The sequence below is a fragment of the Sapajus apella genome, unplaced genomic scaffold, assembly GCF_009761245.1.
Source record: "Sapajus apella isolate SASKATOON/1434 unplaced genomic scaffold, GSC_monkey_1.0 scaffold98, whole genome shotgun sequence".
In the NCBI taxonomy this organism is placed as follows: domain Eukaryota; kingdom Metazoa; phylum Chordata; class Mammalia; order Primates; family Cebidae; genus Sapajus; species Sapajus apella.
In genome coordinates this window covers 5,167,442-5,239,530 of record NW_022437038.1, presented here as the reverse complement: position 1 = coordinate 5,239,530, position 72,089 = coordinate 5,167,442, and the positions used below count along the sequence as shown (strand labels likewise).

The following is a 72,089-nucleotide window of genomic DNA, read 5'->3' as shown; positions in this document are numbered from 1 at the left end:
GTTAGGGGAGGGATGATGCCAGCATTTCCTTGGCTTCCCCAGCTGGTGTCTCATTATGTTGCACTCCCCCTCCAACCAGTCCAGTTCATTGTCTCTGGGCCTAATTTATCTGTAGGACTCACCTAAGATTTGCAGTCCTTTTGGACTAGACTGCCTTTCAAGTAAACTTGGAGACAGCGCACTTTAGCCCTTTACTATGGTCCACAAAGATCAGCAATTCCCCGCTGGCTAGGGCTGGTTAAAATTATCCTTCTTTAGGCAGGCATCCACTGAGTTTGGTCTGACTTTCCTTTCTGATCTAACAGGATAGCACCGAGTTCAGTGTCTTACAATTTCTGTCTTCTCCCTCCCTCAGTGCCCAAAGATGCTCTAGGCACCACAACACCACTGCAGGGGGTAGGAGAAGGGTAGCATCAGTGATTCAGGACTGTTTTCTTTATCTCTTCGGTGCCTCTTTCAGCAATATGAAACTAAAATCAGGTGCTGTAAGTTCTCACCTGATTTTTGGTTCATCTGAAAGTGTTTTATCTACGTAGATAATTGTTACATTGCTGTCTTTCTGAGGAGGATAATTGGTGGAGCTTTCTATTCCACCATCTTGTTCCACCATTCTGAAACAAGGTTTAAAAGGCAAGTCAGATCATATCATTTTTTTTTGTCAAAATGTGTGATGGCTTGCGAGTTCACTAGGAAGAGAAGCCAAGTCCTCATAACGGCCTACGGGGTCCTATACAAACTGCCCCTTCTCTGAGCATCTCGCCTATTACTGTCACCCTCACTCAGGCTACTCCAACCACACTGGCCCCTTGCTCTTTCTTACATATATTAGCAAATATTTTGCCCAAGAGGCTTTGAACTTGCACTTCCCTGTTCCTGGAATGCACTTCACCTACATAACTATACCCCTTTTAAGTCTTTTGTTAAGTGTCACCTTCTTAGTCATGCTGTACTTTTAATTCTAACCCTTTTATACTGATGCTCTCAATGCCTCTTCCATGCTTTTTCTACACAGAGTTTATCACTATATGGGAACTTCATTACTTTAGTTAATTATTTTTTTTAATGTTCTTCCTCTGTTCACTTGAATGCAATATTAGTGAGGATAGAATGGTTTTTAATGTTTTTATTTCTGTTGTATCTTCAGCATGTAAAACAGTGCTTTGTAAACAGCATGTAAAACAGACACATAGTAAGTGTTCAATAAATATTTATTAAGTAAATATGAAAAATTGGAATAATAAGACATAAGGAAGAATAAGTAGGCATTTTATAATCATACAATAAAAGAATTTTTTTGAGGTTTGGTGAGAGGCAGATGATGAGGAGTTGAAACTCTATCTTGAAAGAAATGAGAAGCTCTATAAGGGCGTTAGAATGGGAGTGACAAATGTATAAAATTTGCATTGTAGAAAAGCTAGTTAGACTACCATGTGGGGAATCAGTAGGAATACAGAGCAAAGGGAATTGAAGCCAGTTAGGCATCTTTTTGGGTAGTCCACGTGAAACAGTGGTCAACTGGACTAGGGTCCTGGTGGTATGTTTGGATAGAAAGTAACAAATTCAACAGATATTTCAAAAGCCTTCCATGATTTATCCCCCTTCTGTTCACTAAGAACTCCATTTACATTAATTTCCCAGTGCCAAATATGAATCTACACTTATTGATTAGCTTGTCTTTAAATGTTCCTCTTTACTCTCTCAAATCTCATTATTTTGTTCTGCAGGGACAGAAACTAAATCTTTTATATTCTTTAAGTGTGCCTCCATAACACATAGGACTATGTTTATTAACAGCTAAAATATATCACTAAATTTTAACCAGTCACTGATATTGTTACCCATTGTAATGCCTATATGACATAGCTGAATTTCTACCCTGCCCTAACTCTGCTTATTTTTAAGAAACATGACAACTGCGATAAAAAGTTAGTTTGGCAACCAGACCAGCTGAGACTGGTTAGAACTAAGATAGCAAGCCAAATGACTACACAAAGACCTCAGGCTTCATTATAACCTAATTTACATGCCAAATCTTATTCTCACCAATGCCATGACAATTGACAATTTCCATGATGGTGACTGGAAGAAGTTAGGAAAGGACAAAAAGGAAGGTAACACTCAGGTTCTGGGAAGTTCAATGCCTATTTATAGAAAAGACATAAATATTCCCCCCTTGCTTTTAATGTCCAACTCCTTCGTTAGAGAAATCCTGTATTTTAGCTCCCTCACCCCTCAGTAATGCAAAATTTGATTTGTGAACCATATTCTCACTTCTCTATTCCATGGCCGTTAAATAAACCCCTCATTTCTTGGCACTAACTTTCAGTTTCATGTACTGACTTTGCAACACCAAATAGGGAAAGACTGTCTTTTGGGGGACTGGCTTTGTAGGCAACAATACAAAAGAAAGGAATTGGAACATTCCACAAAACTTAGTTTGTCATAATTGTTCACAAAGGGCTAAAATCCTTCACCCATTTTTCTTCATGTTGCATTGTACTTTTGGAAGCTGGGTTAAAAATTTGTTTCCTCTTCTTCACTTGTCTGTTTTTATTAAGAGGAAAATATTAAGCTTTGGAAAGGAAGACCACAAAAATCTAGAAATGTATGCACTGAGAAAATAAAGTTGCCTTCACTCCTCATACTGAATGAATTTTCAAATGATACCTCTTCTTATTGCATTGCAGAGACTGTCTGGAGGGATATAGAAATTTGAATTACACATCAATTTAGAAAAAAAATCCGGAATCTATAATTTTGTTTCTAATTGATAGTGAGTGGGAGCCCAATGCTCTCTGATCCAGTTATATTTGTCATTTTTGAACTCCTTTATTGGCATAAGACCTATAAACACCAGCCGGTCATGATTAGAATCTTGTGAACTGGATGACATTCAGTTTGCCATTTACTTCCAGGCACTGAGATCCAGCCAGTAACAGAATACCTTACAGTGCACTAACTGATGTGGTAATGTGATCTTGCACTAACTAGCACAGAATTAGAATAAAAACGTCCTCTCCAGAAAAGAGCATGTTTTATATCAAATAAAATTGTATGCAAGTTTTTAGCATTTAGAAAACCTGTCAGATAAAAAAGTTTCCATGTCATTGTTTCAGGAAGAAGCAGATTGTAAAATCAAATGACCCCAGAAAAGAGTAGCTTCTCTTTTTTTCTTCTGAGTAAATTCTATCAGAAAAGCCAAATCTGAATAAGAATTCACCTAGAAATTAGAATTTCAAACTTAAATAAACTCCCTGGATTATTTAATTAGATATAGCTTGTATGTTACACGTATAAAGAAAAGCAGTCACCCAGAAGAGCTTTATTCAGAATCTACTGTGAACCCCAATAATTCGAGACAGTTATCAGTTAATTTAAAACATTTATTTTGCCAAGATTGAGGACACATCACCTGACACACAACCTCAGGAGGTCCTGATGACATGTGCCCAAGGTGGTCAGAGCACAGCTTGGTTTTATACATTTTAGGGAGACATGAGACTTCAATCAACATATGTAAAATCAACATTGGTTCAGTATGGAAAGGCGGAACAACCTGAAGCAAAAGCAGAACAACTCAAAGTGGGGAGGGGTTTTCCAGATCACACATAGGTGAGAGCCAAATAGTTGCATTCCTTGGAGTTTCTCATTAGCTTTTCCAAAGGAGACAATTAGATATGCATTTACCTCAGTGAGCAGAGGGGTGACTGAATAGAATCAGAGGCAGGTTTTCCCTAAGCAGTTTCCAGATTGAATTTTCCCTTTATCTTAGTGATTTGGGGGGCCCAAGATATTTTTCTTTCACATTGACTCCCTTTTCTTTTTTAGAATCTTTTGGAGAAAGGATATTTGAAGAAAATGAGGCTCTGGGCTCAGGTTTTATCCAATCTCTCATGGTTACAATGATTTGCTCCTGTACAGATAGTTCCAGAGTTACAAGGAAAGCTCATTTTTAGAAAGTTGTGAAGTCTAATGTTCCATGGAGGGAAAATAGGGGGAGAAAGAAAGGAAAACAACAACAAATGAAAGGACAGTCCTGGAAAATTGATATAGGCCACATTACTCTGAAGTCTGTATGTCAATAAGCAGTTATGAAAGTGGCTTACGTATGTAAATAGGTTGCTGTTATTTTCTTCTGAAGTTTAAGTTGCCTAGCATCAATTCACAGGGCTTTACTAAAACACAGCTTAGTTTTCAGTGACTCCAAATTAGAAAAAAATGGAAAAAAAGAAAAATAATTGAAAACATTATTTAGAAGACTCATAGCTAAGAGAAATTAAAATTCTGTCTAAACTGTAGAAAATAATAAAATTTGAAAAACACTGGGTAAGACTGGACTCTAACAATGGGTGTACTATAATTTTTGAAACATAACTTCTCTCTCTCTGTGTTCCCATTTTTGCTAAAGAAAATTCATGATAAGACTAGTTTGCTTTATTATACTTGGCCTAATTATTTGTATACAGTGCAGCAAGAATACTTTTTATATAGGCTTTTAAATTGCCTTTTATGGAACTTTGTTCCATAGAAGGGACCTCAGGTAAGACATTTTTAAAGCCCAGCCCAGCCATGAATTTGTACAAGTAAATATCTGAGTGGGCGATCCTCTCCTCTTGAGGTTTCAGTATAAACCTGGGGCTCCAGGGCCTGTCAGAGGTAGTATTCTTTACTTACCACAGGCCAGTAACCCTCTACAGGGACTGTGTACATGAAATATGAGGTCAGTTTTCCCAGAGGCTTTTCTTGGCTCCATAAGTCAAATTTGATTCCTTAAAGAAAATCACACCATTCCAGTCAAAGCCATAGTAAAACAACCAGTTCTTCCAATTGTGCCCTGTTACAAATGAAAATAGATTCTTATTTCACTAATGCAAATAACTGTATTGTCCTAAGTTAAAAATACTCATAAGAAGTCTCCAAATTCTGGAGAAATTAGGCTAACAGAAAGAAATATGCTCCAAATTTTATTCATAGGAGTTACTAAATTGTTAAAAGCTGTCAATGGCTCAAAAATTCCAAGACTCTGAAAAACAAAACAAAGGACCAGCAACATTTTAAGCAAAAAGTAAAAAAAAAAAAATTACATTACTCCATGCAGTTAATTCCTGTTCTGCTTGATAGTCATGAACATTTTAGCTCTAAATGAATGTAGAAAGTTTTTCCTCTATTCTGATGTCACAGTCTCCAAAGTTATCTGAAACCTGCATTCAAGAGCACCTGTTAGAGTTTTATACCTGATTATAAAACCACCTTCTAGAGAAGGACCAAAAGAAGAAAATTGTCTATGGATGACAAATTTTAAGGGCAGCCATAGTCAAAAATACAATTGACAAGAAAATTTGTTACCTCTGTGGCACACAATAATTTACCATAACAATTAAAATTTTTACTAATATTGTGCACTAAATTATATCACAATTATAGGAGTTTCCCATAATTTTGGAACACATACTAATAACACATTTGTACAAATATAGCCTAAATAAAACCAATCACCATTTCATATTGACAATGTTTCTGTATAATTTTTATACAAAATAAGCCAAATTATGTCATTTTTTGACTTCCCAGAACCTAATATCTTAAAGAATTAATGAAGCCAGAAAACTGTATAATGCATAATTTGATTTTGGAAAGATTGTCAAATATCATAGGTTTAAAACGCTTGATATTACAAAATGGGATCACAGGCCATTGTAAAATAAATCATTCATTTAAGCAAAGTGATAACTCAAGGATTTCAAATGTGGCATAAACCTTCACTCTTTGAGAGGGAAGACTTAATATTCCAAACTACAAGCTCTAATAAAAATAGCAGGAAGTCAATTAGATTTATTTTTCAAAATTTTACATACAACTATAAAATTTTAAACTTGACCATAAGATATAACTTCCGTAAGACTTTTATAACCTCTATAACCTATACTAAAAAGTTGGTTAATGAGTCAAGAAAACCTTGTTAATTTGACACAGGGGCCAATATGGTGATCTTGAATCAGTGTGCCTTTAACATTAATAATTACTTCATAGAGAAACTGAATTTATTTTATCTTTTAAAATTAGCTTTTAAAATCTCACACTACCACCTCTTGAGTACCTGGGCCTTGAGTTAAAATAGCTTTAATTTCTGGCCCTGTGTCTCAGAAATACAGTTTATGTTGATTGGGATCTTATATGGGGCATGAAGATGGGGCTTTAATTGATGTCAGTGTTTAAAATTTAGCAGGACTTGGTGTCCTTTTTAGACCTGGAGTTAAAGCCCTGTAAATCAATGTTACAAGTACTTTAAAAGCACATACAGAGAGATACATGGATATAAGAACCTTAATTTTTAAAAATTTAATGTTTTTTATAAGCAAAAAAATAATAATAATGTCATAAGAATTGTTTTGATAAAAGATTAATCCGTTAGGCCAACTACCAAAAGGCAAAAGATGTTCTGCTCTGCACAGAATATTATATTGGAAGAAAACATTTCCTTTAAACCTTTAAGAAAACATTGTTAGCATCAGGACACTACAACAGAACTCAAGGAAAAAAAATACTTATACAAGTTGAAAATGAGTTGAAGGAGAACATTACTATTTTACTCTCTTTACAAGGGAGAGAAAACTGAAAATGGATTGATGCAATAAAAATTGAATTTTGGATTAAAAATTAAAAATATTTTATAATTTAATAATAAATGAATCCCTTAAGAAAATATTATTGTTTTAACCGATTATTTACTGTAGAAGTGTTTTTTTCACATCAAACCTAAATTTTGGAAAGACCATTACAATGTTCCTTTAATTATAGATAAGTCAATCATTATAAGTCCTCTTATTGTGACTTACACAGACCATTCATGACATGCTTAGACTGTCTGGTTTGTCGTAAACATCCCTCTTTCTTAAACAACCAGCCATTTTATTCTAGGTCTAAATTTACCATAAAAGATTCTTTCTCATTTAAAATTATTTGTCTTTAAGTTTTCTACAAGAAAAAAATACCTATCCATTTGTATAACTTTCTTTACATCTCTGTTATTTCCTGATTTCTTTTACTTTACTTTATATATAACCTTTAAATAAGACTTGAATTAGACAAAAATTGTTCACCCTTTTAAACAAAGGACACTTTTTTAAGAAAAATAGTTTTCCTATAATATGGTTTCACTGGAATATACACAAATAATGAAATATCTATTATTTAACTTAATATAACTATATTCTTAATTCTAACTTGTTTTTCTGTATTATTCCATTACATTTACCTAATTATTTTAATTGTTTACTTAGATTATTTATGAAAACTGTGATAGTCATGATTTAATGGTACAAAACCACCATTGGAAAATTATAACTGAGACACTGAAACAGATTTGACCTAACTGACTCCATTTTGCTTTTCACTTCCAAGTTGTCCTTGTTCATTCCTGGGCATAGGCCAAGGTAACATTGGGAGAAACTTTGTTCATAGTTTACCTTTTAAAGAAAGGTTATAACAGTCCTTACTCCAAACAAACCTCCTTACTGACTGTGTAATAGATTGCCTAACACCACAGGATAAGAAGTTATGGTAATCTTACTAAATTCAAGATGCAGCTATTTTCATTAAAACAACATCAATGTCGTATTTATTAAAAATTACACTAGCAAAAATCAATCTGTTTTTTGGGCTGGGTTTATAGTTTTGTAATCCCTATGCCAAACTTTGACACCTTATGGTGTTTGGCAGGGATAAATACAAAATTGCTTGATTAATAAATGCAAACAAAAATGTATGCTGGCAATTTTAAGACATTTTTAACATTACTTTACCAATAATTTTAAAGCTAGCTTATTTGTTAAAGATTCTACTTATGTAAACTTGAAAAAGTATTTTACTAGTCTTTTCTTTTTTTCCTGATAAAGTATTTAAGTGCTTTTATTTTTCTTTGAGCCAATTAATTAGAGTTCTTTTATATATTTTCAGTAGTAGAACATTGTGTTCACAACACATAAATACATAGATTTTTTAGGATTGCCGATAGAAGTAAATCACATAGATTCATAAAAACATTTTTCCCTGTATTGGACTTTCATATTCTTTATAAACTATTTCACAAATGTAGGCAGCTGTCAGTTAAATAGCCTTAAATTTGCATGTTAAAGGAAACAACTCAGGTGAAAGTCAAATAGCAAAATTTACATGTTAAGGTACAGAGAGAAAAAGTCTGATGATGCTAAAGAGAGATTAAAGATGGATACCAAATCAAACACAAATTACAGAAATTTAACATTGGATTGTATAAGGAGACCAATTTTATTTAGATAGGGACTACCTATTTTTTTTAACTGGAACTGTGAGCTCTGGGCAGAGCCCACACTGAATCCTGGATCTCCAAAAAGAAAGAATTTTTATGAGTAGACCATGTGATGCTTTTACAGTGTACTTAAACATTTTTTTAAACAAAGACATTTCTAAGTGTCTAAACTACACTCTTCCTTGAAAACCCAAGAGTAGCCTCTGTTACAGTAACTATTTTAGCCAAAAAATCAGGTGAAACCACAATAGAGTCGACTGAGAAGAAAAACAAAAATGCTCAAAAAAAAAAAGACAAGGTCCTAGGAGAGAAAAACAAACATGCAAAAAACAAAATTATGAAGGTCTTTCAAATACAAACATGGACATATGCACATACACATATACACATCTTGAATGTTAGCTTTTTAGTTAAGCTGACATTTAACCATTGAGCTCCTTTAAAAAATCCTTTTAAATCTCATTACCATATTTCAGCTAGGAATAACTGCTGTTATTTCAGAAGTACTAAGTATCAAAACAGAAAGGGCTTGACTTAGAAACCAAACCCAGGCTGTCATGGTGAGAAAAAAAAAAAAAAAAAAAAAAAAAGCAGGCCCTTAGCTATCAGACTGCTGTGTGGGATGACATCAATTGGTCTTTCAGTTTGACATCAGGTAGCATAATGCCTTCAGCTTTGTTGTTTTTGCTTAGGATTGTCTTGGCTATATGGGCTTTTTTTTGTTGTTGTTCCATATGAAATTTTAAGTAGTTTTTTCCAATTTTGTGGAGAAAGTCAGTGGTAGCTTGATGGGGATAGCATTGAATCTATAAATTACTTGGGGCAGTATGGCCGTTTTCACGATGTTAATTCTTCCTATCCATGAGCATAGATTTTTTTTCCTTTTTTGTGTGTGTGTCATCTCTTATTTCCTTGAGCAGTGTTTTGTAGTTCTCCTTGAAGAGGTTCTTCATGTCCCTTGTAAGTTGTATTCCTAGGTATTTTATTCTCTTTGTAGTAATTGTGATTGGGAGTTCACTCATGATTTTGTTCTCTGGTTGTCTATGTTTAGTGTATAGGAAGACTTGTAATTATTGCACATTGATTTTGTATCCTAAGACTTTGCTGAAGTTGCTTATCAGCTTAAGGAATTTTGGGGCTAACGCGATGGGGTTTTCTAAATATACCATCATGTCATCTGAAAACAGAGACCAGCTGTCTCTGTTTATTCTTAACTTTAACCAAGACAAACCCCAATTCAGTTACTTACCTAGAGATGGATCTCAGGCTGTAGACTGCTCTCTAACATCCTAGAAGGAGAAAAAAACCTCATTTTATCTGTTGGAAGTGAATTAAAACTCCATGAAGGATTTGCCTACGTTCCATCATCATGGAAACAGAAAACCTTGCCTTCCTTTTTGGAAGAAATTAAAACTTGATAAAAAGAGGAGCTGTACAACAAAAAAACTTTAGATCTTGACCAAATTTGGGGAGATAAGGGATTCTCTGGAGGGGATGCTCTTAGACCTCAGCAAATTTTCCTATTTGTTTGAGCTATAAAGTTAGCTAATGTTGGTACCAACCGCAATGGAGATTTGTCAAAAATCAGGGGCATCATCACTCTGAATGCCTCCGTGGTTACCAAATGTCAACCTCCAAAATTTGAGACAGATCTCAACTAATTTATAAGGTTTATTTTGCCAGTATTGAGAATGCACACCTGTGACACAGCCTCCGAAAGTGCTGATGACATGTGCCCAAGGTGTTCAGAGTACAGCTTGGTTTTATACATTTTAAGGAGACATGAGACATCAATCCACATGTGTAAAATGAACATTGTTTCAGTCCAGAAAGACAGGAAAGCTCAAAGAAAAATTTGGACAACTTGAAGCAGGGGAGGGCTTCCAGGTCACACATAGGTGAGAGATAAACGGCTGCATTTTTTAAAGTTTGTGATTAGACTTTCCAAAGGAGGCGATCAGGTATACATTTATCTCAGTGAACAAAGGAATGGCTTTGAATAGAATGAGAGGAGTGTTTTCCCTAAGCAGTTCCCAGCTTGAATCTTCCCTTTAGCTTAGTGATTTTGTGGGCCCAAGATACTTTTCTTTTCCACTGCCTTGTGTCAAAGAATGTGCTCAGCACCACTGCAACAAGGATACACAGGAGGCATAAAATACTCCCTCTCAAAAGCTGCCCATGCTCTAGAGAAAGAAATAAAAGCAGTTCAAGAAATAATTAAACAACAAAAAATGTAGTAAAATAACCCTTGGGTCATATAGGTGAGGCTTAATCAGAGTTATAAAAAGTGTATTTTTATGGGTTACTTAATTGTCAGGGGAGGATTTGTGGAAGAAGTGCACTGAAGATGTAAAATGAATTTTTAGTAGCCCCCATCTGAAAGCCCCACACTACTTTTCACTGCGGCAGCTGAACCTTGAAATACCCATTTCTGGCACTTTAGGGCTACTTCCCAGTTCCCATTCTGTGCTAAAAACAAGAATTATTCCTTTCCAGAAAACCAGCAGAAATGCACATTTATCCTCCTTGCATGTGTATTACTAGATGCTTCCCCCATGATAATGAGGCTACCATAACATTTTCTAAGTTAGAGGAGGACACCATTATTGAAGTGGTTGTAATTAACTTTAACATCCCTGTTCAATATTGTGTACTGTAACAGTGGGTACTGAAGTTATTCTTCTAGACATAGGACTCACTAATGAATTTATGAATCAAATGATATATCTAGTAAGTTCAGAGTCATGAGTGATGAGTCTTATCAGAGCTAAATAATATGTCTGGCTGTCTCTTTGCTATTAAAAATTATTCAGAATTAAAGGTATTCCTTTTGAGTTTAGAGTTACTCTTTTTGTATAGCCTGCACCATAAAAGCTACTTGGAGGACTAGCAATATGCTTTTAGAATGGAGAAGCAAAGAAAAGCTCTTTTACACATTTGTGGCACTGAAAGATTTGCCAGCCGTGCTGGGCTGTGGTCTGTCACCAGGCTCTGAGACATGAATCTCTTGTGGTCATTTTAGTGCTTGTGTAACTCAAAAAGGCTGTGGACTTAAACTGGAATTTCAAAATGATTAGTCCATATTTGCTGCTAAAGTAATTGCTCCAACTATTCTAAGAGGACTACCGAGAGCCTCAAGTCCCCAAATGTCTTACCCCATACACTGTGGAAGGCCCAGCAAAGCTTCAGCAGGGCAGCCAGCAATATTTAACTGCCTCATTCAAGTTGCCTACCGCCTGAAGGTTCAGACAGAAATACTGTTCTGGGGGGATTAGCACATAATGAGCTCCCATGAACATAGCTTCAGTAGCTCTAAATAAGACCTGGTTTTAGTTCCATGAGGGAAGTATCGAGGGGACTACACATCTTTAGCAATCCACAAATAAAATATAAGAATGGCTTTATTAGTCTCCTCCAATATGTGAAACTTGTTGGAGACTTATTAAACTAGCTCTGCTGCCTAGGCACTGTTCAAATCTTGGAGAATAATCAGAGCCTGAAATGGCTGCCAAAGAGGTTTCCCAAATAAATTTTTATTGTGTACCCTTTTGACTATCAAAATTGATAAAACTCAGGAACTCAAGTAAAAATTTACTTTTACTGCTGGCTTTACAAACACCCTAAGTGATACTGACCCCTCTCTATTCTTTGAAAACCTGTCAGAGAACATCACAGGGATTAATTAATATTCTAGAATGTCAGAACTGGAAGGTATCTTAGAGATGAACTAACTCCAAGAATTAATTTTGCATGAGGAAACTGAGGCATAGAGAAGGTACGTGACTTTTCCCAAGTTACACAATTAATTGGTGGCTGTACAAGGAAGAGAAACTTGATTAACTGTCACTTTGGTGATTTGGAGGATAAAGTCATTCCAAACTGAAGGTGCAATCACTCAATGCTTGTTTGAGTAATTGAAGTTAAGTTATTTTGATAACACCTTTACTTTGTATAGAGCTTTACAGTACACAGAGTGTTTTCATAGATATTATTTTACTTGGTTCTCCGAAATCTTTATGAAAGAGAGGATAAATTACATTTTTCATTTGAGAAAGGAGAAACTAAAACTCAAATGGTTCTATGAATTGCGATAAATTAGTTCTCATTCAACAACTGTGTTCTCCTGAATCTAAGTTAAATATTCTTGCACCTGGCACAAGATTGAAAGAAAACTCCTCAAATATGCCATCAAGTTTTACGTTATATCCATCCAACATAATTTTAGTTTATTTATGAAAATTTGTCTTATGTCCAGGCACCATTTTATGTATGATTAATAATGATGAAGAAAACTAATATTTACTGAGTCCCTTGCTTTGTGTCAGTCACTGTCCTAAGCTTTTCAAATGTATTAGTGCGTTATCATACTATAATGAAGAAATACCAAAGACTGGCTAATTTATAAAGAAAAAGAGGTGTAATAGATTCAAATTTCCACATAGCTGTGGAGGCCTCACAATCATGGTAGAAGGGAAGGAAGGGCAAAGGCACATCTTACATGGTGGCAGGAAAAAGAGCTTGTGCAGGGGAGCTGCCCTTTATAAAACCATCGAATCTCATGTGTCTTATTCACTATCATGACAACAGCATGGGGAAAACCCTCCACCATAACTCAATTACCTGCCATCAAGCCTTTCCCATGACATGTGGGGATTATGGGACCTACAATTCTTCTCAATATTTGGGTAGAGACACAGCCAAACCATATTATTCTGTCCCTGGCCCCTCCTAAATCTCATGTCCCTACATTTTAAAGCCAATCATGTCTTCCCAACAGTCTCCCAAAGTTTTAACTAATTTCAGCATCAACTCAGAATTTCACAGTCCAAAGTCTCATCTGACACAAGGCAAGTCCCTTATGCCTATGAGCCTGTAAAATCAAAAGCAAGTTAGTTACTTTCTAGATACAATGGGTGTACAGGCATTGGGTAAATATAACCATTACAAATGTAAGAAATTGGCAAAAATGAAGGGGTTATAGGCCAGATGCAAGTCTGAAGCTGAGCAGGGCAATAAAATCTTCAAGATCCAAAATGATTTCCTTTGACTCCATGTCTCACTTCCAGGGCATGCTTATGCAAGAAATGAGTTTCCATCGTCTTGGCCAGCTCTGCCCCCTGTGGCTTTGCAGGGTACAGCCCCCTCCTGGCTTTTTTCATGGGATGATATTGAGTGTCTATGGATTTTCCAGGCTCACAATGCAAGCTGTCCGTGGATCTATCATTCTAGGGTCTGGAGGATGGTGGTCCTCTTCTTACAGCTCCGCTAGGCAGTACTTCAGTAGGAACTTTGTGTGGGGGCTTCAACCCCATATTTCACCTCTACACTGCCCTAGCTGAGGTTCTCAATGACAACTCTGCTCCTGCAGCACACCTCTGCCTGTACATCCAGGAATTTCCTTTAATTCTCTGCAATCTAGGTGGAGGTTCCCAAACCTCAATTTGTGACTTCTTTGAACCCACAGGCCCAACACCATGTGTAAGCCACCAAGGCTTGGGGCTTTTAGCCTCTGAAATAACAGCCTGAACTGTACATTATCCCTTTTAGCCGTGGCTGGAATGCAAGGCATCATGTTTCAAGACTGCACAAAACAGCAAGGCCCTGGGCTCAGCCCACCGAACATTTTTTTTCTCCTAGGCCTCCTGGTCTGTTATAGGAGGAACTGCTGTAAAGACTTCTGGCATGTCCTGGAGACATATTCTCCATTGTCTTGGCAATTAACATTTGGTATGCAAATTTCTGCAGCCAGCTTGAATTTCTCCTCAGAAAATGGGTTTTTCTTATTTATTTTTCTTTTTTTTTTTTTTTTTTTTTTTTGCAATATTACATGGTGGCAGACAAGAGAGCAAGTGCTGGGAAGTGCCGTTTATTAAACCATCACATCTCCTGAGACTTATTCACTATCATGAGACCAGCACAGGAAAAACCCACCCCCATGATTCAGTTACCTCCCACCAGATCCCTCCCACAACATATGGGGATTATGGGAACTACAACGGAAGATGAGATTTGGGTGGGGACACAGCCAAATCATATGACTTACTAAATCAGTCCTGGAGATTAATGCTATTACTCTACTTATTTTATAGATGAACAAATTACAGAGTGGTTAAGCAACTTCCCCAAGATTATTAAGCTAATAAATGATAGAGCCAATATTTTGGCCTAGACAACCTGGTCTCTAGAACATCCACACAGCCACTACTATCTTTATTGTCACTGTGGGTGACTAGATTTAAAAGTGCCGTTAGTCTTTTCACACTGAAAATATCACTCTGTAATTTGTGTTGATACAATAATACAAAAAAAGAAAAACTTCATTGGTTTGAAGTAATCTTCTATAGCATGAGGCAGTAGGAGATCAGGTAATTGAAAACAAAGTTGCTATATTATGTAGGAAACATTGAAACTTGAAAGCTTGTGATGACTCTAAACAAGTCATTAGAGGCTCTCTTATGAAAAATATTATTTTATAAAATATCCCTAAATGGGTTTGTATTGAAAGAAAAAGGATGGACCTAATAAAAACGTATTGTGTTTTTCCAAAACAAGTGTTTCACCAAATGTTATGAACAAATAGTAAATAATGTGAGATTTGGAAGAATGCAGTCTAAATCTGTAAGAGCTTCAAATATTAATGGCTCAGTTGTCATGACAACATGTATTGCTATCAGTACACCTAAATATAATTTAATGATTATTAAATGGTGATTTCCAGAAAAACAATATCAAAGATTGTGAATTAACTGATAAAGAGAAATTTTGACTAAATGAGCATTTTATGTGTCTGAGAGTGCTATGGCAGAACCAAGATGCTCCTTAATTATTGCCTTCTGGTACCACAGACTATGCTACAATAACCCAAGTTAATGAGCAAGAGGACCATCTTTTCCCTAGTTGGCGCCCAATCCTTTATTTGTAATGACATAGTTATAGTTGATGTAGTCTATAACGTATCTATCTGCTGTCTATGCCTCTCAGCTTTCTTGCACCCTTCTTTTTCCTTCCTTTCTTCTTTGAACAAATACATTTTGTGTCCTAGGAATGCAATGGTGAACAAACACATATACAACATCTCTCCTGTCATTTAGCTTAAAATCTAATGAGAAATATTAACTTTTTTAAAGTCACACTAATTAATGTACAATTACAAATGGAGACAAATGTCTTAGAAGAATGAAACAAGGTGTCTGACCTCGAAAAGAGTGGTGGTGGCTGTAACAGAAGTTCTAATCTGTGGGAATACTTTCTTGTGCTATGATTTGAAGAATGAGTAGCAGTTCACTGGTTCAAAGAGGAGAATCACATCCAGGGCAGGATCAAGACTACTCCAAGTCTTTAAGGCAGGAAGGAACATGACATATTCCAGAAAATGGAAAAAGGCCAATGTGACTAGAATACAGGAAATAAGGTAAAAGTAGTCTGAGATGGCCCTGGAAAATATTAAGTGGGCAGCATCAACTTGTATTGATCAGCAATTCTGCCAACTTCTTATATTCCTTTCCACTTCTCAGATGCCTAACACCAAATCTCTAACTCCTCTTCCCACTTGTGACCACCATTTGCTAAACATGAAGACCTCCTGTGGAGGTTTGCATAAGTACCATGCCTGATCTACAATAGTTAGATTCAAAGTGTGAAAAGATACTGCCTAGAGTTAGACAGCCTGGTGCCAAAATGAGAGATGACTGAGATTTTAATCATAAGCTTCTGGATGAATTTGCTTGATAAATAATATTGATGCCCTCTATAACAGAATAAAAAGAGTCTGGTTTTTCCTCATAGGCCAGAGAACATATTTTCCCTAAGCCCAGGAATAAGAAAAAAAAGTATTTTTCATATCCTCACCCTTATTGCCTCCCCAATATTCTGAAAGCTAGGATTGCATTTGAACCCACAGGAGATCCTTGAATGACCTGGAGTCAATAGGTCATGTACAACTTCTACCTCAATCTTTTGTACATAGAAATCTATCAGTACCTCATGGCTAGAAGTCATCACTGATCATTCTGAAAGACATCTGATTTGTTTCACTCTTCTGGTAGTGGGAAACATAGATATTCTTACTTTTCCTTTGACCAAATGGATTCTGCTTTCTCTCTATATATTTTTTCACTAATACATAGTTGTTATTTGTAGTTTCAATTTCGTATCTTTCCTTTAATAATGATGCCTCATGGCCCTTACCTAACCTCATGTTGTCTTTGTATGCTTTCTTTCACCTTGAGTTTATGCCTGCTTCCTTTATTAGTTTTCAATTCTCACTCTTGAAAATAAGAGCCAAAGTGGCTCAGTTCATCCTTGGACAGGCAGAGGTTCTCTTTCATAATCACCTTATCATCTTTTTGATGTTACCTTTGCAATCCCAGAGCCCAATCCACACTTGGTCCAACCAGCTGCTATTAATGGTGAAAATATCTAGTGCACAGCTACAGAGTGTGTAAAACAATTAAGCACATTAAAGGTGTGGGAAAGTATACCAAAACACAAAGACATTACCCTCTGATGCAGAAGAGAGGAAGAGTCTATTCCCTTGGAAATCTTAGACTTAATACAATGTACAGAGCTTCTTTCTAGGAATCCTGGTTCTTTGCCATTGGTCAAAGCAATGTTTCTAAAAATTTTCTCAGGATCCTTCAGGTATCTTCAGAGAAATTTTGGGGCATAAAGCATCTACCTCCCATTCTGATAATATCATTAATGTCAATCTTCACAATCAATTTTAGATATTTGACTTCTTTTAAAATTCACAATACTGGGGCTCTGAGCATAAGCCTAGGGGAAGGTCAGCCATGTTCACCCTGGGGTTTCTCTAAGCTGGGAAAGGCAGGAGCCATCCATGCCCTGGGTTGGTAGAAGTTATGCCTAAAAGGGGTGAACCTCTCATCGGCCCCCAATTCAGGTACCGAGTACCTCCCAGCATAGCAAATTTCAAAACTCTTGGAAGTCGCCCATTCACTGTGGATTGTAGTAGCAACCTTTAAGAAGTGGAAATGCCTGGCTGGCTTTGCCCAGAACCTAATGTAGTACCTAAGTTTGGCAGCTGATAAAAGGTGAGGCATAGCAGTTACCAGGGCTGAGTGAATATACAGGCCACAAATCAGGAAACAAGGCCACCAAATGCTGTTAGGGTGTGTATTCTGTGCCTAAAGGAAAATCTCTATGCCCAAGGGTGTATCTTGCTTAAGGCAGAGTTCTTTTGGACTGACTCCATTCCTGGTAGGATCCTCTTTTTTTCCAATGTTTCTGAATTTGGCTTCCATTTGTCTGCTTTTACTGGCTTGAGGAAGAATTAGGTAATTTTGATGATTCTGCCTATTAGTTAAATGTTCTTATATTTGTATTTAAAACTGTCATTGCACAATATAAATATGAATGGTAAAATCTCAGCTAATAATTTAAAATTATAATTTTTCTATACTTAGAAAGACATTAAATGGCAAACAAACCACAGCATAATAGAAGACTGAAAGAAAGAAACAACAAGTTTTATACTTTAATGCCACTAATGACACTTTTTCTTGCTCTTTAAACAAGAGGCTTCACTTTTTGTTTTCTGCTGAATTCTACAAATTACATAGCTGGGTTTGGGTATTGTATATATTAGTATTCCAAAAATATTCTTGAGTTTTGTTCTGGGATCAGTTAAAATTACTTAGAAACAGTCTAATCCTATCTTGTTTTGCTTTTAAAATTTCTTAGATGGACTGGAGCAGTGCTCAGTCTACTTAACTATTCTTCACTATTGAAGCAAGATCCTACTATGCACTCTACCCAATTCCTTATGAATCATGAGATTTTCCTGTCTGGCTGGTGGGAATAGACCCTATTTCTGGCCTTGAGTGTATATAGGCACCATTACCTTCTTATCCTTTTGAGAGGATTTGGAGTTTCTTCACTCTTCAAGCACTGGACAGTACTCTGCTGAATACTTGAGGGAAGCCCTCCACAAATTTTAGAAGTTCCCTGTGAAGCTCACTCCTCTCTCATACTCTGTCCCATGAACCCTATCTACTTTGACTTTTATGAGCTGTTAGCTCTGTCTTTTCAATTCAGGCAGTCTATAGGTCTCCATCTAGCACTACAGCCCTTCCTGCACTGCAGCCTGGAAATTCATCCAGGGAAATCATAGAGCAGACCTTCTTTATTTTCTACCTATTAGGAATCTATCTATTAGGAATTACCGTTCTTTGTTGTCTTATTTTCAGTATCTTGAAAATCATTGCTTTATTTTTGTCATCCAGTTATTTGGATTATTTCAGGTAGGAAGGTACGTCTGGTACCTTTTGTCTAAGTGGTCCACAGTTGGAAGTCACATGACATTTTTAGAAGTCAACTCATGTCATCATAAAAAAGTTCTTCTGGTAAAGATTAAACTATTGTTTTAGTCCTTAGTAGTCTTTTTTTGTTTTCTTTTTTAATTTACAGATTTTCACTCTTGTTGCCCAGGCTGGAGTCCAGTGGCACAATCTTGGCTCACCCCAACATCTGCCTCCCACGTCCAAGTGATTCTCCTGCCTCAGCCTCCCAAGTAGCTAGGATTACAGGCATGCACCTCCACACTGGCTAATTTTTGTATTGTTAGTAGAGGTGGGGTTTCTCCATGTTGGTCAAGCTGGTCTTGAACTCCTGACCTCAGGTGATCCACCCACCTTGGCCTCCCAAAGTTCTGGGATTACAGGTGTGAGCCACCATGCCCGGCAGTAATCTTGATAGTAAAGACAAATAAGGCATGTTGCAACAGATATGTAATGGCATTAATTTCTGAGTCTGCAGACAGAAGCATGGAATATGTTTGGTTTTCATGATTAGGCCTTCAGAAATTGGAAGTAAATATAAAGGATGTAAATGTCTCTTCCAGTTTATGTTCACTCTCAAACTCTACCCTCTGGCTAGATTTATACCTTTTCTTCCTGTGGTCCTAGCCTTCTCTTCCCCAGGGATACCTAAAAAAAATCAGGCTCATGAGGATTCACTTATCCATTTAAAAAAACATTAGAACATTTTTTTTACCTGCATTTTATCTTAATGAATTGGCAGCTGGAAAAAGTTAGTTGAGGTTGTCTGAATAATAACTCTGCAAATGGGAATTTTGATTTCCCTTAGAATGGGAAGAAAGCCAAAATCAGTATTAGTATATAAAGCCAAAACGTTTTCAAGCAATTCCCTTTAACTTTGTTATTGTTGTTTAAGTGAAGAATATTTAACTATCACAGCTATATAAGTAAAAGGTAACACATCATAACCATTTGGAAACCTACCAACTGTTAAAAGTTAAAAAGAATCACTAGTGCACTTGGATTTGCTCTAAATTTTTATGTGTACATGACTATAGATGTTAGTGGGTTGGTGAGTTGGAAGCATTCTCTGGAAAAAAAATATGTGGCAATAGCTCAGGCTTAAAAATATGCCACTGGAAATGCTATATATTTGCGTTACTAAGTAGGCACTAATAGGGTTATATCTTGCTGTCCTTGGTTGTGTGCTAGCCATCAATGAAAACATAGACTCAAAGATCAAGAACAGGAGGTATATTTTGAAAATCATTAGCTTTATAATAAGTTTCCTTTATTTCATTAGCCATATCATTTTTAAGTACAATAAATAATTTCTGAGAATGAATCAGAACATACAGTGGAAGCAACTTGGTTTAGCTATTGGGGTATAGGCTTTGCTATCTATGTGCTTGTTGGTAACAGTTTCTGTTTACTGCAAAAAGAAAATCAATCTATACTGCTGTCTGGAATCTATTTTTACCTAATTCCAAATACATTAACTTCTGATGTATATCCCAACAAATGCAGTAAAATTGATTTAAAAATCACATTTCTGTAATTTGACTTTGAATTGAATATTTACTGACATCACCAGCACCAACACCACCATCATCATTATTATCAATGTCAGCAGCAGCAGGATCCCTGGCTATTTTTAAACACACATTAGAGATATAAAATACACAGGCCTTCACAGTAACTTGGTCCAGCAAAACAGTCACCTCAGAACATGTGGAATGGGGCTGTTTGGCAAATATATAACTCTACTTGAGTCACTGTTATGGTGATCTATATGCAATAGCTAACTCTGCAAGTTGTTACGTCCATTTTTGACCTGGCTTATAATGCCATTATACAATAAGCTCATGTTCTTAAGTTATGTGGTTATTGCATTGCTCTCCAAGAAGATGACACAAATCTATCAATGTAGTATATTTTTTAAAGAAATACAAAGCCTTGAAGTCACACATGGTAGTATCCTTTAGAAGAATTAACATTTTTTATACTTTGAATATTAACTTGTGGAATTTTACAAGGAAGTACTAAATTGAACATGATAAAAATCATATGTCAGCATATATGTTATTTATGTTATAATTTAAAAAGTTGGTCATTATCTTCCTCTATATAAGTTTTCATTTCTTTGTGTTTATAATTTTCTTGCACTAGCATACTATTGAGCCTTATCTTTAACTATATCGTCATTTTCTGGTTAAACCATAATCCAGTCATATTCATGAGTCTAGATTTGATTTCATTTAATGCTACAGTGGCCAACACTACTGAAAAGGTTAATTTTGTTTCATTTCTTTCCTTATAGCCTGTGATGGTTAATATTGAGTATCAACTTGATTGGATTAAATGATGCAAAGTATTGTTCCTGGGTGTGTCTGTGGGGATGTTGTTAAAGGAGACTAACATTTGAGTCAGTGGACTGGGAGAGGCACACCCACCCTAAATCTGGGTGGACACTATCTAATCAGCTGCCAGCACAGCTAGTATAAAAGCAGGCAGAGGAACGTGGAAGGATTAGGCAGGCTTATCCATCCAGCCTACATGTTTCTCCAATGCTGTATGCTTCCTGCCTTCAAATATCAGACCTCAAGTTCTTCAGCTTTTGGACTCATAGACCTTCAACCACAGACTGAAGGTTGCACTGTCAGCTTCCCTACTTTTGAGGTTTTGGGACTCATACTAGCTTCCTTGCTCCTCAGCTTGCATATGGCCTATTGTGGGACTTCGCTTTGTGATCGTGTATGTCAATACTCCTTAATAAACTCCCCTTTATATGTACATCTATTCTATTAGTTCTGTCCATCTAGAGAACCCTAATACATGATCATAGCTTAAGAATAACTTGTAGAATGCATTTCTATATGTATAGAAATGGTGCTACTAAATTGATTAAATATTGACAGGAAATAGTCAATTCAGTCTATCAAACTATTACAAAACATTATTCCTCTGAGATGAGTAGGTGTTGAAATAACTGATCTATTAGCTTGGTATCAGATTGGCATCAGCCAAAACAGGTGACATAAGCAGATCCCAGAATGGCTATATAATTTTAAAATAAAAGATTATGTTGTTCTCATTTTGTTGATGATCTTGCTTTATCATGAAGACAATGAAGATGTTACTGAATTAAATCATCCATATTTCATTTTAGAAACTGAGTAGATTCTTTAAAAAATTACAGATATCTTCATAGGAATGCCGGCACTGGAATATTTGTGGCAAATTATTATTTACAAAACTTTTAATATCTAAACTCATGTCATCTGGTGTCTCATATAAAGCTGAGGCAATGTCCCCTTTGATTCTTCTGATGGTTTGAGGGACTATTATCAAAACATATACACGTGTTGCTAACAATAGTATTAGATATTCACAACACAATTTGCCACATTTCCAGTTGCTCATGACTTAAACAAAATTTGTTAAATGAAAAGACAGAAAGCCGGACAAAAATAATTTGATCTTCACTGAGACTGTGGCTAATAGGGCAAAATATGTTTTGTAACATATCCAGCTAATTTAACCATTGAAATGAATCGGTGGTCTAAACAGAAAATCAGAGAACTAGGCTAAGAAAACACTGAGACTGGGTCATAGGACAAAATGTAGTGTTATTGTATAAATAATATTGATTTGATCAATATCTATATAAGGTACATAACGAAGGCCTCTGGTCTCAAGTCCAAATTAACTTGCTTGGCTTTCCTGAATGACTGATATTTAACTATTTATTTCATTTCTTGTTTCTGTTGACTCAGGCTGCATCTTTGCGGCCTAAATAGCAACATATCTATAGTAGAATACAACTGCAAATAGCACATTGGTATAATTATTTTAGCAGCTTTATCAGCTGCAATAGCTCATCACAGAAATGATATAGATTGTTGTGTGATCAACTAAAATAATAATTCGCTAACAGACTAACAGGTCATGTTTTGCTTCTTCCTCTTTTACTCCATGTATCCTTCTTGGAAAACAAAAACAAAAACTGTTTGATCTGGAAAAACCATATAGTGTTTCATAAAAGAGAAAATGAGTGGGAGAGAGAGGAAGAGGAAGAAGGAGAACCAAAAATTAGGAAATCCATAGATTTAAGAGTTTAAGGCATCAAAAGACTTATGTAACAATCTTAGAATTATTAATCTAAGCATATACATTCACTTTGATGTGATAATCTGAGCCTTCTGAAATTAATTCTATATGATGAAAAAACTTTTTTTGGTTTTTACTTCTTCCTCCCTCTCTCCCTTTGTCTTTCTCTCTTTCTCCTTTTCCTCTCACCAACTCAGACCACAAAATAAGCAGTGCTATTGGTTGTACTATTTAAGATGGCTCTCAATTTTTTTCCGCTATATGACTATATATAATTGCCCACGAACCATCATAACGCTATTGTGGCATAATGTGTAAAATCAGAATACTTTTAAATATTGGCTTCTATTCTTTATATCTATTATACTATAATAGATATGTGGGAGGTAATTAGATTAAACAGAAAAGAGAGTAAACAAGTATTCAGATCTACATTTATTTTCTCACTAGCTAACCAACTTTAAAAAGAAGACAGAAACTATAAGAGTAAACATTTAAACTTAATGTTGAGCTATGCTACTAGTATGACTTGAAACAGAAAAGATTTATTGAAGTGAAGAAAATAAACTCTTCTATAACACAACACTTTTAATTAACTTCTTTAATTGTACCCAAAGGGTGTGAAATGATGGGTACCTTTATAAATTTGAAAGAAGAAATATATAAACCAACATAATTGATGATTATAATTACTGCTGATCAGCTCATTTTAGACTATTAATATTATGTTTTCTTCTGTCCTAGCTGATTACAGCAGATGCTTAGAAACTGCCTCCCTGACAGTCACGTGATTTTCCCTAACAAGACGTAAAGCATTTTAGCTTCATACCTGACCCTTCTATCTAGTCCTTTCTACCACATAAAGTGTAACAACTTTCAGAAGGAGATGAAGTAGATAGTTTGTTAACAGTCACAGTTCATAGTGTGATGCTGTAGAGACAGGCTTGGCACACAGCTGCTATACAGGGAAATGCAGAGCCCTGTAGTCCAGTGCACACAGCTAAAACTCTAGCTAGCACAGTCAAAAACATATGAACACTGAGTGAGAAATTGTCTCTCCATTGACTAAGTAAACCTCAACACTTAAAAGGACTAAATACATAATGCTGCATCAATAGCAGTAAGGAAAAAAGTATAAAATATAAGTGTCCTCAAAAGTTTGGGTACTGCCTCTTAGCTATAGTGCACAGTTTTAATGACAACATTGTCATTAGCTCAGCCTTCCTAGATTATTTCAAACATTCATCATCTTACATGGCTAACAGCATAGTTCGTGCAAAATTAGTGGATGAATGAGGAGGATTTAAAAGGTCTTTCTGCTTAAGGAAGTAAAAAGCAGGTTGTCCTGAGCTCTTCATCTAGTCCACTACATTTATTAAGGGCAAAACCATTTGTCTTTCTACTCATAAATGGAACAGATACAGTGTCTCTCCCTCAGGCATCAGGAGCCACTGGGGAAAGCTAGATTAGGCCTTGAGAACTGATGCAACCTAGTGTGGAATGTTACTTCATGGAGCAAGATGTTAGTAAGTCTTTGATTCTAAATATTTTTAATCTGGTTTGTCACACACACACACACACACACACACACACACACACACACACACAGGGAAACAAAAGGCAAAAAGATTGCCATTGCCCATTTTGCATTGTCTAAGCTGTAAGCATTGTGTGAGGATTTTCACAAATGGACACTGCTAATGCAAGTTACATAGCTGAAACTTGCTTTGGGAAGGGTATTGTGAAGGGAACAGTAAACCACAGGGCTAGAGAGAAACAACATTTGATATGTAGAAATGCATTATTTTTATTCAGATGCCAATTAGGCTCTAGCTTCTTCCCACTTTAGTGGTCACTATTACTTTTTATCTGTGAGATAGTTCTTTTCTGAGTTCCAAGCAGAGAGCATAATGTTCAGCTTGGCCTGTGATGGCTAGACCATAATAGTTTGTCCTAGTATATTTTTAATTTCAGGATTGACATGTTGGCTTTGCAACTGGCTGTCAAAATAATTTATATACATAGTATTAAAAATAAGTGTGTGGTGGTTTTATTAGTGTACTCTTAAAGAATAATGAAATCTTCAGATCTGCTCTAATGAATTTTGATGAAGTAAAAGGCTTAAGAATGATGTTCTTTGTACGTGCTTATTCCCCACTTAAGAAAACAAAAAATCACCCCAAAGACGCAAAATCTCTGACAAGAATCTAGAGACTCTCTGCAAATTAATACTCTTAGCCTCATATACTGAGTCACTATACATGAAATGGGAATTTTGGATTTCTACTTGCTTTTGGATCTCAGCATAATAAGGACAGGGATTTTTCGCTTTTATTATTATTTTTAAATGACACATAATAATGATAGATGGTTATGGGGTACTTAGCACAAAGAAATGATAAATGTTTGAGGATAGTTTTTCTGTTGCTTTTTAAAACTCTTCATCTTCTGCTTTCTTGCTATCCCACTCGTTGGCAACATGCATATATTTAGAACATGTTTTTGAATGCAGCTTGCTAATGTGGAGAACACAAAGCCACTGTGTTTTAGTATTGCTATGATACTGTAGATGTGACATGCTATTTTTTCACAAAAGCCTTGTTTACAATTATTGCACTTAATAAAAAATGATGAGATATATTTAAAAGCCTGTTTTTATTCTTTATTGCATTGGTCACTTTTCTCAGTGCAATTATATACACACATCTGAAATCCATGTGCGTGTGTGTATAAGCATGCTTTTTAAAGAGAAAAATGGTTTTCTGGAGGATATGTTGATATGCTGATAAGTTATCCTTCACCAACCCTCTGTAAATGAAGGCATGCTAGGCATTGTGCCATTGATATGTCTCTATCATATCTTAATCTGCACATTTTTATCTTAATTTTGTATGCATTACCTAACCATAATACCCTCTGAAGCCAAATTCCCATTTGAATCACAGCCAAATGAAATATCACCTACTCTCTGCTATACCGCCACCAAAACCAAGAGAGATCGATGTTTAGTAATGGTCAGTAAGAAAGTAGCTTTTATTTTTCTCTTCAAAAACAGTTATTATTACTATTTTTTGGTTGTTAAGAGAGACTATTAATTAGCTTCGGAATCAGCTTGACCTGGGTCAAAACCTACCTCGTTCATATACTAGTTGTATAAACTAACACGAGTTACACTGTGAATGCTTCACTATGAATGAAGATAACAACACTTACTTTACAGGATTGTTATACAGGGTTGCAAAATATAATTGCCTAGTACAACGTAGATGTTCCCTTTCTGTCTAATTATTTTATTCAGATATATATTTTCCAAACATTTCTACAAACATCTCTTGGTTGATCTTCACAACACCCCAATGAGATAGCTAAGCCAAAAATTACTGTGGTCAGATAGGAAACTAAGTCCCATATACTTAGTCATCAGAAAAAGTTTGGTAAAAATGCATACACTCTCCTCTAAGACTTGTACATACAATCAGCATACTCTCAAGTATTGGAAGAAAAATCTCTTTGGCCTGAAAATATTTTTTTCAAATACATGTGGAAATGTATATATACTTACAGGTGAACATCTATGCATATTATTTAGATACATGTTTTTCTCAGCAACTTGTTAAGTTTTTAAAAAAACATAATGCTTAAATTTCTTGCATAATCGTTCAACAGCTTTAAATTTATGTGAAATGTTAGACGTAAAATATTTTTATTATAAAAGTAAATTTTCAGCTAGGGCCGGCAGAAATCCAAACCAAAATAAAACAAAATTTCTAAGCACTCTCCCTTCTGGTTAAACTCGAAGCAGTGAACTAGTAATAAATGAAGGTATGGGAAAATACTCAAAGCACATAAACTTAGCTGTGTTTTTTCAGTGTAGCATGAAAACAGTTGTGAATGCTTAAAAAGAAGCTGCACTCTCTGGAACTCTTAAAATCCAGGCCAGTTCTGGAAGCTGCCAGTGTAAAATAAGTAGCCGACAGCCTAAACACTCTCAATGCCACCTACTGCTGTTTCCTGGATTACTGCTCACATTCGATTACTGTCTCCTCTATCCCTAAGGCTATCACTAGTTTTGCATATTAAGAATTGTCCCTTTCAGGTAATGGGGACTGTGGGAACAGATAGGAATATGCTATACTGCCAACTCACTGCAAGGGTGCTCAGTAACACCAGGAGTATATACCAACAGAGGCATCTGCTGAGGAGAAGACACTCTGGGGAATATGGTCGAGACACTACATGGTACTAAGCTCAATGAAACACTGTATCACAAAGAATATTATGCTTTATAGATAATTTTATTAAAATATAAAGCACTAATTATAGAAAGGGGCTAAAGCCACCTTATGTTTGTCTAACTCCTCATAGTAATACATGTATCTCTGATTGAGAAGAAAGCCTGACTTTTGGCTCTCCTCAGATTTCCACCACTGAAAATTAAAAACGGATGAAGATACATACTCTTAAAACACTTTATTTTCGCCCATATAACAATGCTTAACTCTGGTATACCTTGAACGAGTGACAATGCAGATGTCAACTTTCCTTAGTAGATCACAACCTCTTGCAATGTCAAGGGAAAATATATATATATTTTTTCCTGAGCCAGGTACCATGGGTTTTTTTTTTTTTCTTTCTTTCTTTCTTTCACATTATAGATACTTAATAAAGTCTGTTATAATTAACCAAAATAAGTACGAAAAATGAAGAAGAGTAGATTTTCTATCTTGCAGTCTTTTATTTTTTGTTGACAGCCAATAACATGATTTTGTTGTTGTTTGTGTGTTTGTTTTGAAGAAAAAGAATAAAGATATGAGGCAATTTTGAATTTTGCCTAAGGTTTTATGGGACAGTGAAAGCAGGGGTAGAAAAGGACTGACAGGCAAACAAAACCTTTATTGAGATAGTTGCACATGTGGGTTGAGCAAAGGGAAATAATTCACCATTTTTTATCTGTTGTATGTTTTTAAACTTCATGATATACCAAACATATATATGCAATGGTGTTATAATCCTCATTTTCAAATGAGAGATAAAATGCTCTGAAAGGCTAGGCACTTTCCCTAGGTCACTCGGTTAGTAAAGCGTAGTGTTGAGTGAAATTCATGGGTCTGATAATAAAGCCAGTGATTATTTTGGCATTACACAAATGCCTATTCCTCCCTCTTTGTAAACTGGATGTTAAGCTGGGAGCCTAAATCTATCTAGAAAGCAGTCAGTATGTAGAAGCAATAGTGGAAGTGTCAAAAAATAATATATTAAATTACCTTAGAAACAAAATTAGAAGAATTACCTTAGATTAAAAATTAGAAACATCGAGGAAGGGGGCAATGGTGAATAGCAGATGTGTTAGCACACACCTATTCTAAATATTAGATAAGTTAGGTTTAGAGAAAAGCTGGAGCTTATATTGTATCAATGGAAACTAGGAAACCAGTTTTCTGCATTAAATATAGAAGGCATTCCCGAAGAAAGGATTCCTAGGATACCTAGGAAAGTGTAAACAGGCTCAGGGTGAAGGAACACTGTCACTAAGTCAAAAAATCATTAAGAACTAGTTCCACAAAGCAATTTCCATACATTCTACCATCATAATCTTGCAAAATATTTTGAGAATTATGATTATTTTTTATTTTTAAATATATTTAATATTCTTTAAACACAAACATTTAAAAGATTTTTTAAATTTCTAAGAAATATTTGCTGTATAACGGTGCATAGTATTTGTGGAAGAATACATCTACTATTTCATAATAAGTCAATGAGTGCAAAAAAAAATATTATGGGCACACACGGTTTCACAGCCAACACTGAGGAAAGACATTTGCTTGGCATTGCTACCAACCTCAACTTATTTATGACTTTTGAGAATTTCATAAAGCCTATGAATGAGATGGAAAATATTATTGTGCCCATTTACAGAAGAGGAATGAGTGACCTACAAATGATTTGGGACTTTACTCCTACAATAAATCAATAGAAGAGTCACAAATTTACTGAAGTCTCCAGAAAAACTGTCCACAGGGTCAACCATGTTTGATATGATTGCTACCTGTAATAACAACAAGGTCATATGTAATTTCCTGATTCCTAGTTCTTTCAGTATTTTATCAATCACAAAAGCATTACAATTAATTTCTCTAAACTATTTTTGCATTCATGATGTCAATGTTAGCAAAAGCTAGTGAGATGTTATAGTAGAAAAAGTAATCAGAAGAGAAAAAGTCTAATTGCCAAGATAGCGTGCCCAGCATTTTATCTGTATATGTATTGCCATTGCCTCCTCTCAGAAGTGGCAGACATATGAACTATATGATAAACTCAAATGCTGCTTTAGAGGGAAATGTCATTTCCCTCAGCTGGTAGGCTTATTTACTTGTGAGTTTTCTTAAGTTCTGGAAGAAATTTAGTTTTAACACCAAAAGGAAGAGTCTAGGTTACTTTTAGTTTCTTTTTCTAGGCCCACTATCGGTGAAGAGAGTCCAAAAGAGAATACAGTGCTGTGTTTGTTGAGAAGTGTTTCATGCATATTTCCCTTTTCTTTCTGTCTACCTGATCCTCTTAATGTTACTAGCTTCCAGGTCGTGGTGGGGGGAAGTGTCTGTGCCTAATGTATTGATTGCCCCCTAGTGGATGGAGTGTAAAGATTTCTTGTTAATACGTGATGAACCTAAATATGAATCTTGGAATAGTCAAAATGCTGCCTCCATATTTTCAAAGGACAAACTTGGCAGCTATTTTTTTTCCATTGTGTTCTCAGATCACATGTTTAAGTCAGTCTATTTCTATACCATACTTCTTGGGTTGCTATCCAAAAACAACAGGTATTTTTGTCAGTCTACTATGTATAAGCGACTGTGACACAATCTGTGAGGGGTAAAAATAAATACGGTATAATACATGGTATCTGCCTGTATAGAGCTCAATTTTATTTCAAATTTGATATGTACAACTGAAAAAAACTGCACAAAGTATATTTTACTGGTATCAAATGAAAACTGTGTTCTTTAGATGAGTAAGGCTATTGAGTTTCAAAAGCAAATATCGTCTCACACTCACCCTCCATCACATAACCCTGACAGATCTTATCACAAGCTTCACAATAGAAGAGAGTAGAACATTAATGGGGTCATGAGTTGAGGAAGCCATAAAACTGACATCTTTAATAGCACTGTACTCCATTGCTATATTTATTAAACTCTAAAGACTTATTTAAGTGTAAGATTGTTGATTTCCACCTTTGGGGTAATCATAACTGCATATTTCTCTAGGCACAAGGTAACTGAGAACTTTTAATATAAAAGAAATTGGCGTAATAGTTTTTAATATATTTAGCACTAGTTAAATGAGGGTTGGAGTGGATCTGGGTAAAGTTGAGTAAGGAACTATATGTACATCTTAAGTCAGTAAAGTATATGAATAAAGTTAACCAAATATTTTCTGTGAAAAGCCCAACAACCTCCTTTTTTCCACCACCCATCCATGACCTGAAAAACACTTCCTTATTCCTAGATCATAGTAATTAAATTGTTGAATTTTTATTACTTGTTTACCTCTCTCTCTCTCTGCCTTACTAGACTCTGAACTTTCTTTGTATTTCCTCCAAAATTTAGAATCACTAAAGACACAGAGTAAGTGCCAAATTTAATAAAAATATCACTGAATGAATGAATAAAATGTAGTGGAAATTTTAGGCACTTGTGGAGATACTATTGGTTATGTGTACCTAGTAATATGTCTCAAATTTTAATATGTAGAAGATTATCTCATCTTCCTGGCTGTTTATGTTATTTGTTTGTTGTAACTGTGATCACACAAGTGGGCCTTATGAATCTTAAATCAAAATTGCACTCTTTATATTAGCAGTTGAAAAAGGACCATATTCTTACTGTTTTTCAAACCAAGCCAAATAAGAAAAAGAGCCAAATTAAGTCAAGCAGTAAATTATCTAATAATTGAGCTGCAGAAAAAAATGACATTTTATAGAAATTTTTATTTCCCCATAAAACAGCTTCATATTTTTAGCCTGATAAGTAATTTGTTAGAGATGAGGAAACTTAAAGGAGTAAAAGTTATGTGTCTTGAAAACTAAGATTTCCTTCTTAAAATATTAAAATAGTTGATAAGGGAGTAAAGAGAGTGTCATTGAAGTCCTCATATTTGTGACTAAAAAGAATCAAGGGCCTGTATTAATATTGCAACTATTTCATATGTACAAGTTCTAGAAAAAAATGATCGTTACTTAGGTGCCTCTGATATCTAAGTGCAAAGAAACATAAAATAACAAAACAATACAAGCAAAAAGATAGAACTTTAAGAGATAAAAAAGAATCAGGGCAATAGAATATGAGAATGATGCCTTAAAAAAGTTAAAGATACATCTGACCCTTGTTTAGTTCCCGAAATATGCTTTTTGTGAGAAAAACTGAAGCAGCAGAAAGAAACTGAATAAAATACATCTGTAAAATCCTGTTCTCTCTCCTTGCATTAAAAAAGAAAGTGTCCTAAAGTGTTAAAAAAAATTTAAACATTTGTTATTTATATTACCATGATTGGGAGTATCATGTGGACCAGAGGTAGGACAAGCAGAAGCCTCTAGAAGCATAAAAATGAGGTGTCTCTGTTCAACCATGGCTCTTCTGTACATCCTCATTAGAAGGAAAAGAGGTGCCCATTTTCTCTTTCTAATCTCAGCAGGTGCAGAGCCATCACTCATAGTCATAATATTCTTCAGAAAAAAGAGCCAAGATCCAAACTGCCCACATTTTTGACCACTCACCTAGAATTACTGGAGATAGGTAGCTTTTTCCTTACAACAATTAAGTACTAATAAATAAATATAGGCAAATAAATAATACCAGCTGAAATTTGTTTTGAACTCCAACTAGCTTAAGACTAAATGTGAGCATGGACATTCTTTTTTTTTTTTTTTTTTTTTTTTTTCTCCTCTGGCTTAAGGACTAGAGTAGAAGCATTTGACTTGCCCATTTCCTAAGTATTCTTTAAGCTTCGGAAACTCAAAGGCCCCGTTGATGTTGTTCACTGCTATATCTCAGTGCCTCAAGAAGTTTTTGGCACATAGTTGGTACACAATAAATACTGGTTGAAGTCAATTTAAAAAAAAAACAAGGACAATAGCCTCTTATTCTATGTTTTCCTTAGGCATTCCTTGGTTCTTGCTTAGTCTACTCTAAGGTTGGGGTGGGAAGTTAGGAGGGCATTCTCTCTCATAGGCTCATCTTACATCAGCTCCTCATAAGAGAAAGAAAGAAGAAGACAATTCAAAGAAATTCAATAGCAAGACTCAAGAGAATGCCGATCCCAGTTAAATTCTACTAAAAAAAAAATCCCTTTATTCTATCCATTAGAAGCCACATTTTCTGGTTCTGTTACCCAATTTTATTCTCAAAAGATGAAGGGCCAAAGAAAAGCTAAAAAGCCTTGAGTTTTGTAGAAGTTAACGTATAACACACCACACTTAATAAGCAAGTTTGTTGAGTACAGGGGTAACGTCTGTGAAGCCTTCTAAGTGAAGATAAATCCATTGATCATTTTTAATATTTTGTCCAATGCTTTCATTTTGTGGTGTGTAAAACAAACCCCCACAAAAAATAATATTACAAAAAATTAAGTGTGTGTTTTCTGAGAGGAGTACTCAGGAAAAGCACGCCAATACTCATAGTTAGACACCAGTGGAAATGTATTCAAAATGTTCCTCTTGAAGTCTCCTCTGATTAGGTAGCATAGGTAAGCATTTTTATAATCTTAAGACCTTTTCTTTATTGCAGAAATACTTGAGCTAAATGCAGGGTTCTGCTTTCAGCCAAAAAATGCTGGATTCACATGCAGAAGATATTATTTTATAGAAGCCCTTATGGATTTCTACCATATTTTCAAAAGTAATTTGAAACAAAGCAGCATAAAATGATATATGGACTTCTTAGTGTGAATTTATTTGAACCTCAGAGTAACCTTAATTTTCTTGGAGGGTTCCTAACTTTTTGGTTCAGTTGAATGAACCCTGTGGATCGTATCTTCCTTTCTAGTTATTAAGAAGATTCTTCATGAAAAACAAAACAAAACAAAAACCTACCAGTTTTTAATGTTTTTTAGCACCAAGATTATTAATTGCTAAATTTCACATTTAATTTAAAATAAATTAAACTTCAAGAAGTTTGGGAAGGGTTTTCACTTATTTAAATGGGGGTTTGATAAGAAGTAAAGCAATCTATTAAGTCTGAGGACTCAGGAAAATTTCCTTGTATATTGCCTAGACTTTCCATCTCACCTCTTGACTCGACACAAATACAATGGCAAGAGAGCAAATGTGTGAATGGGGAAGAGAAAAGCAGGCTGTGTATACAAGTCTTTTTAAATTTCTCTAATGAAGAACTGTAAAGCGGCATGTCCAATGGATAAGAAGGGAGAGAAACTTTACGTAACAGACCAGTAAATCTATAAATAGCCTTTACTTTTCTTTCACCAAGAACCTATAATAAAAATGTTATATGTTGGAGAATAAAATGACAACCTAAAAAACAGCAGCAGTAACAAAACCAGCTACTACCATTTATTGCCTCCTTGTCACGTGCCAGGCAGTGTGCTAACAGATTTCCATGAATTATCTTATTGGCGACATTTAACTGAAATGCTGATGGACTTATAACAGGCTTTGTCCCCTGAATCAGTTCTGATCATCCACCCTCACAAACAGACACATAGTTGGTGTACTTCAGGAGTTATAATGACAGAAACTTGGTAATATGAATAGAAAATAGAAAAAATTAAAAATTCTGCCAGAACAATGGCAATGAGCAATCTATTGTATGTATTCTGTTTATTCCCTTAATGTTGTTTTGCTTACTCATATCCGTGGACTCAGGTTAATGAACTGGTATCAAGGGAGTTGAGAAGATAGTGAGTTGAACAGGTCTCTACATGTAACAGTAAGAAAGGGAAAGGAAGAAGAAAGTGAGAGAGGGTGTTGGGGACCACAGAGGTGAGGGGAGAAAGCAAAATTGAATGTAGACTGAATAAGAAACATATCCGGCTGGGTGCAGTGGCTCACGCCCGTAATCCCAACACTTTGGGAGGCCAACGTGGGTGGATCACTAGGTCAGGAGATCGAGACCATCCTGGCCAACACGGTGAAAACATGTCTCTACTAAAAGACAAAAAATTAGCCAGATGTGGTGGTGCTTGCCTGTAATCTCAGCTACCTGGGAGGCTGAGGCAGGGGAATCACTTTGAACCAGGAGGTGGAGGTTGCAGTGAGCCGAGATTGCGCCACAGCACTCCAGCTTGGCAACAGAGCAAGGCTCTGTCAAAAAAAAAGAAAGAAAGAAGGAAGGAAGGAAGGAGGGAGGGAGGGACACAGGGAGGGAAGGAAATAAGAAAGGAAGGGTGGGAGGGAGGGAGGGAGGAAGGCAGGGTGGGAGGGAGGGAGGGAGGAAGGAAGGAAGAGTGGGAGGGAGGGAGGGAGGAAGGAAGGAAAGAAAGAAACATACCCTGCAGTTTCCAAATTTGACCACTGTTGTTATGGAGTTAATGGTTTGCTTCTTATCTTCTTACTTGAACAGTCAGTGGGCACTAGGACATGTCCATAAATTCTTGGTAAAATCACATAAATAAATTTGTTTTAAAAATAGTGAATAGTTCTTATTTGTGCTTCCAAACATTAAGAAGAAGAAAAAAAAAAAAAAAAAAAAAAACTCTTGTACTGCACCATGACTACTTTTACAATAAATGCTTCCTTCCAGATTAAGGACATTTTATAGCTCTATCTGAGATCCTGTAGAGCTTTACATTCTGAAATATGAATCACCCCAGAGCTTCTCTTTCTCTTTGTTCAATAACAAGAATCTCTGGTGAAAATTGGTCCCTGATTTCATTTTATGAACTACAGTGAGGCTTGAGTAGTATTCAGACTCATGGTATGTAACCTCTCGTTTCTTTCATGTACATTATTTTCCAGAAAGATCACTTCTTTCTGTTTAAATTTTAAATAAAAAACCTACAAGCCACTGTCATGATGCTCAAATTTAGTTAAATGCAGCAAAGAAATTATATACTCACAATATAACAATGCTTTGCTGATGTGTTATGTAGGGCTCCAAGCAGCAAAGGTACAACTCAGTCAAGTCTTTGATCTACATGTTAAAAGCACAGGGTATCTTTATAGATCCAAACTTTAATAGCCACAGTAGCAAAACCAAACCAAACATAAACACCCTCTAGAATTTACCCATTAGGATATATATGCATCTCTTTGTTTTTAGTTAGCTAGTTTTCTCTCTTCTGATTCTTTTGTGCCTTTTCATAAATATGTCCCTCGGCTTTATAAATCTGAAGAGAAAAATCAGCACCTTTGCAAATTAACTACTGCAAAGGAAAATGAAAGAAACATCTTCTTTCCTGATATTTGACTCATTGAAAATTCAGTCATTTATCAGGTTCCCTAAGCCCCATGCTCTGAAAAAGAGACGAGTTCCACTCTGCTATTCCATATACATCACAGCAGACTGAAATCTTTCCTCAAAGCAGGATAGAATCCTAAAGCATTGGGGTGTAACACTACGGATATCTCCCCAGCCTCTGCAGCAGAGACAGAATGCAGGCAATAACAACAGTGGTTTAACTATGTATAATTGAGAGTAAATACTCTTAATCCTGAAAAACATGTAAAACTATGTTGTCTTCCCATTAAAACATAAATGCATATTGAACATTAGAAACATTTCAAAAAAGAATATGAAAGAGATTATACACTATCAGAGGAAGTGGTGCATAAAGCAGAAAGTGTCAAAGACTCCTGGGGAAAATTGCAGCTCCATGGCAAAGCAGGGAGAAAACGGATTTTTGTGTTTTTGTAGCTGTATTCACAGTATCAGGCAGAACTGTTCTAATGTTAAAACACTCCCTAATACCCCAAGAGCCCATGCTTTTCAGCTTGTAAAACTTAGCAAACATGCAGGCCTGGAAGGATTCAGGTGTTCTTATTCACACAGCTGATTTACAGCGACTGGCTATAATGGAGAAAGTACCATCTTGTAAGCCTTAAGGTATCTCAGAGTTAGGGAAAACCAAGAGGGAGTCTTTTATTTCTGCTTTACTTACTCTTACAAGGATGGTAGGACTAAGTAAAGGAACGAATGCAAGGAGCTTGCACAGAGGGAAAAAACAAACAAACATGAAACACAGTTCCGTGACTTTATTTTCTTACTACTGGTTTTTCTTTCATTATTCAGAAAAAAAATATATTTTTCTCTAAATTTGTGAATATTTATGGTCTTTTTCCCTGGTTAGGAAAACACGCTTTATTATGGAAAGTGAGAAGTGTCTGTAGAAATTGCAAACAAAACTAAGTGTATTCTAAGCCCCTCACAGCTAATATTGAGGGACGTCTCTTCCCAGGTCCGCAAGGGGCATGGTTTCAAAGGTAGGAGTTTTCCGGCTCCACACCTCCATCTGGAAGGGTTTCAAATGTGAAGTTCTTTGTCTGGGTTTCCGGCAAGCAAGCTAGGTAGGAAAAGCCAGGTGAGGCTCCTGTGTCCAAAAACAGAAACCCACCAAAGCTCTAGGAAGAAGGGGCTCTGTTACTCAGACTTGTGGACCAAGCAGCCAATCCGGTATCAGAATCAAAGATCAATAACTCCAGAGGAAGTTTGAAAGAACTCCTCTCATTGGATGAGAACATGATGGAGAGGGAATAACTGACAGGGGAAAACTCCTATTGCTCCTACCTATACAGATTCCTTCTCTGGGTCCCCTCCCAGGACAGTGTGGGAGCTGTCTTCTTTCTCTCTCTCTCCGTCTAGTAAATCGCTTTTCCCCAAAACTCCTTGGGTCCACGATATTTATCGGAACAGCAAACTCATTCTTCTGGATTAGTGAGGCTAAGAACCTCTTCGGAACTGGGAGCTGAGTACGCTCCCCCATTGCAATATCATTATAAATGCACACTTTTCTTTAATGGTGGTGGGCAAAAACATATTTAAAATATAATAGATGAATAAATAAATGTCCCATCAGTGAAGCTCTACGTGCCTCAGCAGGAGTCTTTGGAGAGGCATTATGGCTAGTGGCCAGCGGAGGACAGAAAAGGCTGAACTCACAGCAGATGAGCGGTAATGTGGTCAATAAGAGGATCCGCTAAGCAGATAGCGAACCCCAAGTCAAACTGAATAGGCCCTGCAAAACTGTCACAATGTTAAATAGCATAAGCCCAGTGAGGTCTTTAGAAAGGTTTCATAATCTGAGTGTTTGTCTCTTGTATGTTACAAGCCTCACAAATGCTACTTGGAGGTGGCATATCACATTTGCCCCATTTGGCTTGCTGTACCTTCTCTCACTGTTGTGATAACAGAAACCCTTTAATGCATCTTAGCTGCACATGTCTTCTTGCTTTTGTATCTCAAAAGGAACAGCAAAAACCTGCCAGAGGCACTACTTGCCCTGAAGGTTTCTTCTCTTATCATCAGTTTTAGCTGATGTATTTGTACGTCTTACATTTCTGTACCATACTTCATTTCATCCAGAGAGAATTTTGAAGGAATACATATTGTGTCAAGGGAACCAAGGACAAAATGGGCAAAATGAGACTAATTTTATCATGCAGGGAATGTGGCAGCTGCAGCAATAAAAAGGAGCCACCAGTCAACAGTAAGTTGTAAAATCCCAAACTGCTCCTTTTGGAGACTGAGTCTACACCTTACATTGAGAATGTACTGATAGTGCCCTCTGCCCTTTAATAGCAGCACTGTGGCTTCCTGATATGTTGCTTTGGCCCTGAAGAATCAGGTCACATAAAACAGGAATGCTCTATACTTAAGCAGCACCTTTTATCCGGGAGGCTAAATCCCCCTTACAACTTCTGGTTCATTAACTCTCATAATACCTTCCTGAGGTGACATGTATAAACCCCATGGTTTATAGATGGGGTAACAGAAAAGTCACAACACAGTTAGCAGACTGGCTCCAAATGTTACAATATATCTTTTCCACAATGGCGATTGATTGTAGAGCTCTGGGCTTCAAAGATGCAGACCTAACAATTCCCGGGAAACTGTCCTGTAAACTAAAATGCCACCAAAATGGTATGCATGCAACTACAGGAGGGAAGAGCAATGCTGTTCTTTATCAAGAACATTATGCAAGGGGAACCTTTGACCATATGCATGAGGTGGACATTATTGCATCTTGAAAACACTCTCCCAAGCAAAGACTGACATTAATACAAGCAGTAGTATTTAGCATTCTCAGTCTGATGAGCACAAATGCATAGAGGAAATATCTAGGATCATCCAAGGTCATGGCAGGGGTGTGAATTTAGGGCACACTACCAGAGGCAGCATCTGGGATAAGCAGCAGAGATTCAGGAAAGGGAAAGTAAGAGCCATGATCTTAAATCTCAAGTCCTAGGATGAAGCCAATTTAAAAAACAATAGAAGCAGATCTGTATAAGAAGCAGAAGAAGGTATTCGGTCATTAATTATACCAATTGCAGTTTTGCCAGTTGTCTCTGTGGTTTAAAAAGAATACTGAACATTTAGTGGCTTGGACACTTTTTGTCTCTGATGTCTTCATTGTCATCAAGATAATAATCTCATCAACAACATTATTACCACCAACTTCAAGCTTCTCATCATTAGAGTAAGGCAGAATCTCCCATTCTTCCCCCTAAGGTCTAGATAATAGGCTGTGCGTTTGTGGACCAAAATGAAAAATTCAGCTTCTTCTATATGATAATAAAACAAAAAGAGCATCTGTCTCCTGATGATCACTTAGTAGGCCTTCCCCTTCTGTGGAAGGTGCAGCAACTCTCCTAGTACCAACTCTCATTCTTTTAGTTTATGTTCTGCACAGCAGAGAGATAAAATCTAAACTGTTAGCTGAGGATAGTTTCTTTGGAAAGAATAATTGTCATACCACATCTAAGAAAAAGTAGGGAAAGTTAGTAAAGCTACCTGGATCCTTAGGAAAAACATATTTCCTCGTGTGTGTGTGTCCATGCATGCATGTGAGTGTGCACGTGTGTGTTGGAAATATAGAGAAAGGGGCAGAGGAAAAGAAGAGAATTAAGTTTATCATTAAAACACCAGTGATGGCAGTACAGACATGGCTCCTGAAGATACCATCTAGATAAGTGGACGAGACTGTTTATCACATATTTGTTATACTGGTGTAATATACATCACTTCACATGTAATGAGCTCTTTATTCTCACCCCTAGAATGATGCCACATAGAATGAGAAATCTTGAATATTTAGAGGCAAAACCTGTCTTTGGGCCTAGAGTTTTGTCTGGTATGGGGATAACTACAAAATTATTTCACCAAATTCCTAAATTTAGTTTTATACTTGATGTGTAAAATGTTGTCTGAAGGATTGAGGTTGATGCTCCAAGGGGACTGAGGCAGTTGGTGCTCTTCCCTTTTTGTTGTATCATTTGATTTACATTCACCAATGAGTCATTTGAGAGTGATTTTTAAAAGTTATGTCGCCAGTGTTAGGGTGTTGCCTCTAGTGGCATTTGACATCTTGGTAATCCTCTGCATCACATCAGAGACAAGTCCTTAAGTTGAGAGTTCCTACCAGACAGAAGAAAACATTCCAACCACTCTTATCAGTGACACATGTATTTGCTACATATCATCTTGATTACTTTTTCCTTCATGATCTATAGAATATAACCTATTTGAGGAACAAAGTAATTAAAATATTTGCGCACCCTTAACTTTTGATTGGAAGAGGAAAGAACTGGGGTGTGATTAAAAAAATATTTTAAACTATGGATACTTAGTGAAATGCTGATGCTTACTGGGTTTATTTTATTATTCTCCCAAGACCTTGTTTTCTCCCTGCCTTTTTATGAAAGCTTCAAATGATTCTCTGAAAGGGGCAGCAAAATTGAGTAACAACAGGGCAGAAATTTCTCACTCACTCTCATGTATTTGGTCCAGTGTTGCCAAGTGTCTTGTAACTTCCATATTTAGACTACAGTTGCCTGTGTTTTTCATCACTTTGACTAAAAGATGATCTGCTAACAATGTATTGTCTCTTAAATTTATAAAAAATTTAACCTACTTTATCATGGATTTTAGCATTTGGTTCCAAGTATTTGAAATATTGAGCATTTGGTTCCAAAATATTTGAAATAAAAATTACTTAACTCCTCAGCGATGTAAAATGCACAAGCAGAGATAAAAAACACATAAGTTTTACAAAAATCAAACCTCTTTTCTATGTCCTATTTCCCTGCCACTCCTGTGTCCCATTCCTACCATCAGACTTTGTCTAATATCTTCCTTGAGTGGTTGGACTTCAGCAGATTGGTACTACCATTTCTTCACCAAAGGAGCTTGCTAATGATTTGCATTTCTGTCCTGCTAACTCTTAATGACCCATTTTCACATAATCAGTTGCTAACAGCCAGACAGCAGCTTCTAAAATATCTTGACTGGCCCTGTGCTCACTGCTACACACTGGGTGTACTTCATTAAAGAGCTAAGGATCCCTCCATTTGCATCGTGGGACTGCGGAGACTACAGAACAAAGGAACCCACAGGAGCATGTATAGCCGCTTGTTACTGAAAAAGATTATAAAGGCAGATCTCTCTGAGGTCTATTTCTTTCTCAATATTCATGTCTGCATCAATACTAGCCCTGAGATGACTGCTGGTGAGTTGAAAAGCTCTGTGAGTTGTCTATCATGAGCAGCAACCTAGGGAAACTGCAATGTTGTTCTTTATAAATAATCACAGCTGCTCCATCCTAAGGAGAACAAATAGGAATTCACTTTGAACAACTGAAATCTCTAGAATTCACAAGTCACATATATTTAAATCTCTGTACTTTATTTCAAAGAAGTTGAAACATTTTTATTTTACTCTATCTAGTTTACGTTTTTACTTAGTTTTTTTAGTTAGTTACTTGCTGTAAACTGAAGGACTATCTCCTGACAATGCTCTCTTTTGCCACCAGATGATGCATGCATTTTGGCAACCATGGTAGATGGGTGTCTATTCCAATTCAGGAAGAATTCCTCATGGGAAGAAGATTTCCTAGGCATTCCAAGTATTATACTTTTAAAAAGACTCCAAGAACTACTTCATGTTCTGTAGTAACACACTAGCTGTGTAGCTTCTTAAGCAGACAGATGAGTCTTAGATGTTGTCAATTTGTGATTGATTTAAATAAGTGTTCTAGAAAAACTGATGAATAAAGCACTTAGGGCCAAATAGGCATACCTAATGCATGCATATTTGTTGAACCTCACCAGTGCTTTTCATAAGAAACCAAAAGTATGATTTCTGTCGTTTTATTTGTGTGTAAATGTGAACTAATATATTAAAATATTTCTTATATAGTTATCATAAAAACTACAAAAAAATGAGTCTCAAGAATATAACAGACAAAAAAATAAGAAATAAATTATGGGCCAGATGTGGTGGCTCACGCCTATAATCCCAAAAGTTTGGGAGGCTGAGGCGGGTGGATCACGAGCTCAGGAGTTTGAGACCTGTCTGGCCAACATAGTGACACCCTATCTCTACTAAAAATACAAAAATTAGGCAGGCATGGTGGTGTGCACCTGTAGTCCCAGCTACTCGGGAGGCCGAGGCAGGAGAATGGCTTGAACCCGGGAGGCAGAGGTTGTGGTGAGCCGAGATTGCACCACTGCACTCCAGTCTGGGCTGCAGAGCAAGACTCTGTCAAAGAAAGAAAGAAAGATAGAAAGAGAGAGAGAGAAAGAGAAAGAAAGAAAGAAAGGAAGAAAGGAAGGAAGGAAGGAAGGAAGGGAGGGGAAGGGGAAGGAAGAGGAAGGGGAAGGGGAAGGGAAGAAAGGAAAGGAAGAAAGAAAGAAAGAGAGGAAGGAAGAAATTCTCAATGATTGCCTTTATTTTAGGAAGAAAGATTTTCACTTTACTAAAAATGAGATTCTTGAAGCATCTATTTATTTATTCACTCATTCATTTGCTCAATAAATATATATGTCTATGTTAAGCACTAGATTAGATGACAGACTACGATTGTGAACATAACTCCTAAGTGTCCTGTCCTCATAAAATGTACCTCTTATTTGAGGAAACAGATCATGAACATGCAAAAAAGTATGCAAGATAATCAGATTGTGCTCTGAAGGGAGCAAAAGAAGGCAAGTAGATAAATAGTGGTAGGGCTTGGGTGGGAGCAAGAGGTTGTTAATACAGTGAGATGTGAAGAATGAGAAGGAACCAGCTACACAAAAGTGAAGAAAAGAGCATGCCAAGCAGAGGTAACTGCCCTGAGCATAGTAAGTTTGGTATTTTGAGGGAAGATAAAAGAAGTCCATGTACAGCAAGAATCATGTCCATGGGCCACAGAGTTTAGAACTGCATTTGAGACAGGTATACCAAAAGACAGCATAAAGAAGAATAAGGTTATTGTCCACAAGTTCACACTCAGATAGGCCTTGTCTCTCACTTCTGTTATTCAATATTTCTTAACCTTAAATTTATTTAAATTATCTTGAATAAATTTATGACAGCCTACACTGCTTTTATAGATGTAATAAACTTTGGTGGTTAGCCACCTACAGGTTAGAGTAATGTTTTCATTCTATTTGCCCCAATTAACCTCTTTAATCTTCAAAACTTCTCCCTTGATTTCTTATACCCTGAGACATAAGGGATATGTCTGCTCTCATTTTACCATACAATCTAGCCTCTTACTTACTTTAGAAAAATTCACTTTTGATCTTCATTTCATCCAGATTGAAGACTTTTGATCTTTTTTAGTTTGTCTTATTGCATATGCCCTCTATTCCCTTAATTACACCATAGCCTGTACAGTTGACCTTTGCGTAAGAATTGGTACAGAATGCTTGATGCCATCTCAGGAGTTCAAAAGGCCTCCATACTCCCAAAACACTTTTCTCTAGTAGCCCACCAGTTGGAAAGCAATGTTTATCTTTGTGATTTCTTTGGATTAAATTATTTAAGTTATCAAAGAGCCCTGTTGGCTAATTAAGAGTAGTAATATATTAAATCACCATCAACCATTAATTAATTTCTAAAATAAAGCCCTCTCTCAAGGTATGGGACACTGGACAAGTTATAGGAGAGGGAATGAAAACCTGGAGATAGGAAATCAGAATTAAATTCCTGGATTGACCATTTATTTATTCTGTGAGCCTAGACCATTTCTGCAGAGGTGTATAACATATTGGTTGAGAGTACAACGTTGGGTTCATACAGACTTCATTAGAATCCTGGCTCCACCACTGACCAGGATAATCTTTTAACATTTAGGGCCTTCATTTACCTCATCTGTAAAATGAAGAAATTGACTGTGCTTAATTCATAAGTCTATTGAGATAATGAAATGAAATAATGAAGGTAATATGCTTGGCCCAAAGTTAGCCTACAATGCAGTGTTACTATAACTCTTCACCTTTCTGACCATTTTTTCTTGTCTGTAAAATGAAAACAAGATTTCACCAAATCAGAAGAATGCTGAGAAGATTTACAACCTTGTGTTTGCAAAATGAATAGCATAGTTTAGAGACAGATAAATATAGAAGCCGGAAAAAAAAATACTGATAGAGGCAGGAGATAATCACTGTGGTTGATGCAGCTGAAGCATCTACCACTCAGATGCTTCTGGAACTGTTGTGAGCAGACATCTCTCATCTTTCAGTCCACTTCAGGGTTGTTTTGGCTGTGTCTGATCTATGCAGTCTTCCCTAGAGCAATTTGTCCTCTATTAGGAAAATAAAACACAAAATCCTGTGCCTAATCCCTTTGTCTATTGTAGTACAACATTGAATGGTTATCACAAATTCTAAAATTCCCGTGAAGTCACCTGAGGACTTCCGTGAGATTACATTACAGCCCAACTTCTTCTCAGTTTTGATTTCTTTCTTTTCCTTTGTCAGATGGAGATTCAAAGAGCATTCTTCAATAAACCTCCTGCAGTTCTTTCTCAGAGTCTTCTTCTAGGGAACCCAATCATATGTCCTGTTACATCCAAATCTCTTCTTTTGGCCCTAGAGGATGCTACTTAACTTTCGTTTGAGATTTGTTGCTATGTCAAATTAATCTCTAAAGATCTCAATTTGATCATATTTTGGGCTTGTATTCACACAGAACGCCATCATTTTTTAAATAACCTTTTCAATATAAAATAAAACAGAGGTAGAAAACAAACTTACACACAAACAAATGTACTTTAATAAAATATTATAAAGCAAACACCCTTGTAAACTACCAGTCAAATCAAAAATTAAAATTTTGACATCAACTCTGTAGCCTCCATATGCCTCATCCTAACCGCATTGTCCACTTCTCCCCAAAGTAACCACAAAAGTAAAACAATTACTCACACTCTTTCTATTTTTATCATCCAAAGATGCATCAGTAGATATCATTGTTCAGTCATTACCATTTTTTAAACTTGATATGTCCTTTAAACCTATTTTATTCTACAAGTCTCTCCTTCATTTAAAATATGTCCTTTATAATTTAACTGTTGCACAATATGAGTAATTTGACATGTAGTTTACCACAGTCCAGGTTTTGTTCATTGCATCCTCATGGTGCTGTTTAATATATTCCTTTCTCTTTGGTATTTCTTGAAAATTGTCAACTGGATCCAAAAGCATGATAAGACTCAAATTTTATCTCTTTGACAAGATCCAGTCATACTGTAGTTTTTCCTCAGGAGACACAAAAGGTCCTACTATCTCTCTTTTTGTTGTTAGGAGCTCCTAATGCTCAATATCTACATTTGTTAATTCATTGCCTTGGCAATATAGTGATATTCTAATGCTATCATTTCTTTTTAAATTAGTTGCAATTAGTGTTTTTATAAAGAAAAACTGCTCCAAATATACTAATTGGTTACCCAGTGGTAAAATTTTCATAGAGAAGGAAAGATAAATCCTTGTGTCTTTTCCTTTATTTACCAGAAAATGAGTTGTTATTTAGGTTACTTATTTTTATGTATTAATATCATTATGAAATTATGAATGTAAATATATTTGATGGGTTTCATAGCATTTTAATTACTAGTTCTATTAAAGCTCAAATTGTCCCATCTTTGCCCAGTAGGAGCCTCTTTAATTTTGCTCCTGAGTTCAATTTGACAGAACCAAAGTAGGTTCCTATAGCTTTCTTGCTGTCTGATATAATTACATTTTATAAGCTTATCATGTATCCTTCGTTAGAAGACTTTGTATGTGTAGAGAAAGAGAATCAGCTATTTCTCCACAAAGCCCTGTTTTATTTTAGTGGAAAATTGTATTCAACATCATCACTACAGGGTTGACCATTTTTTCTAGACCTTTTCTAGAGATAAAGATAGGAAATAATATATGTGTATATACATATAATTTATATATGTTATATGGATCAACATATGTAAGTTATATGTAATAGTATAATTACATATTATAAATATGTAGAAAATGTACATTATGTATAAATTAGATATTCACAATTTGTGAAATGTGCATGTATCAAAATTTTACATGTGACTTATACATGTAGTTTTCTCTCTCTGTACATGATTATTTGTGAGTTTATTTCAGTACTTCCAATTCTAATGCAGTAATACGAGGCTTTTATTTATTATTTACTATTTTATATCTCCTTCTTCCCACATGAATAGCCCTGCTTCTGAAACCACAGCAGATGATAGAATTAAACCAGCACACAATTGCTCATTTGCTTGATCCAGTGACGTAAAAACAGTCCCAGGATAACAAGAATAAAACTATCATCCCAATACAATGATTGAAAATGTATAAATTTTCATATATGGCATCTCCCCATATCCTCTTCATTTTATTTTACAATTGTGTTGTATCTACCTTGATATTATATATAACCATCTACTTACATACTTTTGTTATTTAGTCATACTTCCACAGGTCCTCATGTATTAAATTATCACCACTGGTAAATATGTTGCTATCTCTCCTAGTAATTTTGGTTGTTTGAAACTTATTTTTCAGATTTCTCAGAAAGTGATCTGAAAAAGATATTCTTCAACTTCTTGCATGTTAATGACATTTTTTGCTCTTTACTCTTAAAATCAGTTCTTCTGGAGGCAAAATCTTGGCCTTCATTTTCTTTTTTTGAGCACCTTAAATACGTCATCCTATTTACTTATAGCATAAAGCATTATAAAAATCTCTAATGATAATCGAATTTTCATTTCATTATAAGTTCCATGTTCTTTTTAAAATCTACTTGCACAAAAGACTTTTATTTATTTATTCTTCTTTTTTGCTTAAAGTCCAATAATTTTACTTGAATATGTGACTAGGGCTGTGTCATGTGCTCTTTTCCCAGCACCAAAGGGTGAGGATAATGCAAGCCTGAAAAGATACCTTTAGTCATCACTGTTTTGAGCAGTTTGCTCAAAAGGTCAAGAGGATATAACTATCCATCTACCTATATAAAGAGTCTGTAAACTGGTGAAATGCCAGTGATTTCTACTCTTTTACTTACCCACCAGTCTGTGGACATTGACTGTCTCATCATGGACATTCATTTTTTTCCTTTGTGTGGAAATCTTGATCAGCAAATACAAGTTTTTGTGTCCTAGGGGACAATCACAACAGTTAGCATGTTCATTAATTTAATTAGAACCTTGTTTACACTTTTGCTGTCGATCATAATTATTTGTTTATTTGAACTGAAGTTACCTGACTTCATTAGAAGCATCAGTAGCTGTCAGTAAATGAGAGTGTGCTTGACTTTCATAATTAAGTGTAAATTTAAGAGGCTTGTATGGTAGGCGATGTTTTCACAAGATGACAAAAGAAATCAAGGACAGGGTCCTAGTTAAACTTAACCTTTGTGATAAAGTTAAGGATGGGGCACTAATTAGTATAGATGCTGCTTTCTGACAATACTCCTCATTTGTTCTTTAGTTCCAAAGTTCATTGCTTAGCCTTTCCTTTTTCAAAATAGAGTATGTTCATGTTAGTTAATGAAGGCTCTGCATGTAGATTTTATAGAATGCCATTTCACTTTGAAAATGGCATTATCTCTCTGGTCCAACTTAGAAAAAATAATATTGATCAAAAAGAAAACACCCTGAAGTTCCTTCTTCTGATCATCCTTTATCATTAATAGAAAATTCAATGTGTGGGGAAAAGAGGATAAATTTGGAGTCAGAAGACTTGGATTTTGAACTCTGATTCCATTAATCACCAGAAAAGTAAATTTGAATGAGTTACTAAACCTGTCTGTGCTGCAGTATCATCATCTGAAAAGTGGAAGATGTTGACATATTTGTTCTATTTCAAATAAAATACTGAATGGGAAAAATAGTGCAAACTTTACAGTGATAGATAATTTCTTTGTATGATTTTTTTCAAGGGCTTATTTATGATGGAGTTTCAAAGTGAACATGATAACCTGCTGTTGAGTAGGATTTGTTAAAGTATTTTCTGTAGAAACATATGAAGCAATTAATATTTGAAAACACATTTTATGCATTATGTGGTGGCAGAAAAAAACATGTTAGAGATCATATACCCATCCCCCAATGCAATAGCAATATTAGTAAAGTTCATTACAAATTATATTGTCTCTTTTGGATTGGCTTGGGAATTATTTTCTAAAAGTGATGTATCCATCCTTTTACCTTAAAAAATACTACCTAGCCAATGAGACTGAATTTTTAAATTAATGGGTTGGGATGATCAGTAGCCTTAGGATCATCCTTTTATTTTTATTTATTTTTTTGCTTGTTTTTGAGACAGTGTCTCACTCTGTCCAGGCTGGAATGCAGTAGAATGATTACAACTCACTGCAGCCTCAACCTCCCAGGCGGAAGTGATCCCCCCATCTTGGCCTATGAAGTAGCTGGGACTATAGACATATACCACCAGGCCTGGCTAATTTTTTAAATATTATTTGTAGAGATGGAGTTTTGCCATATTGCCCAGGCTGGTCTCAAACAAACTCCTGGGCTCAAATGATCCACCCCGCTTGGCCTCTCAAAATGCTGAGATTACAGGTGTGAGCCAGCATACCCAGCAGACTCAACATTGTTTATACTAGTTCTTGCTGATATAAGCAGGGCCTGGATGCCAACAAAACTATGAAGAAAACCAAGCTTCCCTTTGGCTATTTTCCTATACACATGACCCCCATTGGCATCTTCTTTTTGGCATGCTCCCAAACCCACTCAGTTGCCTATTTTCTAGCCAGCTTCTGTTCTAACCTGGATGTTAACTCAGTAGATACCTAATAATTGGGATGTTAGAAAATAACCAGTTTAAGGCACATATCCTCTCAATGTAATTAGTGTTTTATGAGGGGGAAAGAGAAGGGCCTAAAAAGATGAATTGTAAAGGTGAATGATTGGTAGGTAGTTATATTATGTGAGAAAATAATTATTTTACTCAAAGCGTTTTTCTATTTAAGTACAAGAAGGGCAGAATTTTGAATCAGATCTCTCCAAAACAGGAGAGCTATAGAAGAAACAAATTTAAAAAAACTTATAAAACCCTGATGTTGACTTATTTTCCTGTGGTTTGTTTCTTTCTCACATAGAACATAGAGTAAGAACTGAATTAAATTCAGGCACTAATTATTTTGGTTCTTATTAGTCCTGGTATTACTCTAAATGACAATGCAGAATATGTTAATAATGGTCAAAGGCTGCTGAAAAGAATGAGTAGATCCTCTTTTGTGCCAAAATTCATAACAAAGAAAGGGAATTGTACATAAAGAAAAAGAAATTCACACCTAGCCACCTGAATATCACTTAGTTCATGTTCACAGCTAATATCACCAAAGTCTACAATTCTTTGAGCTCATAACTAGAAATTAAGACAAAAATGCAATTCTGAGCAAAGGAGGCAGGCTTGGACCCTGCCTTATACATTGGTACCAAGCTCTTTTCCTGATACAAAGCTGCTGTCATAGGGATTATAGTCCTGGGACCAGTTTCACTGACTCTCATAAGACAGAGTATTTTATTATTGACTGTGGGAAGCTTCAAAAAGCACAAAAAGGTGCATCACTGTGAATGTCACTGTCTTAGTGAAATTAAGTTTATTTGAGAAAGTTACTGAATATAGAGGACTAGAATTGGTAATCCAAAGTCAAATCTTCCCCAAGCCCCACAAAGTCACCTTCATCTATATGTTAGAAATATATAGATATAGTATAATTAGAAATAAATTCTGCCTCATATTCTTTCCTTAATTATCTACTTAATAGCTGATTCTCAATCTGATATATTCTTCCTGGTTTCTCTTACCTTCACTGAATAACCATTGTTTGTTTTGGTCCATAATGCTGCCTGGAAATCTGGGACTATTTACTCCTTGATGTCATCCTGCTGCTAACACTTTTGCTTATATGGAGGAGATGATGTAGAAATATTTACTTCATCTTTATTACATATACACAACAAAGTAGTTCTAAGTATTTAAAACATACATTAGTAGACTTTAATAAAAATTGCAAGTAATAAAAGGAAATTACAATATACGAAAAAAGAGTGTAAAAGTGTATGTTAAGTATGATCATACACAAATAGTTCAAATGAAAAGTATCTGAAGTTCTTTGTATGTATTTATTTGTTTACTTATTTTAATTTTTAATTTTGGGGGCACATAATAGATGTATATACTTAGGGGACACATGAGATACTCTTACACAGCCATGCAACACACAAGAATCATATCATGGTAAATGGTTATCCATGCCCTCAAATGTTTCTCTTTTATATTATAAAAAACAGTTAACTATTGTTGTTATTTTTAAATGTATAATAAAATTATTATTGACTATATTCACCCTACTTGTGCTATCAAGTATTTGGTGTTGTTTATTCTTTCTAATCACTTTTTGTACCCACTGGTCACCCCCACCTCCCCCCTTAACTAATTTCCCCAGCTTCTGGTAACCATTCTTCTATTCTCTACCTCCACGAGTTCAATTGTTTCAATTTTTAGCCCCTACAAATAAGTGAGAACAGGTAAAATTTGTTGTTCTCTGCCTGGCTCATTTCACTAAATATAATGATCTCCAGTTCCATCAATGTTGTTGAAAATGACTAGATCTCATTCTTTTTTTGACTAAATACTATTCCATTGTGTAAATGTATCAGATTTTCTTTATTCATGCTTCTATTTATAACTCTTGGGTTGCTTCCAAATATTGGCTATTGTGAACAGTGCTGCGACAATCAAGGGAGTGCAGATATCACTTTGATAAACTGATTTCCTTTATTTTGGGTGCATATTTTACAGTGATATTGCTGGATCACATGCTCATAAGATCATAGCTCTTCTTTTTTGTTTTTTTTATGAACCCCCAAACTCTTCTCCATAGTGGTTGTACTAATTTACATTCCCACCAGCAGTGTACAAGCATTCACTTTTTTTCCACCTCTTTGCCAGCATGTGTTATTATGTGTCTTTTGGATATAAGCCACTTTAACTGAGGTGAGAGGCTATCTCATTGCAGTTGTGATTTGCATTTCTCTGATAATCAATGATGTTGCGCACCCTTTTATATGCTAGTTTGCTATTTGCATGTCTTCTTCTAAAACATGTCTATTCAAATCTTTTGCTCATTTTCTAATCAGATTATTAGATTTTTTCCTAAAGAGTTAGTTGCCTGAGCTCCTTATATGTTCTGGTTATTAATCCCCTGTAAGATGGGTAGTTTGCATACATTTTTCTCCCATTCTGTAGGTTGTCTCTTTACCTTGTTGATTGTTTCCTTTGCTGTGCAGAAGCTTTTTAACTTGATGTGATTCCATTTATGTATTTTTGCTTGAGTTGCCTTTGCTTGTGGGGTATTGCTCAAATTTTTTTTGCCCAGATCAATGTCCTGGAGACTTTCTTCAATGTTTTCATAAAATAGTTTTACAGTTTGGGATATTAGATTTAAGTCTTTAATCAATTTTTATTTGATTTTTGCATATAGCAACAGCTAGGGGTTTAGTTTCATTCTGCTGCATATGGATATCCAGTTTCCCCAGCAACCAATGTAAGTTTTTTGAAACTTTGTCAAAAATGCTTTCACTGTAGGTGTACGGATTTGTTTCTGGATTCTCTATCCTGTTCTATTCATTTATATGTCTGTTTTGCTACACCTCTGTAGCATAATTTGATGTCAGATAATGTAATTCATTCAGTTTTCTTCTTTTTGCTCAAATTAGCTTTGGCGATTCTGGGTCTTTGTTGGTTCCATAAAAATTTTAAGACTATTTTCTCTATTTCTATGATTATTGTCCTTGGTATTTTGATAGGGATTGCATCGAATGTGTAGATTGTTTTGCATAGTATGAACATTTTAACAGTCTTGTTTCTTCCAATTTGTTAACATGGAATATTTTTCTATTTCTTTGTGTCTTCTTCGATTTCATTAATCAGTGTTTTTTTTTTAAATTTCTTTTTTGTTGTAGAGATCTTTTACTTTTGGGAATAAGCTAATTCCTATGTATTTAATTGTATTGTTTATGGTAAATGGAATTACTTCTTTTATTATTTTTTCAGATTGCTCACTGTTGGCATGTAGAAATGCTGCTGATATTTGAATGATTTTGTATCCTGCAACTAAATTTGGTGATCAGTTTTAACAGCTTTTTGCTGGACTTATTTGTTTTTTTTTTTTTTTTTTTTTAAAATACAAGCTCATATCATATGTAAACAAAGATAATTTGACTTCTTCCTTTCCAATTTGGATGCCCTTTACTTTTTTTTCTTGTCTGATTGCCTTAGCTAAGACTTCCAGTACTATGTTTAGTAACAGTGATGTACGTGGGCATATCTGTGGTGATCCAGCTCTTAAAACAAAGACTTTCAGTTTTTCCTCATTTAATATGAAACTAGCTGTGGATCTGTCATATATGGCTGCTATTATGTTAAGATAAATTTCTCCTATACCCAGTATATTGAGGATTTTTGTCATGAAGTCATGTTGAATTTTATCAAAATATTTTTTCAGAATCAGTTGAAATGATCATGTGGATTAGGTTCTTCATTCTGTTGATATAACGTATTACATTAATCAATTCGCATATGTTGAACCATTATTGCATCCCTGGAATAAATCACACGTGGTCATGATGAATAATCTTTTTAATGTATTATTGAATTTGGTTTGCTAGTATTTTGTTCAGGTTTTATTGCATCAGTATTCATCAGAGATACACGCTTGTAGTTTTCTTTGATGTATCTTTTTTTTTTTTTTTTTGGTTGTGGAATGTGGGCCTCATTGAATAAGCTTGGAAGTATTCTTTCCAATATTTTTTTGGAATAGTTTGAATAGGTTGGTATTAGTTCTTCTTTAGCAATTTGGTAGAATTCAGCAGTGAAGCCACGGGGTCCTAGACATTCTTTGCTGGAAGACTTTTTATTACAGCTTTGATCTCATTACTTGTTATTGGTCTCTTCAGATTTTGGATTTTTTTCAATTTTGATAGGTTGTGTGTGTCTAAGAACTTATCCATTTCCTCCAGATTTTCCGATTTATTGGCATATAGATGCTCACAGTAGCTGCTGATGATCCCTTAAGTTTCTGAGGTCTCAGTTGAAATGTCTCCTTTTTCAACTCTGATTGTATTTAGATCTTCTCTCTTTTTTTCTTAGTCTGAATAGGATTTGCCAATTTTACTTATCTGTTCAAAAAACGGATTTTTATTCCTTTGATCTTTTGTATTGTTTTCTTTGTTTCAATGTCATGTATTTCTCCTCTGATGTTTATTATTTTCTTTCTTCTACTAATTTTGGGTTTGATTTGTTCTTACTTTTCTAGTACTTTTTTTTTTTTAGAAGTCTTGCTCTTGTTGCCCAGCCTGGAGTGCAATGGCAAGATCTCGGCTCACGGCAACCTCCGCCTCCCAGATTCAAGCAGTTCTCCTGCCTCAGCCTCCCGAGTAGCTGGGACTACAGCCATGTGCCACCATGCCTGGCTAATTTTTTGTATTTTTAGTAGAGACGGGGTTTTTCCATGTTGGTCAGGCTGTTCTCAAACTCCCAACCTCAGGTGATCCACATGCCTCAGCCTCCCAAAGGGCTGGGATTACAAGAGCTAGTCACCGTGACCGGCCACTTTTCTAGTTCTTTAAAATACATCATTAGGTTATTCCTTTGAAGTTTTTAAAATTTTTTGATGTAGGCTTTTATAGCTATCACGTGTTCTCTTACTACAGTTTTCACTGAATCTTATAGGTTTTGGTATGTTGTGTTTCCATTATCATTTGTTTCAAAAATTTTTAAATTTCATTGTTAATTTTTTCATTAATCCACTGGTCATTCAGGAGCAGACTATTTAATTCCCATGTGTTTGTATGTTTTCTAAAATTCCTCTTATTGATGCTTAGTTTTATTTCATTGTGGTCAGAGAAAATGCTTGACATTATTTTAATTTTTGAATCTTTTCAGACTTGTTTTGTGACCTACGTATGGCCTATCTTTGAGAATGATTCGTGTGCTGAAGAAAAAAATGTGAATGACTCAGGCATTGGATAAAATATTCTGTAAATATTATTAGATCTATTTTTTCTCATGCAGATTATGTGCATTGTTTCTTTGTTGATTTTTTGTCTGGAAGACCTGCCCAATGCTGACAATAAGGTCTTGAAGTCTCCAGTTATTATTGTAATGCGTTCTATCTCTCTATCTCTAATAATATTATATATGTGTGTGTGTGTGTGTGTGTATCAGTGCTCCAGTGTTGGCTGCATACATGTTTCCAACTGTTATACCCTCATGCTGAATTGACTCTTTTTATTATGTGGAGTCTTGAATCAAGGTGAGGGTCCAAATCAAGAACTGAACCCCTTTACAATATCTGTAAAAAAAATTGAAATACTTAGGAATATACCTAATCAAGGAGATGAAAGACCTCTACAAGAAAAATTACAAAATACTGCTGAAGGAAATTACAGATGACACAAACAAATGGGAACACATTTCATGCTCATGGATGGGTAGAATTAATATTGTGAAAATGATCATTCTGCCAAAAGTGATCTATGAACTTATTGCAATTCCCATCAAAATACCAGCATCATTCTTCACAAAATTAGAAAAAACAATTCTCAACTACAAGTGGAACCAAGAAAGAGCCCAGATAGCCAAAGCAACTCTAAACAAAAAGAACAAATCTGGAGGCATCACATTACCTGACTTCAAACTATACTATAAGGTTGTAGTCATCAAAACAACATGGTACAGGTATAAAAATAGGCACCCAGACCAATGGAACAGAATAGATAACCCAGAAATAAACCCAAATACTTGCAGCCAAGTGATCTTTAACAAAGCAAACAAGACCATAAAGTGAGAAAGGACACCCTTTTTAGCAAATGGTGCTGGAATGATTCACTAGCCACAGGTAGGAGCATGTACCTCAATCCTCATCTCTCACTCTATATAAAACTCAATTCAAGATGGATTGAGGACTTAAATCTAAGACCTGAAATTATAAACATTCAAGAAGATAACATAGGCAGAACCCTTCTAGACATTGGCTTAGGCAAGAATTTCATAACCAAGAACCCAAAAGCAAATGCAATTAAAAACAATGATAAATTGCTGGTAATTAATTAAACTAAAAAAGTTTTGTATAGCAAAAGTAATAGTCAGCAGTGTTAACAAACAACCCACAGAGTGAGAAAAAAATCTTCCCAATCAATACATCTGACAAAGGACTAATATCTAAAATCTACAATGAACACAAACAAATCAACAAGAAAAAAAAACACTCACTTATTTTTGATGGCAAAAAGTAGGCTAAGGACCTGAATAGACAATTCTCAAAAGAAGATATACAAATGACCAACAAACTCAAGATAAAATGCTCAGCATCACTAATGATTAGGGAAGTGGAAATCAAAACCATAGTAAGATATCACCTTATTCCTGTAAGAATAGAAAAAAAAAAAAAAAGAAAAGAAAAAAGGAGATATTGACATGGCTATGGTGAACAAGGAACACTTCTATGCTCCTGATGGGAACGTAATCTAGCGCAACTACTATGGGCTATGGAAAACAGTGTGGAGATTCTTTAAAGAACTAAAAGTAGAAATACTATTTGATCCATTAATCTCACTACCGGGTATCTACCCGGAAGAAAGGAAGCCATTCTATGAAAAAGATACTTTTACACACATTTAGAGCAGCAAAATTTGCAATTACAAAAATGTGGAACCAACCCAAATGCTCATCAATCAATGAATGGATAAATAAACTGTGGTACATATATAAGGTCAAATACTACACAGCCCTAAAAAGGAATGAATTAATGGCATTCACAGTGACCTGGATGAGACTGCAGACTGTTATTCTAAGTGAAATAACTCAGAAATGGAAAATCAAATATTGTATGTTCTCACTCATAAGTAGAAGCTAAGCTATGAAGATGCAAAGGGATAAGAATGACACAATGGACTTTGGGGACTCAGGAAGAAAAGGTGCGGAGAGAGTGAGTGATAAAAGACTAACAATAGGGTGCAATGTATGCTGGCTGGGTGCTGGGTGCACCAAAATCTCACAAATCACCACTAAAGAACTTACTCATGTAATCAAGCACCACCTGTTCCCCAAAAACTATGGAAAATTTTTTAAAAGGTCAGATTTTATGGTTTCATTATTCTGCCAGTCACACCCTTGGTATGTGAGTTAGTGAACTGGTGAGGGAGTCAGTGAACACACAGGTATCTAATTCATTATCTTAGCCATACTTGCTGGCACAGACTTTGATTTACTCAAACACGGTAGGTTGTTCACTGTGATTATTTAGTCAGTAAGCCAATATCCCTTTATTCATTTTAGTCTAAGCATAAATAATTGTTTTCTTGGTAACTCTTGGGAGCACACAAACTATTGAGCAGGCACTAATTAAATTTAGGTATTTTATAACATCTATCCCTATAATGTTCCAACTGAAATAATTTTCTCTTACATATTGTTGTTTGTGTTTAAGAAAAAGAAATAACATTATTCCAAAAACTAGGTAAAAATGTATTTCAAAAACTAGAGAAGGGTATGAAAGACTGATGCTTATGAACTATCTTTTTCTCTCTGTGTCTACACACACACACACACACACACACACACACACAGAGAGAGAGAGAGAGAGAGAGAGAGAGTGCACACTAAATGGAAAAGCTGCAGGCTGAACAACTAAGTCATACTAACTTATTTTCTTTTTAAAACTGTTAATAACCAGGAAATATAATATGCATCTTTTGCATTCCTGACCGTGCCAGCTAATGTAATTAAAATTTGCCAGAGAAAAATAGATAAGAGGAAAATTGGATAGTACAGCTAAGGTGTACGTTTGTACATATGTACCCTGGGCAATAAAAATATGTTTTACAAAAAGAAACCCAAACAATATAATGTGATTTTGTAAGTTATTATCATTCGAGGAAATGAAGCTTGATGTACCAGTTTTGCAACTTCCTGTAACTCAATCTATTTCAAAATTTTGAAAAATCAAAAAATTACTGCAAAATATATAGTGTGTATATTTCAAAAAAAAAAATCCCTCTACAATAACTAATGATTTGCAGAGGAAATAATGCTCAGGGATCGAGTCAGCTGAATTTTCTAGTAATCCCAAGTGGTTTTTTCCCTACAGGCTTTATAAAATGGTTAGAGAGGTTACATTGTGCCAGATATTATGCATAGCCAATTTATTCATATTATCAGTTATTTATATTTATAAAATTCCTTATATTGTAGAACCATGAGCTTCTGAATTAGATTGTAAGATTTATGACCAGAGAAGTGGCACTTTAATTTTTTTTTTGCATAGAGCATCATCCCTGGTGAATAGTAGTAGCTTAACAAACTTTTTTATGATGGAATGAACTTTATCTGTTCTTATATTAGATATAACTTGGAATTAATTGATTAGTATCCATTTATTATTTCTAAGAGCCCTCCGATTTCATTTTGATCAATTTCCTCTTCCCCACTAGACACAATCTGGTGTGAAAGAACCCAGCATCTACCTACACCCACACCCCTAGCAAAACAATGAGTACATACTGTGCAATTAGTAGCTCCCTCTCTGGAATTCTATTTGAGCTAAAAGACAAAAATACTAAAAGCAGTTGCCATTGGTTCATCACAGCAGTTAACTCTTGACCGAAATGACTGCAACAGACTCTGGTAGTTGATATTTAAATTCTAGATTTTCATCTCTCTTAGTGTTACTACCACTAATGTGAGCTCCACACATGCTTATTAAGAATAAAGTCTGACTTTTTCAGTCTCATTTACATCTATGTGTGGCCACGTAACAAAGTTTGGGCTAAAGACATGAGAAGAAGTAAGATGTGAAACTTCTGAGATGTATACTTAAAGTTAGTAAACATCCCACTTCTTCCCCCTTTCCTTTATTCTACTACTTGAAATATTGTCAAAATGATGAGCTTAGACTATGCCTATGCATAAGAGAAATATCCTACTGTTCACAGAGAAACAGGATAAAATAATCCTGGATCCATGGATAATCTGAACACAGACACAGACAGACACACACACACACACACACACACACACACACACACAAATAGTAGGTAATGTTATCACAGTGTCATTATAAACTGATGGCTCAGATAAACAAGAATTAGTAAATAAATAGAATATTAGAAATGCAAATATAATGAACTTTATCAAATGCTCAACAAGTAGAGAACATACACTCTTTTCTGTTACACAAGGAAGAGTTACAAATTTGAGTATATATCAGAATATTTTAACAAAATTCTAAAAATAGGTAACATGCGCAACAAAATCACTAAACATGATGTAAATTAATTAGAAGCTAACATTTAAGAATTTTTGAAATCCCACAATGCACTGCTAAGTAACTTACAGGTTAAATAAAAATTTTCAAAGAAAATTACAGAATATTTATAATGTAATATTAATGAAAACACTATGTGGAGAAACATTTTTAAGAAAAACTTTAAAATCCAGAAATATACAGAGGATAATATAAAATATTCTTGCATAATATAAAAGTTAACTTTTTAAATTTTTGTTTCAATATTTTATTTGGAAGTGAAGATCATTTAAAAAAGTTGGAATTTTGCTGTTCTTCTAACCAGGCTCATAATCCTCCCTCCCTACTTCCCCTGAAGCATGTTCTCTCATGATCATGTCATATGTCCTACTGTATTAGTCAGGATTCCCTAGAGAAACAGAACCAACAGGAGAGATTATAGCTATCAATCTCTCTATATAAAGAGAGAGTGTGATGATTAATACTATCAACTTAATTGGATCAAAGGATGCAAAGTATTGATCCTGGGTGTGTCTGTGAAGGTGTTGCCAAAGGAGATTAACATTTGAATCAGTGGGCTGGGAAAGGCAGACCCACCCTTAATCTGGGTGGGTACCATCCAATTTTATCCTAGCTGCTAGCATAGCTAGGATAAAAAGCAGGCAGAAAAATGTGAAGACTAGACTGGTCTAGTCTCTCAGCCTATAAATTTCTCCCATGTGGATGCTTCTTGCCCTGGAACATCAGACTCCAAGTTCTTCAATTTTGGGACTCAGACTGGCTTTCCTTGATCCTCAGCTTGCAGATGGCTTATTGTGTGACCTTGTGATTAATTAATACTTAATAAACTTCCCTTTAATATATATTATATGTACAGATATATAATTCGTAAATCTTCCTTGTGTAACTGAAGAGTGTATGTTCTCTACTTGTTGCAAATGTATGTTCTCTACATATATATATATAGCAATACTAAAATTTTATATATATATAAAATTTATATATATATATATATGGCAATACTAAAAGTGAAATTTATAGCTATAAGTGCCTAAAAATGTGTTGAAACAAATGATAATGGAAATACAACATTCCAAAGCCTATGGGATACAGCAAAAGTAATACTAAAAGTAGAATTTATAGCTATAAGTGCCATATATATATATATATATATATATATGGGGAGTTTATTAAGTATTAAATAATCATATCTATCCTATTAATGTTGTTCCTCTAGAGAAACCTAATACAGAGAGGTTTCGATTAAATATAGATAGCTAGCCATATCTATCTATCACTTTTACTTTCTCTCTGAATTTACATACACTCTCTCTCAGATGTCATTGTACATTCTGAGAGAGGGAGAGAGAGAAACAGTGGAATATTATTTTTTTAAGGAATTATTCATGCCATTTAAAAATACTGGCAAATCCCAAGATCTCTAAGGTGATTTGAAAAGCTAGAGACCCAGGAGAGCTCCTGGGCTCAAACAATCTTCTTGCCTCAGCCTTCCAAGTAGCTAGGACTAAAGTAATACACAACAATGTCTGCCTATTTTTTTTTCTTAAGTTTTTTGAAGAGATTGTGTCTTGTTTATGTTGCCAAGGCTGGACACAAATTACTGACCTTATGCAATCTCCTACCACTGCAGCCTTCAAACATGCTGGAATTACATGCATGAGCCAACACACTTGACCTGCTATATATATTTTTAAAAACTATAGAAATGTTATCACAGTTCACATTTTTTCCTGCAACTTGGATTTTATTCAAAATTATGTTTTGATTACTACCTTTATTGATACATTTAGATTAAATTCATTCATTACAAGTGAGTCAGGTAGTTTGTCAATTAAGTAAACCATAATTTATTTGTTCTCCAATTTTCCACGTTTACAATTTGTATCCTTGTATAGATCTCCAGGTATACAGGTACAAAGAGTTAATCAAGGATGTTTATCTATAACCAAAATATCTGGCTTATAGACTAAACATATTTTCAAATTTATTTGATAATATCAAATTACTAATCAATGTGATTGCCTCAATTTGCACTCCCTCCTGCTTTCAGTATTGAACAGATCTTCCAGAAAGAAAATAATTTAAAAAAGAAACATCAGACTTAATCTGCATTATGGATCACATGGATCTAAGATATTTACAGAACATTTTATCAAAAAGCTGCAGAAGGCACATTCTTTTCCTCTTCACATGAATCCTTATCAAGGATAAACCACATGTTAGATGATAAAACAAGCCTTTTTTTTTTTTTTTTTTTTTTTTTTGCAACAGAGTTTAGTTCTTATTGCCTAGGCTAAAGTGCATGGCATGATCTCAGCTCACTGCAACCTCTGCATCCCAGGTTCAAGCAAGTCTCCTGCCTCAGCCTCCTGACTAGCTGGGACTACAGGCATGCAACATCACACCTGGCTAATTTGTATTTTTAGTAGATATGGGGTTTCTCCATGTTGGTCAGTCTGGTCTTGAACTCCCAACCTCAGGTAATCCACCTGTCTTGGCCTTCCAAAGTTCTGGGATGAAACAAGTCTTATAACATTCAAAAAAATTGAAGTACTATCAAGCATCTTCTCTGGACACAATAAAATAAAACTAGAAATTAATAAAATGGGGAAGTTTTTAGCCTATAGAAATACATTTAAAATTAAACAATATGCTTCTGAATGACCAGTGGATCAAAACAGAAATTAAGAAGAAAATTGACAAATTTATTGAAACAAATGATAACGGAAACACAACATACAAAAAACCTATGGGATACAGCAAAAGCAATACTAAAACTGAAATTTATAGCTGTAAGTGTCTACATCAGAAAAGAGTAAAAACTTCAAACAATTTAACAATGCATCTTAAAGAACTAGAAATGCAAAAACAATCCAAACCCAAAAGCAGTAGAAGAAAAATAAATAAATATCAGAGCATAAATAAATTTGAAATGAAGAAAACATTATAAAAGATCAATAAAATAAAAAGTTTTTTTTTAAAGTTAAAGAAAATTGACAAATCTTTAGCTAGACTAAGAAAAAAAAAGAAGATTCACTTGTAGGAAAATGGTAACTAAGAGGCAAGACTAGCTTGCAACTCCCTCTTGGATGGACAGAGCAGTATTTGGAGTGCAACATTGTGAACTTTTGCTCCAAGAACTACCACAAGAACATACCAGGAAAGCCTAGAGTATACACAGAGCCTTCGAAGGAGTTGTATTCCCACTGCAGACTCTGTGGGACAGCCAAGGAAATCTGAAGACAAAGAACATAATCTCTTGGGAGCCCTATGGCTTTGCCCACAGCCTGATCCTCCTTGTGCTACCACAGTAGATGCATTCTTGAAAGCACTACCTGCTGGCTGGAGGCCAACCAACACTAAGCCAGCACATTTAACAAAAATACAACCTAAGACCCTCATAGAGTCCACTTCAATTCCCTGCTACCTCCACTGGAGAAGGTGCTGGTACCCATGGCTGAGGGACCTGAAAACTGATCACACGAAAGGACTCTGCAGACACTCCTCAGTACCAGCCTGGAGCCCAGTAGCTTCACTGGGTGGCTATATATTCAAAAGAGAAATAACCATCCAGAAGTTTGACTCTCAGGAAGCTCTATCCATAGGGGAAAGGGGAGAGAACCACCTTAAGGGAACACCCCATGGGACAAAAGAATATAAACAGCATCCCTTGAGTCCAAGATCTTCCCTCTGACATAATCTACCCAAATGAAAAGAAACAAGAAAAACAATTTTCAGTAATATGACATAACAAGGTTCTTTAGCACCCCCCCAAAAAATCATACTAGCTCACCAGCAATGGATCCAAATTAAGATAAAATCTCTGAATTGCAAGAAAAATACTTCAGGAAGTCAACTATTAAGCCAATCAAGGAAGGACCAAGGAAGTCCAATGTAAAAAAAATAAAAAATAAATGATACAGGATATAAATGGAAATGCCTCCAGAGAAAAAGATAGAATAAAAAATAATCGCAGCTTCTGGAAATGAAGGAGTCACTTAGAAAATTGCAACATGCACTGGAAAGTCTCAGCAATAGAACAAGTAGAAGAAAGAACTTCAGAGCTCAAAGACAAGCCTTTTGAATTAACACAATCAAAGAAAAAAGAATTTTAAAAATGACCAAAGCCTCCAAGTAGTTTGGGATAATGTTAAATGATCAAACATTAGAATTGGTGTTCCTGAGAAAGAAGAGAAATCTACAAGTAAGAAAAACATATTTGAGGGAATAATTGAGGAAAACTTCTCCAGTTTTGCTGCAGATCTACATATCCAAATTCTAGAAACTCAAAGAACACCTGGGAAATTTATTGCAAAAAGATCATTGCCTAGGCACATAGTCATCATGGTTATATAAAGTCAAGATGAAGGAAGAAAAGAATATTAATAGCTATGAGGCAAAATAATCAAGTAACCTATTTTTTTAAAACCCTATCAGATTAACAGCAGGTTTCTCAGTAAAAATCCTGTCACCTAAAAGGGATTGGGATCTTATCTTTAGCCTTCTTAAATAAAACAATTATCAGCCAAGAATTTTATATCCAGCAAAACTAAGCTTCATAAATGAAGGAAAAATACAGTCTTTTTCTGACAGACAAATGCTGAGAGAATTTGCCACTACCAAGCCAGCACCACAATAACTGCTACAAGTAGCTCTAAATCTTGAAACAAATTTTGGAAAAACACCAAAATAGAATCTTCTTAAAACTAAATCTCATAGGACCTATAAAACAATTACATAATGAAAAAAAAGATATTCAGGCAACAAATAGCATAATGAAGAGAATAATACTTGACATCTCAATGCTAACCACAAATGTAAGTAGCCTAAATGCTCCACTTAAAAGATACAGAATGACACTATTGATGAGAATTCACCAACCAAGTATCTGCTGCCCTCAAGAGACTATCCTTTCACATTAGGACTCACTGAAATTTAAGGTAAATGTGTGGAAATTTATAAAACCATTACTACCAGAACTAAAAAATAAAATAGATAACAACACAATAATAGTGGGAGATTTCAATACTTCACTGACAGCACTAAACAGGTGATCAAGAAAAAAAATCAACAAAGAAATAATGGACTTAAACTATTCCCTAGAACAAATGGACTTAACAGATATTTACAGAACATTCTACCCAACAACTGCAGAATATACATTCCATTCATCAGCACATGGAACATTCTCCAAGATAGGCCATATGATAGGCCACAAAAAAAACTCAACAAATTTAAGATAATTGAAATTATAGCAAATACTTTCTCAGACCACAGTAAAATAAATTTGTTAACTCGAAAAGGAATTCTTAATACCATGAGAATACATGGACATTAAATAACCTAGTTCTGAATGACCATTGGGTCAACAATGAAATAAAGATAAAAATGGAAAAATCCTTTAAACTGAACGATAATAGTAACAGACCCTATCAAAACCTCTGACATACAGCAAAAGTAGTATTAAGAGGAAAGTTCATAGCATTAAGTGCCTACATCAAAAAGTCTGAAAGAGCATAAATAGACAATTTAATGTCACACCTCAAAGAACTAGAGAAACAAGAAGAAAACAAACCCAAACGCAGCAGAAGAGAAGAAATAACCAAGATCAAAACAGAACTACATAAAATTGAAACAAAAAATACAGAAGATAAATTAAACAAAAAGCTGGTTCTTTGAAGCTATATGTAAAATTGATAGATAATTAGCAAGGTCAACCAAGAAAAGAAGAAAGAAAATCCAAATAAGCTCAATTAGAAATGAAGCCAGGGATATTACAAATGATAACACAGAATTCAGTGAAACCAGTATCACCCAAATGCTAAAATAAGTAAAGGGCATAACAGAAACAATAAACTACAGACCAATATCCCAGATGAACATAGATGCAAGTGTTCTCAACAAAATACTAGTTAACTGAAACCAACAACATACTAAAAAGATTATACACCATGATGAAGTGGGTTTTATACCAGGAATGCAGTGGTAGTTTAACATGTGGACGTCAAGAAATGTGATACAATACATAAACAGAATTAAAAACAACAACCATATAATCATCTGAATAGATACAGAAAAAACATTGGCAAAATCCAGCAGCCCTTTGTGATTAAAACCCCCAGCAAAATCAGAATGGAAGGGACATACCTCAAGATAATAAAAGCTATCTATGACAAACCCACAGCCAACATTATACTGAGTAGGGAAATGTTAAAAGCATTCTCCTGAGAACTGAAACAAGACAATGATGCCCACTTTAACCACTTCTATTCAACATAGTACTGGAAGTTTTAGCCAGAGCAGTCAGAAAAGAGAAAGTAATCAAAGGCATCCAAATTGGTAAAGAGGAAGTCAAACTGTTGCTGTTTGATGATGATATGATTGTACACCTGGAAAACCCTAAAGACCTTATCTAAAAAGCCCCTAGAACTGGCAAATGAATTCATCAAAGTTTTAGGATACAAAATTTATGTACACAGATCAGTAGCCCTGCTATACACCAAAAGCAACCAAGCTGAGAATCAAATCAAGAACTCAACACTTTTTACAATGACTGCAAAGAAATTAAAATACTTAGGAATATGTTTATGCAAAAAGGTTAAAGACCTAAACAAGGAAATCACTACCTCAATATCTATGAATGTTATCTCAAGTACATTAACCTGAAGGTATCTGAGAATCTGGATTATATCACATGCCCGTCCATATTTGACCAATTATTTGACATTCCTAAAGACAGGAAGAATGCAGAGTATAAGAGATACCTAGAGACACTGCTTGAGTAACTTCAGGATTACACAGATAGAGTGAAGCCTCTCCAAGATGAGAATAAACTTTTTTGGGAAGAGTCAGGCTGAGTTTGAGGAGAAATGTGAGAATGGGACCTTTCCAAGAAACAAGCAGTGCTCTCACTCATGCTGGAGCCCATCTTGACCTTACCACATTCTCCTCCTGGGAGGAGTTGGCCTCTCTGGGTTTGGACAGATTTAAATATGCTCTCTTAGCTTTAGGCTTGAAATGTGGCAAGACCCTAGAAGAGTGAACCAAGACTATTCACCACCAAAGGAAAGTCCCTGTACTCACTTGATACCTCTTTGTTTGCCAAAAATGCAAAGTCAAAAGGCACCAAGTGGGCACCGAGAGGAATAAAGACATTGCTTTTCTAGAACCCAGGTATATGAATACATAGAGATTCTCAGGGAACAGTCACATCTAACTCATGAAAATGGACAATGCAAGCAAGCAAATACAGAAGGAAAGGAAGAAGAGCAGATCAGTGAGAGTGAGAGTGAAGATGAAGAGAATGAGATCATTTATAACCCCCAAATCCTGCCACTTGGTTGGGATGGCAAACCCATTCCCTGTTGGCTGTATGAGCTTCATGAACTGAATATCAACTATAACCGTGAGATTTGTGGAAACTACACCTATAGAAGACTTCTAGCAACACTTTGCTGAAAGGCATCATGCTTATGGTGTGAGGTGTTTGGGTGTCCCAAATACTGCTCACGTTGCAAATGTGACACAGTTTGAAGATACTGTCTCCTTGTGGGCCAAACTGAAATTTCAGAAAGCTTCAGAATGATGGCAGCCTGACACTGAGAAAGAATATGAAGATTCAAGTGGGAATGATGTGAAATAAGAAGACGTATGAGGATCTGAAAAGACAAGTACTGCTCTAGTGTTCAGGGATGTAGCTCACCATTTTGGTTAGCCCAGGCTTCCCTGAGATCTGCTTTTTCTTTTTCTTTTTTTTTTTTTTTCTGTCAACTAAATCCTCTTAACAGATATTTACAGAACTTCTACCCAACAACTGCAGAATATACATTCTATTCATCAGCACATGGAACATTCTCCAAGATAGACCATATGATAGGCCACAAAACAAGTCTCAACAAATTTAAGATAATTGAAATTATAGTAAGTACTTTCTCAGACTCTTTGTTGCATCATCTTATGGTCTAGTATGCATCTTATAAAAACAAGGAATGCTGGCAGATTGTAGTGTTGAGATGTGTTTTATCTGTTCCATATTTTAAAAGATTCTTCCAGAAAATAAAACCACACCTTGTTCCGTGAAAAAAAAAAAAAAGAAAGAAATCATAGATGACACAAACCAAAGGAAACACATCCCATGTTCATGGATGAGTAGAATCAATATTGTAAAAATGACCATACTGCCAAAAGCAATCTACAAATTTAATGCAATTTCCATCAAAATATTAAAAAGGAATGAAATAATGGTGTTCACAGCAACCTAGATGAAATTGGAGATTATTACTCTAAGTGAAGTAACTCAGGAATAGAAAACCAAACATCATATGTTCTCACTTATGAGATGGTACTGAATTATAAGGATGAAAGGCATAATAATGATATGATAGATTTTAGGGACTTGAGGGAAAGAGTGGTGGGGTATGAGGGATAAAAGACTACACATCAGGTACAGTGTTCACTGTTCGGGTGATAGGTGCACCAAAATATCAGAAATCACCACTAAATAACTTATTAATATAACCAAACACCACCTGTTCCCCAAAAACCAATTGAAATAAAAATAGAAGATCTGAAAATGTAAAATCAGAAGTAAAAAAAGTAGACATTACAACTGGTACTATAGAAAGTCAAAGGATAATTAGTGGCTATGAGCAACTATATGCAAATAATTAGAAAAATCTAGAAGAAATGGAGAAATTCCTAGACACATACAAACTACCATGATTGTACTAGAAAAAGCCCCAAATCTGAAAAGACCAATAACAAGCAACAGGATTGAATCCATAATAAAATGTGTCCCATTATAGAAAAGCCCAAGACCCAATAGATTTACTGCTGAATTCTAACGAACATTTAATGAATAACTAATACCATTTCCACTCAAACTATTCTGAAAGATGGAGGAGGAGGGACTACCTCTAAACTCATTCTTGCAAGCCAGTATTAACCCTGATACAAAAATCCAAAAAAGACACCTCAAACAAAGGGAACCACAAGCAAGTATCTCTGATGAACATTTATGCAAGAAAAACCTGAACAAAATGCTAGAAAACTGAATACAATTATACATTAAAATGACTGTTCATTATAACCAGGTAGGATTAATCCCTGGGATGCAATAATGTTTCAACATATTCTTATCAATCAATGTGATATGTCATATCAATAGAGTGAAGTATAAAAACCATATAATCACGTCAATTGATGCTGAAAAAACATTTGATAAAATTCAATATTCCCTCATGAATAAAACACTCAAAAAGCTGGTATAGAAGAAACATATGTCATTATAATGAAAGCCACATATGACAGAACCACAGATGGTTTCATACTGAATGGGGAAAAACTGAAAGCCTTTCCTCTAATATCTGGAGCATGACAAAAATGCCCATTTTCACCACTGTTATTCCACATAGTATTGGAAGTCTTGGCTAGATAATTCAGACAAAAGACTGAAATAGAGATAATCCAAATTAGAATGGAAGAAGTCAAATTTTCCTTGTTTGCAGATAATATGATCTTATATTTGGAAAAACCTCAAGACTCCACCAAGAAACTATTAGAACTGAGAAGCAAATTCAGTAAAGTTGCAGGATACAAAATCAATATAGAAAATCAGTATCATTTCTGTATGCCAACTAATCTGATTTGGCTGTGTCCCCATCACAATTTCATGTTGAATTGTAATTCCAGTTGGAGACAGGGTCTGGTGGCACCTACCCCTTCAATCTCTTCCTCCTGTTCCAGTCATGTAGGAAGTGCCTGCTTCCCATTCACCCTCCACCATCATTATAAGTTTCCTTAGGCCTCCTCGGCCATGCTTCCTGTACAGCCTGTGGAACTATGAACCAACTAAACAACTTTTCTTTATAAATCACCCAGGCTTGGGTAGTTCTTTATAGCAATGTCAGAATAGACTAATACAGAAAATTAGGACCTGAAATTGAGGCATTGCTATAAAGATACCTGGAAAAGTGGAAACAGCTTTAGAACTGGGTAATAGACAGAGATTGGAACCGTTTGGAAGGCTCAGAGGAAGACGGAAAGATGAGGGAAAGTTTGGAACTTCTTAGACACGTGTTAAATTGTGACCAAAATTCAGATAGTGATTCATACAAGGAAGTCCAGGCTGAGGTGGTCTCAGATGGAGGTGAGAAACTTATTAAAAACTGGGACAAGTGTCACTATTTTTATGTGTTAGTAAACAACTTGGAGGCATTGTGCCCCTGTCCTGGAACTTTGAACTTAAAGTTGATGATTTAGGGTACATAGTGAAAAAAATTTTTAATCAGCAAAGCATTCAAGAGGTGATCTAGCTGCTTCTAACAGCATATTATGTGTGAGCAAAGAGATAATCTGAAACTAGAACTTATATTGAAAAGGTAAGCAGAGTGTGAAAGATTAAAAAATTTGCAGCCTGGCTGTGTTGTAAAAAAGAAAATCCCATTTTCTTGAGAGAAATTTGATCTGACTGCAGAAATTTGCATAAGTAAATAGGAGTTAACCGTTAGTAGCCAAGGCGATAGGAAAAAACACCTGAAAGGCATTTCAGAGACCTTTGCAGCATCCCCTCCCATCTCAGGCATAGATGCCTAGGAGGGAAGAATGGGTTCATGGGCCAGGCTTCAGGCCCAGGGACCCACTGACCTGCACAACCTTGGGACAATTCTTCCTGCATCCCAGCCATTCTAGCTCCAGCCTAGGCTAAAGGGGCCCCAGATACATCTCAGTCCACTGCTACAAAGGGTGTAAGCCATAATCCTTGGTGGCTTTTATGTGGTGTTAAGCCTGCAGGTGTGCATAGGGCAAGAGTTGAGGCTTGGTTGTTCTCGCCTAGATTTTAGAGAATGTATGGAAATGCCTTGGTGTCCAGGGAGAAGTCTGTTTCAGGGGCATAACTCTCATGCAGAACCTCTACTAGGGCATTGCATAGGGAATATGTGGGGTTGGAGCCCACTCACAGAGTCCCCACTGAAACACTGCCTAGTGGATGAGTGAGAGGCCACTGTCCTCCAGATCCCAGAATGGTAGATCCACAGAAAGCTTGCATCATGCACCTTGAAAATGCCTCAATGCCAGTCTGTGAAAACAGCCACAGGGCCGGAGCTGCCCAAGGCCTTGGAAGCACACCTTTTGCATCATTGTGGCCTGAATGTGAGACATGGAGTCAAAGGAAATTATTTTAAATCTTTTAAATTTAATAACTGCCTTGCTAGATTTAGCATTTGCATATGGCCTATAGCCCCATTTGTTTTGGCCAACTTCTCCCTTTTGAAACAGAAGCATTTATCCAATGCCTATAACTCATTTTATCTAGAAAGTTACTAACTTTTTGTTTTTTTATTTTACAGGCTCATATAGGTGAAAGGAATTTACCTTATCTCAGATGAGACTTTAGACTTGGATTTTTGATTCAATGCTGGAATGACTTAAGACTTTGGGGAACGGTTGGGAAGGCATGGCTGTGTTTTAAAAAGTGAGACGGGTATGAGAGCCAGGGGTGGAAACATATGGTCTGGCTCCATGTTCCCACTCAAAACTCATGTTGAATTGTAATCCCCAGTATTGGAGGTGGGATCTGGAAGGAGGTAATAAGATCCTGGGGATGATTTCTAATGGTTTAGCATCATCGCCCTACTGTTTGTTACATGATAGAGTTCTCACAAGTTCTGGTTGTTTAAAACTGTGTATCACAACCCCCTTTGCTCTCTTCCTCCTGCTCCAGGCATGTAGGACCTTCCTGTTTCCCCTTTACCTTCTGCCGTGATTCTAAGTTTTCTGATATGTCACCAGCCATGCTTACTGTACAGCATGTCACACTGTGAGTCAATTAAATCTCATTTCTTTATAAATTACCCAGGCTCAGGTAGTTCTTTATAGCAATGTGAGAACAGACTAATACACCAACAGCGAGCAATCTGAAAAAGAAATCAAGAAAGTAATTCAATTTACAATAGCCACAAATAAAACTAAATATCTAGGAGTTAGCTTAACCAAAGAAGTGAAAGTTCTCTGTAATGAAAACTATAAAACACTGTTGAAAAAAAAATTGAAGAAGACTAAAAAACATTGTTGGAAGAAATGAAAAGATATTCTATGCTCATTAATTGGAAGAATCAATATTGTTAAAATGTCCATACTGCCTAAAGCAACCAGAGATTCTGTATATCAAAGAGATGTCTGCATTCCTATGTTTGCTGCAGCATTATTTACAATAACTAAGATTTGGAAACAACCTAAGCATTCATCAACAGATTAATGGATAAAGAAAATGTGGTACATACACACAATGGAGTACTATTCAGGCATAAAAAAGAATGAGATCCAGTCATTTGCAGCAATATACATGGAACTGGAGGATCATTGTGTTAAATGAAATAAGTCAGCTGGGAATGATGGTTGACATCTGTAATCCCAGAACTTTGGGAGACTGAGACAGGCAGATCACTTGAGTTAAGAAGTTGGAGACCAGCCTGGCCAACATGGTGAAACCTCGTCTCTATTAAAAATAAAAATAAAATAAAATAAAACATTAGCTGGGCATGGTGGCATACACCTGAAGTCCCAGCTACTCAAGAGCTTGAGGCAGGAGAATTGCTTGAACCTGGGAGATGGAGTTGGAGTAAGTGGAGATTGCACCACTGTACTCTAGCCTGGGTAACAGAGCAAGACGCTATCTCAAAAAAAAAAAAAAAAAAAAAAAAAACAGGAGCCAGGCACAGAAAGACAAGTATCACATGTTCTCACTTATTTGTGGAATCTTTAAGTCAGAAAACTTGATCTCATAGACACAGAGAGTAGAAGGATGGTTATCAGAAGTTGGAAACAGTAGTAGGTTGTGGGAGGCAAATAGAGATGAGGAAAGTTAATGTAGAAAGAAGGAATGAGACCTATTATTTGATTGCACAACAGTGTGACTATATTCAATAATAACTTAATTGTACATTTAAAAATAATTTAAAGTTTGTCATTGGATGGTGCATAACACAAAGGATAAATGATTGTGGGAATTGATATCCCATTCTCCATTATGTGATTATTTCACATTGCATGCCTATATCAGAACACCTTGTGTAGCCTGCAAATATATACATCTACTGTGTACCCACAAAAATTAAAAATTTAGTAAAACAATTTTGCATCCCACCAAAAGATGTACTAGAGTCCTTATTTCCCTACATTTCAACTAACTCCTCGTGTTGTAAGACTTTTTATTTTTTCTACTATAGTAGATGAGATCTAATTATTGTTTAATGTCATTTTTCATGATTATCCATGCAACAGATATTTTTCATTTTGGAGAATGAGAATTTTTAGTATGTAAACTCACTTCAAATTTGGAGGAAGCCAAGATAGGTTAAAGGGAGGATCTCCCTCCTACAACAAAATTTGAGAGTAGGAAATAGAAACAGATGTTCCTTTTTCTCAGTTCTCTGGCATCTAAGGAATAATAATTTTATTTAAGCCCAACCGTTGGATGTTCTCATATCTTTCCACAGCTGCTACATTAAATTTAAGAGTGTATAGTAGTTATTCCAGCAGTAATAAAAACATGTGTTTCTTTCATTAGCAGAGTCTTATTAAGACTTTTCTGTGGTGGTGGGGTCTTGGCAGAGGTTATGCTCCCTTTGTTTCTGATTGTTTTCTAATTCTGTCTTACAAGGATTGATTCAATGAGCCGTTCACTCAATTCTTTGTTTTTGCATATAGTCACTAGAATTTTTTAATCTGTTGTTTAAAATAATAGACTCCAGCCAGTACAATAGTGAAGATGAGGTCATCATTACATGTAGGCTAACTGTATCCGTTTCTACTTTTGTGAATTGCCTATTCATGTATCTTGCTCATTCCTTTTTCCATTTCAGTTGTCTTTTTTAAATTTTTTGAGTAAGTTATATATATTTTTGATATTAACTTATTGCATGTCCTTTGTACTGAAATTATCTTCTTCTAGCCTGTGGATTGTCTCTTAAGTTTGCTAATAATCACTTGGCACAAGTCATTTTTTCTAAAATTTTAATGTAGTATTTTTTTCCAATTATTACCTTTTGATATATGGTTTTTATATTTTATAACTTTTGGAGAAATTATTTTAACCTAAGTAATAAAAGATATTCTTCCAGGATTGACATCATCAGAAATGGCACACATCTGAAAATCTATTTTTCCATAAAAACTGAAAACACCAGCAAAAAAACCCTGGCAAAATCAACAATTTTAAATATATGAAAATTAATGCAAAGCTTACGATAATCTAAAGAGCACTTATTCAAGATAAACTGTTGAATCTTTATAAGAATGGTGAGCTTAGTTTAGTTGTGATTTAAATTGTCCTATTTGCATCCCCCTCTGATTAGCTCCTTGAAAACCAACAGTCCCATGGCAAGAATCAGGAGTTCAGCACTACCGAATAAAGAAAAATGGGCTTGGGTCTCCTCCCAAAACCCCATTCTGAAAGAATTGTCATTATTTGAGCTATCTGGCATCTGAACTCCTTATCATCCTTCACCCACAGAGTTTGTCTTCACCTAAGGTGTCTCAGAGCTCTTTCAGTTCAAACAACTTTTTCTTTGGGAGAATTTGTTTAAAACAATGAGTACCAATCAACAATATTGCAGGGGACTTAGGTGACAA

At 35.5% G+C, this 72,089-nt stretch overlaps 1 pseudogene; it reads left to right on the top strand.

Moving 5' to 3' along the window:
- Nucleotides 1–36,744: 36,744 nt before the first annotated feature.
- Nucleotides 36,745–65,140, top strand: LOC116536105 (annotated as a pseudogene).
- The last annotated feature ends 6,949 nt before the right edge of the window (nucleotides 65,141–72,089 follow it).